This window comes from Lactuca virosa, chromosome 9 (genome assembly GCF_052849685.1).
Source record: "Lactuca virosa cultivar CGN04683 chromosome 9, Lactuca_virosa_CGN04683_v6, whole genome shotgun sequence".
Classification (NCBI taxonomy): Eukaryota; Viridiplantae; Streptophyta; class Magnoliopsida; order Asterales; family Asteraceae; genus Lactuca; species Lactuca virosa.
Window position 1 is genome coordinate 295,212,714 of NC_136434.1, and position 72,089 is coordinate 295,284,802.

Consider the following 72,089-nt stretch of genomic DNA (forward strand, 5'->3'; position numbering starts at 1 on the left):
ATAATATGATTAACAACTTACACCTTAAAAAAATTTCAAAATATTATTATTCCTTTTACTATAAATGAATATACATTTATACCAACTTCATTATGCATCGTTTCATAACGTGTCTCCATCACAAATTGCTTCACTACGACTAGGATCTTCAACAATCATCCTATTTTAAAGCAACAAAATAACATCTTCTTTATTGCTAAGATTTCTTGTCAAATCTAGTCAAGAAAGCACATCTGCTAATTGTAGAAACACTTCGTCCTCCATCATCTACTCTACAAACGACGATTTTCCTTCATAAGTTTGATCTCCAACAAGTAGATGGGATTTATATACTTAACTTTCATTTATGAAATATACATTATGTCAAATAGTTTTTGGATTATTTTTACCCTCATATTTCATTTTACTTTTTTATTATATCATTTAAACTTATATCAATATTTCTCAGAAAAAAAACATTGATTGTTGTCAGTACGATTAACCATGTGTGTACTCTATAGTTATTTTGTGTCACAACAATTGGGCAGAAAGAGGTGTTAATGACCATTAAAGATGAAAAGGTAAGATATAACTTAAGAATATTATATAAAGTGTTAATTGTAGATTTGTGATATTTATTTCTATGAAAAATATGTTGTTTGATTGCTAGGTTACATATCTGAGTTTTTTTTTGTAATTTGATTTTGACAAGTTTGATCTAAATTTGATAATTGAAGTAGGTAGGAAAGATATGGCCTAACGATTTTGAATTTGTATTGCCATACAGAAACCAACCGTAGTCTCACAGACCGTTCCCTCATATCTCAGTAGGTTTTAGCATTTCGCCAAATTCAGCTGCAAGAAGTCATGGATGCACTTCTTGAATTAGTCCTCTAAATTGAATTTCATTTGTTAGTTGGATGTAGTGACCAAAATGAAAGATTTGTGAAAGTTCATTATTATTTATTAGTGTTAACCTTTGGAAAATTATGAAACTAATGATATATTTTTGTTCATAACATTTTTTTTGTAATAATTTCTTTAATCGAAAGATATGTATATGTGATAGGGTGTAGCCTGAAAAATCATATTTTAATTCTTATAAGGAAAAAATACTTTAGAAATTGACCAAATTACAATGTCTGAATTTGATGTTTATGGTTATAGCAATTCACTTTAATTATAATGTTTATTGAATTTCTTTGTAGAATTTAACGTTGTTGGTACATATAACAACTTATTGTTGCTTTTGGTTTTACATGGCCAATATGAAAAGAGACATATGATCCTCCATAGAGGTTGGTACACCGAACAAAATCAATTCATAAAGCTACTATACAACATGTTTTAATCAATGAGTCGCATCATGTTGTGATAAAACAAAGATCATGTGGATCATTTATATTAAAAATTATTGTATTAAAAAATCAAATTGCTCTAATATAAATACTAAATATTTTTATTTAACAAGTTTGGTTCAAAAACTATACAATGAATCTAACATTTTTTATTAAAATTCCACCTAAGACAATGCCACCTATTAATATGATATGTATTTAATTTATGTTCCCCGCGTTTAACGCGGGTCATAATCTAGTTATTTACATTTTTCTTGGAGGACTCGGCGAGTTCAAAGCCTCAACTCGGCGTGTCAAGTTGTTTTTGGCCGCAAAGTTTAAAGAGTCAACTTGGCGAGTTGACGTGCCTCAACTCGCATAGTTGGCAGCTGGGAAGGAAACCCTAATTTTTAGGGTGTTGCACCCTATTTAAAGCCCTAAAGTCCCTTGGTTGGCCTCCTTACCATCCTCCTCTGTCTAGAAACCTTAAAATCGAGCATTTCCTTCCAATCTTGAGTGTGTGAGCTTGGGGAGAGCCTTAAGTGTTCATTTTTGGTGCATATTGAATGAGCTAAGGAATTGGGAGTTGCTTGGCTTAAAGAAGGAGTCTTGGATCCAGAATCACTAGCCTATTTGCCAAGTATTTGAGGCATCAAGTTCCCACCTTGTTTAATAATTGCTTAGATCTCTTCTTGGGTTAGATTGTATACTTTTAGTCGTGGTTGGGTGGTTTTTGGGGAAGTAGGACGTCTCAAGTGTTTATTCTTTCAGATCTAAGACCTTCATGAGCTCTTTTGGCATAAAGGTTCCAACTTTATGGTCATAAGGGCTTCATGCATTTATTAAGTCCTTCTTTTGGTCTCTTTTGAGCATTTGAGCCTCTCCTAGTCATGCATGAACATAAAGTTAAAACTTTACGTGGGCATTCAGCCTTAAGGGCCAGATCTGGAGTTTGGGGCTATGCCTTGAGGATTTAGTACTTAATGATCAAGCCCTCACCCTTTTAAGCCTAAGGTTTGGGTTTTAAACCCATTTTGGTGGTTCCTAAGGGTAAAGTTGGAAACTTTATCCTTCTAGATGTCATTTTAGTTGAGATGAAATTGGAGAAGCTCTTAGTTTCGCAAATGTCGGGTTAATGAATTAAGAAGATGGATTTCTAGCGAACTCGGCGAGTTTATTGGTAAACTCGGCGAGTTGGATCGGGTTCTTCCCGAATGTGCAGACTAAAGGAGAAACATGGTGAGTTGAAGGAGAACTCGACGTGTTGTGTCAACTCAGGCCGTTGACTTTGACTTTTGACTTTACTCTTTGACCAAGTTTGACCTATAAGGGGCTTTTGGGCATTTTGAGTTGTATTTAAGGAAATCGTTTTTAGGGGTTGAGTAGAGTCGATATTCGGAGTCGTGATCTGTTCAGAAATCATTATGTATTCGAGGTGAGTTTCCTTACAGGGTTTAGCGGGTCGAAGGCACCTATGCCATCCCATGTTTATCTTATGTTGTTAGAATGCTTGATGTCTTTGTGACGCTGGCATGTGCTTGTGTTTATATGTTTTTCGGGCTAAGGCCCGATGTCGGGCAGGGCCCGATGAATATTTGTATGTTATGTATATATGTGATTATTGCATGTGTATGTGGTTATTTGATATATTTTATTGTATGTTGGGCGAGGCCCATTTACCGAGCTCAGCTCGATGCCGGGTGGGGCCCGATGCTGGACGGGGTCCGATGCCGGGCGGGGCCCGAAAACAGGGCGGGGCCCACTATATGTTTATTGTATGTTTATTGTATGGTTGCTATGTGGTATTTTAGGGAAACTCACTAAGCTTTGTGCTTACCGTTTTTAGTTTATGTTTCAGGTACTTCCGGTTGTAAAGGGAAGAGCTCGGGTTAACTGCATTGCACACACCATTGGGATTCCGCTTATGATGTTTTACTCTTATTTATGGCAATTGATACAATGGTTTTTATTTAAATGTTTGGATGATATTGGAAAATACTCTTTTATCTATTATTAAAATAAAATTCTTTGGACCATATTTCTGGATGCTACACTCGCTACCCGAAAATATCGCTCATCTGAAATCTCGACATCTAAGGGACAATCCAGCTCCCTCGGAGCTCCAGAAAACCTCTTGCTATGTGCAAGCAACACAAAGGATCAGGTAGCCCCCGAATCAAACAATACCAAAGCAGAAATACCTTTCACGGGGATGATCCTAAAATAAAACACATAAACATAAGCAGGAAATTCAATATAAATAAACAAATAAGGAAAAGATACATACCCATCACCATGTCAAGAGCTGCACGAGCATCCTCGACTTTCAGCTGAAAAGCTCTGCTCTTCACTACAGGTGCATCTGCCTTTCCCTGGCGGCCGTCAGTAATTCATATAGTTGCAGGAGTGGGTGGTAACACCGGTCCTGATGTAGTCAAACTCAGACAATGGGACTTCTTGTTGCCCCTCTGGTTGCAATGAAAGCAAATCAGATCAGATACTGGGGTGGTGGTACTAGTAGCAGTGCAATCTCTGCTAAAGTGACCCGTCCGACCATACTTCATGTAGCCCGAACCACCCACCTGGCACGCTCCCTCGTGCACATCGCCGCACTTCCCACAGAGCTTCATCCCAACTGCCCTCTTGATCTAGAATCATGCACCTTGGGCCTCTTACCCGATCCCACTATAACCTGAGCCTGATTCGGCTTCCTTTTCCTCTCCATCTCGATATCAATCGCCCTCTCCCTGGATCTCACTATCATGTCCTCCAACATCCTAAAACTGGATCGGCTCAAAAACTGCCGAATGTCATTCTTCAGCATCTCCTGGTACCTGGCCTTCTTTATCTACTCATCCACTACATACTGCGGAACCATAAGTGCCCTCTCGCGAAACATCGCGGTGATCTCAACCACCATCTCAATAGTCTGGCGGAGATCCTGAAACTCTCGCTCCAACTGCTGCAACTCAATCACTATTGTAAACTCAGTCCTGAACCTGGTCGAAAAATCATCCATGTCATCGAATCAACAACATCATCACCAACTGTACACCTAACCTCCTCCCACCAGTCTCAGGCTCTGTCTTTTAGATGACAGGAAGCAAGTCTGGTCTTTGCCCCCTCGGGACAACTTCTTGTGCGGAAGGCATTAGCGACATCTTCTAACCATCTCATACTCGCTATCGGGTCCTTCTCCCTGTGACAGTCTGGAGCCCCACATGTCCGGAACTCCCTGAAAGTCAATGAACGTGTCCCAGTCAAGGCCACCATCTAAGAACGGAAGGAGCCCAAACGCTCCACCAACAGCTACACATACCTTCCTTGATCGTACCGAAGACCACATGAGTCTGCTCGAGAATACAACGCGTAATATCAGACGAAATGAGCTCCATCGTCTGGTCATTCAACTTCCCGGCTCCCAAACCTGATTCCGAGCTCTCACCAACACCAGAACTACAAACTAGTCTGCCTCGAAGAGTCACCATACTGAAAATAGACCATATAAACCATCAAAATACACATCAAAATATATCGAGGGATCACAAACTCTACAAGCTTCCAGGTTTCATCACATGTCTCCTTGACTCGAGTATTGATCCTCTGCTTCCAGTAGTATGGGCGCATACTACCTTCTACATCTATTAGTACTTTTCTCAAGGATTGACTTAAATCCTCCAAGTCACTTAATATCCATGCAATCAACCCTCATCAAGATAAGGCTCCCAACACTAATTCTCTTCCTATGTTTTCCTAGGGCAAGCTCCACACCACTCCCTGCCATCAGCTGCAGAAGAAACTGCCGCTAACTTCCTCTAACTAGGACACAAATACAATTACATATCACCAAAACCAGATAATTCATCGACTGAGACGTCTCACGCTACAACGATTGGACTCAAAAAAGATTTGTGCAATAGAGTGAAAACGTAACCTTCTAAAATTACCTATTCTCAATAATATGTAACTTAACATATTCACTTACTAGTTAGCTGAAACTAGTGAGAACTTCTAAAAAAAAAGCAAGCAACATTCGAGCATCGAGTAAACAAAATAAACATAACCTAATCATGCCATCCTATCACTGACTGATCAGTACTAGCATGCAAGTCTACAAGCTCATACAATAAGCATACAAAGGAATCTCTCCTATAGTTCTATCATGCAAATACTAAGTAGATCCTTAGCCCTAACTATAATGCGACTCAAAAATTCACAAATCAAATAATATCAGATAACAAGTATGGGTATTTTGGGAAACTTACTTGTGCTCAATCGATTCCTGCACCACACCCTTTCTTTTATTTGAAAACCCTTTTATTTAAAAAAAACATATCTTTTTTAAAATTTCACCAAGTCCTCAGTTTGAGTTCAGACACACCCCAAAGTATGTCTGAATCCCTCAAACTAAGGCTCTGATACCAACTTGTAACGTCCCAAAAATAAGACCCAAAAATTTCATTTTTAAATTATTAATAACCAAGGTTGTAAAAATCGTTCGGCGGTAGCTCGACGGTCGACTGACGATAAGCGATTAATCGGACCAGGCGGTGATTAATCGGGGACCCTAAATTATTAATAAAATTATTTAAAAAATTAATATTCCCTAAGTATTTGAAAATTTAAAATTTTAAAATTTTGAAATTTTGAAAATTTTAGTATAATATTTTAAAATTTGAAAACTTAAAAAATTAAAATTTTGAAATTTTGGTGTAATGTTTGAAAATTAAAAATTTTGAATTTTGAAAAAATTTCCACCCTATGACCGCCGAGCCCGACTTTCACCGATTTTGACCATTTTCCGTCAAACACCCTAATCGTAATGGGTTTAAGGCCGCCAAGCGATTAATCGCCAATTAATCGGTGGCCAAGGCCGATTTCTTCAACACTGCTAAAAATAGTATCCCAAAATATCATCATAAATCCCAAGTAGAGCAAATGTATCAGTACATCATAAAACATCAGAGTAATCAAGAAAATACATAACAATATCGTGTGTGCACTACAATCACCCCGAGCTATTCCCCTTAGCACCAAAAGTACTTGAAACATAAACTGAAAACCGTAAGCACAAAGCTTACTGATTTCTCCATAATAGCACATACCATACATTTCAAACATACATTGGGCACCTGCCCAGCATCGAGCCCCACTCGGTAAACAAATCTGTCAGTCACCAGGCCCCGCCCGACACTTACAAAAAATATAAACTTAACATCATAATCACAGGCAATAATCTCTAAGATAATAACATGTATAATAGTCATCGGGTCTAGCTTGGTAACTACACATACACATAACACATACCATAATCAAAAGATTGATATTATACAAGATGGTCATCGGGTCTCTGTCCGGCATCAGGCCCCGCCCTACATCGAGCCCCGCTCGATAAACATAGAATCCACAACCTATGCAAGAGTGACGCAGACATCTTGCATCCTAAACATAACAATCATGGGTCAGCATTGGTGCGTTCGAACCATCAAGCACAATGAGGAAACTCACCTCAGACTGCTAAATGTCACAGATAAATCTGTTGCTGCTGGTCCGCTAAAATCACCGCACAATCAACATAAAATAACATCCAATTAATATATGAATCCCGACCCACACTAAGAGTCCAAACTAGGGTAAAATACCTTTTTACCCTTTACCAAACTTGGCCCAAAGCCAAGGCCCAAACCAACTGTCCAAAAGGCCCAATATTCCAAATTTGGCCCAAATCCCTTCGTGGTCATTCAACCAAAAGAGTCCAATAAAATAGCATCAACCCAAAAATAGAATTTTGATGGCCCAACAAATCCCTAGACTCCTAAGGTCTAACATGGGACCAATACCGAAAAGCCCAAAATTCTGAAGCCCACTGCTGAGTACGCGAGGTGTACTCAGCTCGTACGCTCAACATACATGCTCTAGGGCAAGTACGCGCATCGTACCAGCTTGGTACGCCGAGTGTACTCACTAGTTGGCCAACCTCAACAAATAAGCACCTAATCCATTCAGTCCCTACTCCATACTCTCAGATCTTGTCCCAAATGATGATTTATCACATAAAGTTGGCAACTTTACATGCATGCATGGCTTAATGGGGCTCTAAAGCTCAAAGGAGGTTAAAAAATATCTTAACACATGCATAAGTCCATAAACACCATAAAGTTTACATTGTTACGCCTAAGAGACCCCCAATATGTCCAAATCCAAAAGGTTTAACTTCATAAGCGGCCTTAGCTCACGAAGACAAATCAAAAGGGACCAAAATGACCATAAACAAGCTAATGAGTAGATCAAAGCAAAGAGATGACAATATATGGACTTTATACCTCAAAAGTCACGAAATAATGGAGCTAAATCTGGATCTGTAGGCTCTTCTCCAAATGATGAGTCTTCAATCTTCTCCTTCCTCTTCAAGATACACAAAACACACCAAAAATGCTTCACAAGAGCTCAAAAGCACCACACAAAGGCAAAGGGACGAACAAGGGTTTTCAAAGTATGGAGGCTGGTCTAAAATGTCCAGGAGGTGGGTTAGAGAAGCTTAAATATGACATAAACCCTAAAATTTAGGGTTTGCCCCTGTCCAGCGTACGCCCAGGGTACTTCGCGTACGCCCAACATATGTGGTCGATGCACATGATCAAAGTTCAGCTAGTACGCCAAGCGTACTCATAGAGTACCCCCCGCGTACTAGCCAAAAGGACCAAATTGCAATATATTTGTTATACAAGGGTAAAAAGGGAACTTACAAGGTCCGGATTTTATAGTTTTTAAACATTTTTATACGCACAATAGCTTCAATGTTATAGTCTATTAAGAGATTTGAGGTTATTTCTCATTTTCAGGAAGTTGGATATCATTTCAAAAGTGTTTTTGATGCATTTTTTCGAAAATTCAAATCAAAATTAGCTTTTAACTATGATTAACGTAAAGTTTTCTTACCTTGTTTGAAAATTAACATATCTAAAATGTTTTTGTCTGATGATCTTGAACAAAATGGAGCATAAATGAGGGTTTCTTTAAGGCTTTTTCGTTCGAATGGTACAAGTGAATGATTTGTCTAAAACATGCAGAAGAATAAGGTAAGAGAAGACCGTTGTTTGTGTATTGTTGCTAATGCCCCTTCATCTCTTGTAACTGGATGTATGTAACTTCATGTTTTTAATATACTCACTAATATCATCAACCATATGTTTTTAATCTAGTGGTTGATATTTAGTTCTCCGATTCTCACAAATTTATTTATTATCACCATAACTCACACACAAACATGTGTGTGTGTCTATATATATATATATATATATATATATATATATATATATATATATATATATATATATATATGAAAAAGTTTAATATAAAACAATTTTTAATTAAAGGAACAAGGAATAAATCGAAAGCGTCGGAATACAAATCAATTAACTACCAAGAGAAGGGTTGTAGATTTGTAGATTGAACGCGCACATATTATGCACAAAACCACACTTTGATTTCTAGTTTTATTTCTTTACACCATGTTTTTTATAAAAAAAAAAAACTTATTATACAATATTCATGATTTTTCGTCATCTTTAAATGGAGATCCATATTAATCTATAAAAGCCAAATTTATAAGTAATCAAAACGTTAATATTATAAAATTACAATGAAATTTTGATTTACATGTAAATTTCACCAGATTAACTATTCAATCGTCAAAAAGTTTAAATTGCAAGTCATATTCATGCTGTGAATACTAAAAACTTGAATATTTACAGTTAAAATTCACCATTTGAAATCCAAACAGATCAATATGATTTTTTTTATATGGATGTTGAAACTTTGGTATAATTAGTTTTTTTTTTAAATAAAAAATACACCTAAATTTTGGAAAAAAAATCAACAAAACGAATTGATTTTTTTTCTAAAAGAAAATTTGTTTTTCATATGTCAATATAGATTCTGTGGAAAGAGGATAAACAACTATCATTTTTGATATATTCGTTTTTTCTTTTTCCCATAAAAAACATGATCCGAAAAAGATTAATAGAAAAACAAAAAGAATATTTTGGTACAATTAGATGGATGCGTGCGTCAAATATCCAAATCTATAACTATTTCATTTGCTATTAATCGTTATAATTTCCGATCCTGATTTATTTCTTAATATCTATCGAAGCTAACCTTAGATGAAAGCACCCATCTAGGATAAAATAATAATAATAATAATAATAATAATAATAAACGCCACCTCTAATCCGTAGTATGGGAATTAAAAGGTGAAGGTAAGATGAATCTAGAAACAAGAATACCAACAGTATTTCTATGTGCTTTTATTTTTTTAGTATTTGCAGAGAAGAAATTAAATTTTCTCCTACTTAGTAGAAATCATTGTAATTCCGTAAGGAAAGTGATTTTGCCTCCCATGAAAAACGGTAGTTTTTATACGAATTGGATGGCTGCTCTTAAGTCTAAAGATTGTGTCGACATCTCTTATGTCATGAATAGTTTTCTTCGTCTAAAATTAGATGATATAGTGGTGTTGATGGATCAATTATTCGTTGCCTTTTGCTCGTCAACTTCAGTGGTGCTAGGGAGAACACCACTCCATTCAATCTTTCTTTACATATTTTTTTTGCATCTTGATAATTCGACATTATGCTTTGACTTTCACTTTTGAGATTGGCCTTTTGGGTTGTTTGTAAGGTTATCGTGATCTTTCTTTAATATAGCCCTATTCATACAAGAGTTACCTATGTTAACATAACCGAGTTTACTTTTTTATACCACATTAATATTTAATACCCAGAAGAAATCTTTTACCACTTTTTTGTAAAAAGACTATATTTGTATCATACAGACCAGAGGATATATTTATGCTTCTTATAAAAATATACTATCACATTCGAAGGATTGAGACTATTTTATTAAATGTATTAATATTAACTAGAAAAGATTCCCCGGCGTTGCCGGGGTCGGAAGGTATTGTTTTGTAAAGTAAAGTAGCATGTTGGTTGTTTTTTGACCGTTAATATGAGAGTAATTTGGTCTTTTCAGGTAGTAGGGACTGAATTTATCATCATGGGTAAACCATATGGACGATTTATGTAATTTTGGCGGTTGTGGTGGTGGTGGTGATGGCAGATGGTGGGTGGGTTTATGGTATTGGGTGAGTATTTTCTAATAAATAAAACATTAATTTAAAACCAAAAAGAGAATGTTAAATCTGGTAAACCACAGGGACCAATCGTGTAATTTTGTCTAGCAATAATAATAATAATGATGAGGGACCATTTCTGCCAAAAGACTAAATACTAATAATATGTAATAAAAGATGAGGGTTATGAAAAATTCAAACCAAACTGAAAGGGTTGTTTATGAACAAAAGCATAAAGATGAAGGGTCAATGTTGTAAGTTGGAGTACCAAAATTGACAAAAAAAAAAAAATATACCACGATTAAAATCTTTCATAACTTTAATATATATATATATATATATATATATATATATATATATATATATATATATATATATAATAAGAATAAGATAATTAAAGCAACACATAAGGTACTGATGTCAAATTTTCCATCTTTTATATTTAGCAACTCAAAGTATACGCAAGGAATAGTATACGTTAAAAAAATACTATTGTTATCCCCACGGCATGATCGATTGATCGCCACATGTCAATTGAAACCCCAAATGTTAACGATATTGACATGACTTTCTTTTTCATGTCCATGAATCACCTTTGACGTCGCCAACACTCCTACAAAATGGTTAATTAAACCAGTCGTATAGCCTGGATGCTTATAGATAAATTACGGTCCCATTGCATGCCTCGTCTTTTTGAACAATTATTTGCTTGGTCCTCTCGAAGGGGACCTCCTCGGATCGTCTTACACCTCCTCGATATCAAATGTTCTGGGCAACAATCCTATCAACCTTTAGCATTTTTCTAATGATCGAAAAACATAGAGTGATCGATATAATATGGACCAAATGACATCTCTTTAGTCTTTTTACAACAGTAAGAGGTGAAAATTACATAAAACTTTCACGAACACGTACTAACCGCTTTTAACCAGAAAATGTTTTTTTAGAATAGTAGAATATTTTTTTAGAAAAATTAAGAAAACAAAAAGCAAGACAAAGACAACAAACATAAAAACCAACTTCGGGGTTAAGAACCGGACTTAGCTATAATGATCAATTAACAGGTAGTTAACTTTCTGGACAAAAATATCAAAGGATTTAGAAATAAGTGCCATGTAGTAACCGAAATTAACTGAATAGTCAAGCAACTACTTTCCCCCCACCAATTAACTGTTTTCTTCCAAATACTCATCCAAGTAATTGACATGCGTTTGCACTTAGTTTTTAATATTTCGTTCATCTGCCTATATGGGACAAACCATTCCCCACCTAGATTCTATCACTATCATGCCACAAAACATGTATAGGTTAATGTAGCTTTCCCTTTAAATTTTGACTTAGTGTATACATCCCAAATAGTCAATCAAAATTATGGTTGCATTTAGGCCTCACAATAGAGCGGGTTTTGACCATGATCCGATCCAAACCCTTAACAATTATATGAGTATGAAGCCTAGTTTTTTTATCCGTTTACCCGTTAACGACCTGAACCCGATATCCCTTTTATTAAAATGGTCGGGTATGGAATATCACCGATCCGTTTCGTTTATAACCCGTCCCATATAAATTTTAGAATTATACATTTATATTTTATATCGCCTAAAGTTTACTTTTAATTTCACTCAAAAATCCAACGAGAGAAGGCCAAAGACTAAACTGTTTTTACATAGGACTCGAAGACTCGACTTCTAGACTTTCAGTCTTCTACCAAAAATTTCATTTATATTTCATCAAACAATCACCAATTTCATTTACAATTCAATAAATTCATTTATCAACCGGAAAAAATTTTACAATTGCTATTCTTTACCAATGCATTCAACTTATTACAATAATGATTTTAATTCCAATCAAAAGTCCTCAGTTATGTAATCTATTTTCTAAATCAATTTTTTTTATTTAATAAATGTTATTTAATATTTAAGAAAACTGTGTTTGATTATTCAAAAAACCTATGGGTCACAGAGCGGATTTCGATATTTGTTGATTCAGTGGATAAGGGTATGAGTTTGATTATATCAAACCCTGCAGGTTACGGAGCGGGTTTAGATCGGATTTTGAAATTTGTAAAAAGAGTTTGGATCAAGGTCGATTCGTTCCAAACCCGCACGATCGTCAGGTCTAGTTGCATGAAGCATTTGAGCCATGATTCAATGAATTAGACTGCATGAGATAAAACACATGTGATATCACTCAAAGGTCATGAACAAGGGCCATTTTTACGGTCATGTGCTTGACTAATTTTCATAGACACATAAAAAAACAATATATTAAATTTTTCTTAAGCAGTAACACTCTTGTGTAAATCTTCAATGAAAGAATGAGAAAGAACACCTTGAATCTTTCATTGATTGTAAAAACTATGAACATTACATCATATATACATCGTATAGAAGTTAATTGTATGCAAACTTCTAAAACAGAACTCTAACAAACTCTATGATTAATTACTAAAATATCTTTATGCTAAATTACAAGATTGCCCTTGACTCATGTACGTTGAGGACCATAGAGAGATTTAGTAAACACATCAGCTAATTGTTCCTTAGAATTAACATGAAACAAAGTAATAAGACCAGCCTGCAACTTTTCTCTTACAAAATGGCAATCTAATTCGATATGTTTCGTCCTCTCATGAAATACGGGGTTGGTTGCAATGTAGATAGCAGCTTGATTATCACATTTCAAAGGAATTGGGGTTATGTCTTGAACATTCAACTCTGTTAAGAGGCGACTTATCCATGCTAATTCAGCACACACTCGTCGCATAGAATGATATTCAGCCTCAGCTGAAGATAAAGAAGCAGTAATTTGTTTCTTTGACTTCCAAGAAATGGGAGTATCACCAAAAAGAATGAAAAACCCACTAACACTTCTTCTTGTGAGAGGACAAGACGCCCAATCTGAGTCACAATAGGCTTCAATATTGTATGTGGATGAATTATTAAAATGCAACCCTTGTGTCATAGATCCTTTGAGATACTTCAATACATGTAAAGCAGCATCATAATGTGATTGACTTGGGGTTTGATTGAATTGACTTAAAAACTGAATTGAGAAAGCATGATCTGGTCTGGTGTGCAAAAGAAAGTTTAATTTGCCAATAAGTTGTCGATAAATCGTTGGATCTTGTAAAGGATCATCCATTGTATGAGAAAGATGAAGTTTTGGAGGAAGTGGTATTGTAACAGGTACTGCATCAATTATGGAATATGCGTTTAAGAGTTCTTTGATATATTTTGTTGATGAACACTCATTCCAGAATCAACTTTATTGAACTCAAGACCCAAAAAATAGTTGATATATCCCAAGTCCTTTATTTGAAACTTCTCATGTAATGACTTCTTAAGATCCAATATTTCATCAGTGTCATCACCTGTAACCAATATGTCGTCCACATAAATGGCCACAATAACAATAGTGGTTGTAGTTTTCTTAAGAAACAATGAATAATCATTTGATGATCGTTTATAGCCTTTAGAACATAGCACATGAGACAATTTGGCATACCATTGCCTCGAAGCTTGTCTCAATCCATATAACGACTTGTTAAATTTGCAAACAAGAGTAGGATTAGAGACTTCAAGACCAGGTGGAATACGCATATACACTTCTTCATGTAAATCACCGTGCAAAAATGCGTTATTAACATCAAATTGATGTATATTCCATCCACGTTTAACAACAAGAGAAACAATGCACCGAACAGTGTTGAATTTGATAACAGGAGAAAATGTTTCATGAAAGTCCACACCCTCTTTTTGAGTGAACCCTTTAGCCACTAAGCGTGATTTATGTCTTTCAATGCTACCATCTGTGCGAAATTTAATCTTGTAAACCCAACGACATGCAATAGGTTTTTTACCCTTAGGAAGAGTAACAAGATCCCATGTGTTATTTGCTGTTAAAGCATGTAACTCTTTCTGCATGGCTTCTTCCCACTGTGGTTTTCCTTTAGTTTCATTGTAAATTGCAGGTTCTGATGCATTACTAGGATCATTTTCATCAGATGTAACAACATTCATAGAATAACTATGAGGATTCATTTGTGAAAAACCAACGCACAAGTTGGTAAGAGTATGAGAACATAACAAATGAGAGTGTTCAGAAACTACATTTTGACAAATGTAATCTTGAAGACGTGTAGGAGGTTGTCTTACACGAGTAGTCCTTCTCAAGGGTGGATGATCTGGGGATGGATCAGGTAAAGGAGAAGGAGCAGAAGTATCAATACTTTGTGAAGAATTATCATCAGAAGATGCAGTGGGAAGACAAGAATTGAATGAAGAAGTGTTGATAGGTGTTGTAGAAGAATGTAAAGGGAAAATGTCTTCAAAAAACTTGACATCACGCGAAATGTAGATGTCTTTGGTTACCAGGTCAAGCACTTTGTATCCTTTTTGTCCAGTTGGATAACCAATCATAACACATGGATTTGCTCGTGGCATGAACTTGTCTTTTTTAGATAGTGTTGTAGAAACAAAACACAAGCATCCAAAGCTTCGTAGGTGTTGTAAAGATGGTTTCATTTTATGAAACACTTCATAAGGACTTCGATCATGCAGAATTTTAGAAGGCATTCTGTTAATAAGATGGACCGCAACCTTAACACATTCACCCCCAATAAGAGACACCAACACCAGATTGAAAGTAAAGAGCTCGAGCTGTTTCTAAAATGTGCTTGTGTTTGCACTCAACAATCCCATTTTGTTGAGGCGTATAAGGTGTTGATTTGTGATGTATAATACCATTATCCTAGAAAAAAGATACACCTGCTATGCTTGAACCAAGTTCCATGGCATTATCAGTTCTAATAACCTTGACTACAGAATTAAATTGAGTTTTTACAAATTTCACAAATGCTTTAAGCATTGTAAATACATAACTCTTGTGAGAGAGAAGATGTATCCAGGTATGGCCACCATGATCATTATGACAACCCGGAAAAATTTTTGATTTTAAAAGCCCAATCAATCAACTCAACAGAGTGTCAAACTCATTAGTACTGAGTTCTAGCCCGGTTAAAGGTCATTCTAAGGAGTTTTGAGCCTATTACACTTAAGGATTAAGTGTCAGAAAGTACCTGCTAGAAACCCAGTGTAGCAAAGCAAAACTAAACCTCATCAAAATGAGTTCACGGCCACAAGACCATGAGTTTATGGCCGTAAACTCAAGTGCATATATAAGGCATTTGGTCATTTCTAGTCATTTCTTCCTCCCTTGGCCAATTTTCCTTCAAATCCTCTCAAGTATCATCAAGTCTTCCTTCCAAGATCTTCACATAAGTAAGTATTCTTCCTAGATTTGTTGATACATCACTTAATCTAGTATCCTTCCATGATTTCATCCATAGAAATCACTCTTTTCTTAGATCTTCAAGTTTCACCAAGAACACACACTAGTGTTCTTGGCCAATATCAACCATTTCAAGCTTCTAGATCGTAAGTACACTTCCCTATACTTCATATCTAGTTAGTATCCATGCTTAGAGGCTTGAAAACATCAAGAACACAAGATCAAATGGAGTTTACGGTCGTAAACTCCCAAGGCCGTAAACCCCTTTTTTATGGCCATTAGGGCCATAAACCCTATAGGATGCAAGGCAAGTGGCCCATAACCCTTCCTTTATGTTTGAAGGACCTTAAACTTCACTCAAATCCATTATGACCTTGAGTTTACGGCCGTAAACCCCTTTGGGCCGTAAACTCATCAAAAGCCTCATTTGAGGTGGTCTTCCTCATACATGTGTAGAACAAAAGTCCCTAAAGTTTCCCTTAGACCGTAAACTCATGACCGTAAACTCATGTTAATGCCATTTCACTTTCCTTTGTTGAATCACATGTGATTCCAACACTTGGACAAGGTGTTTCCTAGTCGCAGAAGGTGTTTCCTTTCATATAGTTGTTCATAAACACTATGTAGAGTAGAAAAACTCTTAGCTCGATTAGATCTTAGACAGGTTAAACAATAAAATAAAATAGATATAAAGAACACAATATAGAATCAAATAATGCTTAATGATTCAAATGTAGTCACGCCTCAGCAGAGCTTGCCAAAGAACTTCCACTGTAGAGGCGAGCTAGGGTTTGTAGTACAAAATCAATAATAATCAATTCGTTAATCAGAAAGGCTGCATGCATGCACCTTAAATACTAAACCCTAAACAAAACAATCACGGTTGGACAGGCCCAAACCGGATAGCAAAACTGGGCTAAGGACCGAGCCCATGACGCAACACTTAATCAGCCCAACAATCTCCCCCTTTGCGTTAAATGAGGCGAGAGATTATTTCTGTTGTGGAGCCTTCATTTTCTTCACAACCTTGAACAGCCGAGGAATGATAGCAAGAAGCGTCTGCCGAAATTGAATGTACCAGTGTAGCATATCAGAAAACAACTTCTTGTCAGATGCAGAATTCTGATCACACCGGTGAATGATCTCCAAAATATGCTCTAAGCAAGCTGTTGAAAACAGGTGCTTATAAATAAGAGCAAAAAGACATTTTTGACTTTCACCCCTAACAAACATCACGGTGTGAAACTTTGGGTCGATTTTACCCTTGACCATCGCGTTCACATCGCCAGTTCTTCCAATAGGTTTGATCGTTGGTCGCTTGTGAATGGCAGATGTGATTTCTTGATCCATCTTTGCTACTTCATGAATGTAGCAGACAAGCATTCGCTTGATGTGGTCAATGATCGGCTGATACTCCTGAGGATTTGACAGCAGAATATTGTTGAGGAGTATCCAGTCGTGAGGATTAAGGTTCGGTAGATCAGCCAGGGAGAAATTATGAACCGAGCTATCAGAGCCTCGGGTCACTTTAAACTTGACATTGAAAAATTTTCCTACTGAATAAGGCTTCAGTACCTTAACCGTAGTAATCTTTTGTGAGTTCCAGGTTAAGTACTGTGGCTGAGCAAACTCCAAATAAAATTCCAACAGATCCCGATCTACCTTCGGGTCTGGAGAGGGAATGACAGCAGTGGAGTTGAAGCAATGAAATATAAATGCCTTTCGTGTGATTGGCATATCAAATTGAGCATCTTTCGAGTTCTCAAGACCGGACGACATTACAGGTTCAAGCCAATGAGTACTCGGTTCATCTATAGCTTCTCTCTGGAGCGAGTCAATGGTCCATTCTGGAAATATGGACTTCTTTTTCTCCAAGAGCTCCGTTTCTTTTTGCTTCTTCTCGAGCTCAACTGATTCCTTTTCAATCTTTTCCTCAAGCTCCTTATCAGTAGGCTTAGTTTTCTTAAAGGGCTTAGAGGGATTTTCACCCAAGATATCTTCAAAATCATCATCATCTTCCACATCATCTTCTCCAATCTTCTTCTTCTTGTTATCCCTTTTGCTGACCGAAGCTACATTATCCTTCGGTGCAGCTGTTGATTTGGGTTCGGGAGGAGGTTGAGTTGCATCCTTGCCAGCTTGAGTAACCTTTTCTCCCCTTGTTTCGGTTTGACAGAAGTCACCGGAACACCCTCTATCCGACTCAAGATATCCAACGCAGGTCTGAGTTTATCGGCTAAATGGCGTCCAATGGATATAGTCAGAATAGAGTCATGAGCGTCAAGAAGGTGTAACAGAAAGGAATGAACGTCACCCACAGAGCTTCGAATAACCTCTTTTTCAGACTTTAAGTCATCAAGCTCTTTTGTGGCAGAGCGAAGCTTGATGTTTTGAATTTTTAGCTGAGAAGTCCGTTTGTCTAGCTCATCCATGATGCGATTTTCAACCGCAAGTTCTGCTTCCAGCTGGGTCAAGCGGTCATTGACACTAGTATGAAGGTTTTCGTTAGCAGCTTCAATGGCCCGACGAGCGACTTCAAGATTAGACCTTTCAGCTTCGAGAGAACGCGTGAGAGTTTCGACCGAAGCATTCACAGTCTGGGAGTTCTTCTGAGCGGCTGCTTGCAAAGAGTCAAGGAAGATTTGAGCCTCAGAAACTAGTTTTTCGACTTTTACGGTCGCATCTTTGCATTCTTTGGTGGAGGCCTCAACAGCAAGCGAGGCCTTCTGACATTGAGATGTAGAAGCGTCAATTGCCTTCGCTGCAGCAGTGAGAGAGGCATCATGTTCTTGAACAACCGAAGAAAGCAAGGCCTTGAGAGCAGCTTCAGAGTAAGCACCAGTGGAGGAGGAAGAGAGTAGTTGATCAAGCTTATCAGTAACCGTCTTGAGATGGCGCTTGGTGATAGGAGCATCGTCATCATCATCACTTTGGACACGGTATGGACTGAAGTAAGTGGAATCAAACTCCAAGTCCTCACCTCCAAGAACAGTGTTGGTTTCAACGGATGGGGTAGGAGATGGTGGTTCGGTAGTAACTGGAGGTTCGGTAGTGACTGGGGGTTCGGGTGCTGAAGAACGAGCCCCCGTATCAGATACGTTGGTTCGAACTCCAGTAGTGGTGGTAGTAGTAGACTCAGTGAAGATGGGTGCAGAAATGGGAATAGTAGAGGATGGTTGAGATGTAATGACAGGAAAAATAGGAGGGATGGAGACAGGAACAGAAATAGGTGGAGGAGAAGGTGCTTTGGAACGAACAGGTACCTCTGGGGTAGGCGAGCGAGGTGGTGTATCACCACGAACCGAACCTTCATCCTCTGAGCTTTCGCTGTCAGACTCAGTGGGAGGATTTGTGGGATGATTAGGAGGCACGTATTCTGAGTCAGAATCACTTGATGACTGGAGAATGAGCCGGCGAGCAGGTTTCTTGCCTTTCTTCGGTTTCCGTTGAGATGGTGCTGCCTTCTCAGACTTTCACTTCCTAGGGGTTTGAACTTTTGAGACCTGACCCCCCTTATCTCCCTTTTTTACTTCTGCCTTCTTGCCTCTCTTTGCAGGTTTGTCTGCATCATCAATAGATCTCACCATGTCAGCAGTGAGTTCCCTTGGACCAGAGGAGGGAAGCTTCTTGTATTCCTGAATAAGCTTGCTGGAAGGAGGTACAGAAGCTAACATCGACTCAGGAATGGATCCCACAAAAATAAACTTTGAAGGATGAGTGACGATGATATTGGTAGTATGAAACGTAGCAATGGAAGAAAGCATTGAGTCCGCTATGATAGGAACATGGAAACGATCCATTGCCCACTGAGTGATGATAGTCCAGAAGCGAGCACAAGAAATTTCGGTGTGGCGAGATGAAGATTGTGACAACCCGAAATTTCTATTCTGTACAACCATTCACTTCAATAAAAGTCAGAACTGTTTCTGCTAACTTTCAAGCTTTTAGGAATAAGTTTGAGTGTTTTTAAGTTAGTACATCAGGAGATATCAGGAGAGAGGATGCCCTAGGGTTTATTGTGCAACAATAATATTCCAAAACTCCAAGAGTTTGGAGTTTACGACCTAAACAAGGGTGTTTACGGCCGTAAACCCTAAAAGGGGGTATAAATATGACACTTAGTCCTATTTTACCACTTTTCACATTTTCAAGATCCAAAATCGAATTCTCTCTCAAGTATCATCCAACAATTCTTCAAGATCTTCAACTTGTAAGTGTTTCTAGCCCTAATAAGTTGATATATTACTTAATCTAGTGATTTAACACACTTCCATCTGTGAAATCATTCCAAAAGGTTAGATCTTCAAGTTTTACCAAGAACACCAAGAACACACACTAGTGTTCTTGGACTTTTAGCACCTTTTCAAGCCTCTATCTTGTAAGTACTTCTATCCTAGAGTATAATAAGGCTTGTTACACTTCTATACACCAAGAAAACACCAAGGAAAACAAGGATCAAAGGTGTTTACGGTCCAAGAACACCTTGGACCGTAAACCCTAAAAAGGGTGCCAAAGTGTGCCCTAGTCCCTTCTAAGCCTTAGAAACTAGCCTAGATCCCTTCCTTAATGTGTTTAGGACTTGAAAACATCAAAAGACCACAAACCATTTGGGTGTACAGCCGTAAACCCAAAGGGAAATGGTCTAAGGACCGTAAACTCCTAAAAAGGAGTGAAATGGTGCCCTAACCTCTTCCTAAGGCTTAAACATGAAGTAGGAATGCTTCTTGTGATCTTTAAGGCTTCAGAACACAAAATGGTCAAGAAACATGAGTTTAAGGCCGTAAACTCATGGGTTTACGACCGTAAACTCAAGGATTTATGGTCACAAAACCGTAAACTCCAAGGGAGTTTACCCTTGAACCCCAAACTCAATAGCAAGGTCCTACCACCCTTGGATGCAATCCTTATGACTTATAACACTTAAATCAAGTGTTTTACATGTCTTAGGATGTCTTAAACTTGGTTAATTAGCTGTTTTATGACTAATTGGATACATATATGGGATTATATGTCAACTAGGATCATTGTGTGTGTACAAGTCTTCACTTGACACTTAGGATCCTACATCATTCAGTTCATCCACAACCACCCACTACAGGTGAGTTCATACCCCTTAATCAATCTTTTAAATGATTTTAAATGCTTTCATGGGGGGGAATAGAAGTAGAAAACAGGAAGTTATAGAATCAATCACATGTGATTTATAACTGTGTTTTCAACCAACTAAGTTCACATACTTCAAAATGAGATAAATACAATAGTTTTCGGCTGTTTTATACTTTGTTATCAAATGATTTACTTTTGAATCTTTTTATAAACTAACATCAAGTCATTATTATTTATTGTTCAAAACTCTTAAATGTTTTTACAAAACCTCTTTCAACTTATTGTTAAAAACCATATCTATACACTTATGTTTCATATACATATGTATTGATACGAGAGATTTCATTCTTTCTTCAGTTCCAACACTCTTGTGTAGCAAGGGTGTATAAACCTACTTGGACATTCAATTTACATTCCAGTAAACTATTATAGGTATAGTTTAGGGGATACAAACTACTATTCCTATTACAAGGAATTACACAAGAGTCAGTTCATTCATGAGTCTATACTAATACATTACATGCTATATGAAGAGATACATTTACATGGATACTTTTACATGGATTTTGTTACATAGATACTATATGATGAGATACTATTACATATTATATGTGTAGATACTATTATATATGTACGGGACTAACCATTCTACTCCCCGCTGTTAGCTACAGAGGGAAAATGCACATCGACGGATGTCTACGGTTAATACTATTCTGCAATTACTATGCCGTGTTTATCCTAGTACCAAAGGATAATACTTAAATGATGATATAATTTTCCTTTTACTTTTATTTTGTGACACATTCACATAAACGATGAGGTAGACTATATATTTATAATAATAGTCGCACATGGGAAAAACTTTCATTGATACAGAAATGCAACTTTCAAAGCATTCGGGTCTTGGTAGAAGACTACTTTTTATACTAGTAGGAAATATGGGATTTTCTAGGGTTTTCACACTTATACTAAATGTTTCATCAAATATTTACAAGTCTTTCATAACAGCTTTTCCAATCAATGGCACCATAATACTTATGAATTCACCAGCTTTATGCAGATCTACGCTTTCAAAATAACTTGTATTCTCAGGTCACCAGTAGACAGGTACGATGACCAGGTTTTGAGAAGACGGAGCACATACAAGACTCGTATTTTATTTTGATTACATATTTTGGCGTCTTATTACTATGAAAGAACACTCATGTATTAAAACTTTACTTTTAATGCAATGGATGATGTTGTTGCTTGTTTACTACTTTGCACTGTTATGATACTTTACATGACGTCCTCCACCCCTGAACGTTTCCGCCATTCCGGTTTTGGGGTGTGACAGATTGGTATCAGAGCTTTGTTTATAGTGAATTGAGTCTATCAACCCATAAAATATATACAGACTATAAATACATTAGGATTAAAATACTCTGACCAAGAGTTTATACTTTTAAATAATAAAATATTTAACTAAGTATACATGCCTGCATTCATACTAAAATCAGTGTCACAATGACAAGAACAAAAGTATTACGATTGTTGAATATCACAAGTAAGCTCGGGGATGAATGGTCAGTCCTGGGATTGGCATAGCCTGATCAACTATGCTGGTCCGAGGAGTGATTAGCACATGCCCAAGAATGGCTGTGATATGGCAACAAGTCTAAAAACTTACCAACATTACCACAATGAAATACCATAGGAGTATTTGGTGTTACTATAATTACTTATTTGAGAACTAAAAAGGTCTTTATTAGTATGTCAATAGTTGCGGGGTGGATACATTAAGGTTATAGGTAACTAGGATGGCATAGACTTAGAATCTGTGATCTTTGCTCTACTTCCTGTTCATTGTTTGGTTGTGGGCTTAGAGTTAGGGTCACTTATTCGAAGGTCTATCCTGTCTAGGTTACATATAACTGGTATGCACTATGCAAATGTTGGAGTAACGGATAAAGATAATCTTATACTTATCTAGTAGTTCGCCTATTAATTATTTCCTTATCCCTTTTCTCGCGTACATATAATGGTTGGATTCCATCTTCCCAGAGACATGTACTATCCCAACCACGGCAATGCAGGATGGGTGGGAGAAGAGCCAGAAGATGATCACCCAATCCCTTTGGATGATCACGAAACTGAAGGCTTTTCTGATGGTTCTGATTCAGAGCCTGAAGTCAACAACCTACCCCCAGCTGCTGAAGACCCAAACCTGAACCCTCGTCCAGCGTTTCAAGGACCCACTCCTCTGTGGGCCACAAACTTGAATAGATGGAGTCAGGAACAGGGTCAACCCATCTCCTACAATGGAGACAAAAGCTTCTACAACCTCACTGAGGGAGGTTCAGCTGACAGGGTCCTACCCATCATGGTTCGTAGGATTTCCCGGAACACCGAACAGGGTCGAGCTGCTATCGACCGAGTCATGGAGATTGACGTCAACTCTGGCGTTAACACGGTCTGCATTCGCCAACTAGAGTCTGCTCATGAAAGGACTCTGATCCACAATGCAGCTCTGCAGAGAGAACTTGCTAGAACCCAAGCTGATGTCAGGGAACTTCGAGCTCAGCAAGTAAGATCTGACAGGCGTGTGAGGGACATAGAACGCCTTCTGTCGGAATCAAGAACTCACTCTAGTAGTTCTCGTCGCCAATAGAATCTCATTGACTTCTCTTTTGGATATAACCTAGTTATGTAAAACTCTGTTCTAATTTCCTATCTTTGTGAATCTTAGACCTGTTAAGTCTTGATTAGGTCGTAGTCATGTCAAAATTTTCCATCTTGGTTGATGTAAGGCCTCTTACTAGGCCATTTTTCCCGAACTTGTTACATCTGTAATTCCAGTAATATTGACAGGTGCCTAATCTCATGGAAATTATTATCCAAATGCTATCATCTGTTAGTTCTAGAGCTATATTTAATCATGTTGTTGGACTATGAAGAGTTAGTCCATGAGTCATTTTCATCAACTTTCCTATTGAATTCTTATCAATTTCTTCATCTTTCTAAACTTATAGTTAAAAGATGCCTCCTCGCAGAAATATGAGGCGTAACAATAATAACGAAACACCGATACCACCAACACCTCCACCACCTCCTCAGTTCGACGCTGTTATGTTCCAAGCAGCTATCACGGCGGCCGTAGCGGCTACCATGTCACACATCAATACTCCTGTCCCTAGTGGATCGGGAACAGGTGCACCTCCTTCCCACCATGGCGAGAGTCATGGGCATCCCCGGGAATGCACCTACAAGGATTTTACGAATGCAAAACCCAGAAATTTCAATGGAACTGGAGGGGTTATGATCTTAAGACAGTGGATCGAAAAGACAGAAGCAGTCTTTGAAATCTGCGCCTGCCCAGAGAACAATAAGGTCAAGTTTGCTACTTGTACCTTTTCTGACAGGGCTTTAACTTGGTGGAATGGCTACGTTAAGTCACTGACTCTAATAGTGGCAAATTCGATAAGTTGGGAAAACTTGAAAGCCATGCTGATGAGAGAGTACTGTCCACGAGGGGAAATTCAAATACTCGAATAGGAACTCTGGGGTCTTGAAATGGTTGGTTCTGACGTATCAACTTATACTAATAGATTCTGTGATCTGGCAATTCTTTGCCCAGATATGGTTGCTCTTGAGAGTAAGAAAATAGAGATATAGATTTGGGGACTGTCGCCCCAGATTCAGTCAAGTGTGTTAGCATCCAGGCCTGTTACTTTTGACAGCGCCAAAGAGATGGCACAATCTCTTATAGATCACGGAAACCACCAAAACCCATCGATTTCTACACCTGAACAACAAAAGGGAAACAACAACAACAAGAAAAAGGAGTGGAACAAGAGGAAAAGCGGGGCTTCGCAAGAATCCTCAAAAAGACAACAACTAGTTACCATCAATGCTGCCACAGTAACTCCTGTTGTCCCTGCTAATCCCTTACCAGCGAAGCCTTATGCCAGTAATCTTCTGAGGTGCAACAAATGCACTTTCCATCACAACGGACCTTTCCGGGAAATGCAGTGCACTAACTGCAACAGAAGGGGGCATACTGCCCGTTTTTGCAAGACTCCAGCAAGGCCGACCGCTCAAGTTCCCAACGCCGGGGTGGGCCAAGCTTGCTACGGTTGTGGCGAAGTGGGCCACTACAAGAGGAACTGCCCTAACGCAGGGATAGCTGGCGGAGTAGGAAGAGTTCTGGCCATAGGCCACGAGGAAGCCGTAGCTGATCCTACGATAGTTACTGGTACGTTTCTCCTCGATAACTCATATGCTTGCATACTTTTCGACAGTGGAGCGGAGAAAAGCTTCGTAAACCAGAAATTTACACACCTGCTTAAACAAAAACCACGTGCACTAGATAAATCATTCACTGTAGAAATGGCAAACGGGAAAACAGAAAGTACTAACTGCACATACGTAGGTTGTACTCTAACTTTAGATGGCCATACTTTCGAGATAGACCTCATGTCGGTCCCAATTAAAAGTTTCGACGTCATTATCGGCATGGATTGGTTGAGTCTTCATCGCGCCGACATCTTGTGCTTTGAAAAAGCAGTTCGTCTTAACCTTCCTAACAGCGAAACTCTAATTATCTACGGTGACAAACCTAGTATGAGTTTTCACATCATTTCGTGCATCCAGGCTCAGAAATGCTTACGAAAGGAATGTCATGCATTTCTCGCTCACATCGTTGATACGAGTCAAGAAGTGAAAGATATTCAGAACATCCCAGAAGTACGCGACTTTCTCGACATCTCTCCAGTAGAACTTCCGGGATTACCTCCACAACGCCAAGTCGAGTTCAGAATCGACTTAGTGCCAGGGGCTACTCCAGTAGCCAAATCTCCATATCGTCTGGCACCGGCGGAGATGCAGGAACTTTCCAGTCAGCTTAACGAACTTCTCAAGAAGGGATTCATTAGGCCAAGCTTCTCACCATGGGGAGCACCGGTCTTGTTCGTCAAGAAGAAAGACGGATCGTTTCGTATGTGCATCGACTACAGGGAACTAAACAAGCTTACCATTAAAAATCGTTATCCCTTACCCCGCATTGACGATTTATTTGATCAACTTCAAGGAGCCAACTACTTCTCGAAGATAGATCTACGATCCGGATACCACCAACTACGAGTGTTAGAGGAGGATGTTCCCAAGACAGCCTTCCGAACTCGTTATGGGCACTACGAATTCGTAGTGATGCCATTCGGATTAACAAACGCGCCCGCTGTATTCATGGATTTAATGAATAGGGTGTGTCGTCCTTACTTGGATCAGTTCGTCATTGTCTTCATCGATGACATACTCATCTACTCTCGAAGTAAGGAGGAACATAGTCAACACCTGCGAAGAGTCTTAGAAACATTACGATCGGAGAAGCTCTAAGCGAAGTTCTCTAAGTGCGAATTTTGGATTCGAAGAGTCGAATTCTTGGGCCACGTAGTCAGTGAAGAGGGAATTCACGTGGACCCTTCCAAAATCAAGGCCATTGAGCACTGGTCAGCACCGAAGACACCTATAGAAATTCGTCAATTTCTAGGTCTCGCTGGCTACTATCGCAGGTTCATTCAGAACTTCTCCCGCATTGCGAAACCTCTTACCACACTGACCCAGAAGGGTGTGGCCTTTGACTGGGAAGAGAAGCAAGAGAGAGCGTTCCAAACGCTCAAACGAGCCTTGTGCACCGCACCAATACTATCCCTCCCCAAAGGGATAGAAGACTTCGTTGTCTATTGCGATGCTTCAAATCAAGGGCTCGGCTGTGTTCTGATGGAACGACGTAAGGTCATCGCCTATGCCTCGAGACAGCTGAAGACACACGAAGTCAACTACACCACCCACGATCTTGAACTAGGAGCGGTTGTGTTTGCTCTGAAGATCTGGAGACACTACCTGTATGGTACAAAAAGCACGATCTTTACAGACCACAAAAGCCTACAACATATATTCGACCAGAAGGAGCTCAACATGAGACAACGACGGTGGGTCGAGCTACTCAGTGATTACGAATGCGAAATTCGTTATCATCCTGGTAAAGCTAACGTAGTAGCTGATGCCCTAAGTCGGAAAGAATACTCTGGTCGTAGAGTCAAATCTTTGACTCTAACTATCCATTCACACTTGTCCACGCAAATTAAGGAGGCTCAGCTCGACGCTTTGAAACCTGAAAATGTGGCGAGTGAATCCCTAAGAGGGATGGATAAGAAGTTGGAAGTCAAGGGTGGCGGAGCCTTAAACCTCATGGATCGGATCTTGACACCGAAACGCGGTGGCTTCAGAGACTTGGTCATGACCGAGGCACACAACACTCGTTATTCCGTCCACCCAGGTTCAGATCAGATGTATCTGGATCTGAAAAAGCTATACTGGTGGCCTAACAGGAAAGCAGAAATTGCTACCTTCGTAAGTAAATGCCTTACTTGCGCAAAGGTTAAGGTCGAATACCAGAAACCCTCAGGTCTACTGCAACAGCCTGACATTCCTGAATGGAAGTGGGAGCGGATCACTATGGACTTCATAACCAAGTTGCCCAAGACAAGGGGTAGAATTGATACCATATGGGTCATCGTCGACAGATTGACCAAGTCCGCACACTTCCTGCCTATCAAAGAAACAGACAAGATGGAGAAGCTTATGAGAACCTACTTTCGGGATATTGTACGACTGCACGGTGTTCCCATATCCATTATCTCGGACAGAGATAGTAGATTCACTTCGAGGTTTTGGCAGTCGCTACAAAGTTCCCTAGGAACTAGGCTGGACATGAGTACAGCCTAACATCCACAGACCAACGGACAAAGTGAGAGAACTATCCAAACCTTGGAAGATATTTACGAGCCTGTGTGATTGACTTTTGGAAAGCATGGGATACTCATATACCCCTTGTTGAATTTTCCTACAACAACAGTTATCACACGAGCATAAGGCTGCTCCATTCGAGGCACTCTATGGCCGGAAGTGCAGATCCCCTCTGTGCTGGGCTGAGGTGGGTGATACCCAGTTAGCTAATGGACGAGTTCCTGAATGCACTCTCACAGGTCCGGATATCATTCGGGAAACGACAGAGAAGATCGTTCAGATTCGTGAACGATTGAAAGCCTCTAGAGACCGACAGAAAAGCTACGCTGATAAACGAAGGAAACCGTTGGAATTCCAGGTGGGAGACCGGGTTCTATTGAAGGGCTCACCCTGGAAGGGCTTGATACGCTTCGGAAAGCATGGAAAGTTAAATCCAAGGTACATAGGGCCTTTCACGATTCTCGCAAGAATCGGCCCTGTAGCTTACAAACTTAACTTACCGCACTAACTCAGTAACGTACATTCTACTTTCCACGTCTCAAACTTGAAAAAGTGTCTGTCTGACGAGACTCTTGTAATCCCACTCGACGAGATCGAGATCAACGAGAGCCTCAACTTCGTGGAAGAACCAGTAGAGATCATGGACCGGGAGGTCAAGCAAACAAAACAAAGCCGTATCCCGATAGTGAAGGTTCGCTGGAACGCCAAGCGAGGACCTGAATTCACTTGGGAGCGAGAGGATCAGATGAAACTGAAATATCCTCATCTTTTTACTTAGTTATTTGTAACTACTTATTTGCTTAAACTCTAATTTCGGGACGAAATTCCTTCTAACGGGGGGATGATGTGACATCCCGAAATTTCTATTCTGTACAACCATTCACTTCAATAAAAGTCAGAACTGTTTCTGCTAACTTTCAAGCTTTTAGGAATAAGTTTGAGTGTTTTTAAGTTAGTACATCAGGAGATATCAGGAGAGAGGATGCCCTAGGGTTTATTGTGCAACAATAATATTCCAAAACTCCAAGAGTTTGGAGTTTACGGCCTAACCAAGGGTGTTTACGGCCGTAAACCCTAAAAGGGGGTATAAATATGACACTTAGTCATATTTTACCACTTTTCACATTTTCAAGATCCAAAATCGAATTCTCTCTCAAGTATCATCCAACAATTCTTCAAGATCTTCAACTTGTAAGTGTTTCTAGCCCTAATAAGTTGATATATTACTTAATCTAGTGATTTAACACACTTCCATCCGTGAAATCATTCCAAAAGGTTAGATATTCAAGTTTCACCAAGAACACCAAGAACACACACTAGTGTTCTTGGACTTTTAGCACCTTTTCAAGCCTCTATCTTGTAATTACTTCTATCCTAGAGTATAATAAGGCTTGTTACACTTCTATACACCAAGAAAACACCAAGGAAACCAAGGATCAAAGGTGTTTACGGTCCAAGAACACCTTGGACCGTAAACCCTAAAAAGGGTGCCAAAGTGTGCCCTAGTCCCTTCTCAGCCTTGGAAACTAGCCTAGATACCTTCCTTAATGTGTTTAGGACTTGAAAACATCAAAAGACCACAAACCATCTGGGTTTACGGCCGTAAACCCAAACCGAAATGGTCTAAGGACCGTAAACTCCTAAAAAGGAGTGAAATGGTGCCCTAACCTCTTCCTAAGGCTTAAACATGAAGTAGGAATGCTTCTTGTGATCTTTAAGGCTTCAGAACACAAAATGGTCAAGAAACATGAGTTTACGGCCGTAAACTCATGGGTTTACGACCGTAAACTCAAGGAGTTATGGTCACAAAACCGTAAACTCCAAGGGAGTTTACCCTTGAACCCTAAACTCAATAGGAAGGTCCTACCACCCTTGGATGCAATCCTTATGACTTATAGCACTTAAATCAAGTGTTTTACATGTCTTAGGATGTCTTAAACTTGGTTAATTAGCTGTTTTATGACTAATTGGATACATATATGGGATTATATGTTAACTAGGATCATTGTGTGCGTACAAGTCTTCACTTGACACTTAGGATCCTACATCATTCAGTTCATCCACAACCACCCACTACAGGTGAGTTCATACCCCTTAATCAATCTTTTAAATGATTTTAAATGCTTTCATGGGGGGAATACAAGTAGAAAACAGGAAGTTATAGAATCAATCACATGTGATTTATAACTGTGTTTTCAACCAACTGAGTTCACATACTTCAAAATGAGATAAATACAATAGTTTTCGGCTGTTTTATACTTTGTTATCAAATGATTTACTTTTGAATCTTTTTATAAACTGACATCAAGTCATTATTATTTATTGTTCAAAACTCTTAAATGTTTTTACAAAACCTCTTTCAACTTATTGTTAAAACCCATATCTATACACTTATGTTTCATATATATATGTATTGATACAAGAGATTTCATTCTTTCTTCAGTTCCAACACTCTTGTGTAGCAAGGGTGTATAAACCTACTTGGACATTCAATTTACATTCCAGAAAACTATTATAGGTATAGTTTAGGGGATACAAACTACTATTCCTATTACAAGGAATTACACAAGAGTCAGTTCATTCATGAGTCTATACTAATACATTACATGTTATATGAAGAGATACATTTACATGGATACTTTTACATGGATTCTGTTACATAGATACTATATGATGAGATACTATTACATATTATATGTGTAGATACTATTATATGTACGGGACTAACCATTCTACACCCAGCTGTTAGCTACAGAGGGAAAATGCACATTGACGGATGTCTACGGTTAATACTATTCGGCAATTACAATGTCGTGTTTATCCTAGTACCAAAGGATAATACTTAATTGATTATATAATTTCCCTTTTACTTTTATTTTGTGACACATTCACATAAACGATGAGGTAGACTATATATTTATAATAATAGTCGCACATGGGAAAAACTTTCATTGATACAGAAATACAACTTTCAAAGCATTCGGGTCTTGGTATAAGACTACTTTTTATACTAGTAGGAAATATGGGATTTTCTAGGGTTTTCACACTTATATTAAATGTTTCATCAAATATTTACAAGTCTTTCATAACAGCTTTTCCAATCAATGGCACCATAATATTTATGAATTCACCAGCTTTATGCTGATCTACGCTTTCAAAATAACTTGTATTCTCAAGTCACCAGTAGACAGGTACGATGACCAGGTTTTGAGAAGACGGAGCACAAACAAGACTCGTCTTTCATTTTGATTACATATTTTGGTGTCTTATTACTATGAAAGAACACTCATGTATTAAAACTTTACTTTTAATGCAATGGATGATGTTGTTTCTTGTTTACTACTTTGCACTGTTATGATACTTTACATGACGTCCTCCACCCCTGAACGTTTCCGCCGTTCCGGTTTTGGGGTGTGACAAAGATGATAAACTCTGAATGAGTTGAAGCCATAAAACCATTCCATAATCCAGATTAAGACCGTGGTACACACCATAAAGCAGAGTCATGAAGGACTTGCTCGCACCATCAGAGCCGACACTTCGTTCAGAAAGCCCTTTGAACAGTAGAGTGAAGAGGTCATTCCATTGAGGAGGAAGGCAGGACTTTTTGAACTTAGTCATAGTGGTTAGGGTTTCAGTATACCCCATGTTGTAGAACATAGAGAAGAGCTGACCTGTGGCAATGGAATCGGGATTAACCATGGAATCTTCATACGCAAGCCCTAGAAGAGAGCAGAAACGATTCGTGGAGATCGAGGCCTTCTGGTTAAGAATGTCGAAGAAGATTTTGTCTGCTCCCTTGTCATACGTTGCAGAGGAGTAGATTTGAGAGAGACAAGACATCGGCACGACTTCGACTGTGGTTAGGGCTTGAACGAGTGGGGAATATTTCAGGCATTCCACCACTTGATACATGTAGGTATCGTAAAGAAAAGGGTAGAGATCAATTAGCAAGTTCTGATTGGGCTTGATGGCAAGAAGAGTGGAGCGTGTAGTAGTTTCTTGAACTGAGGATGATTCTGCCATTGATGAAGCTTGTTGAGGAAGAAGATGAATAGTGAGAGATTGATCGTCTTCTTTTGCTCTAATGAATTGAAGTGTGGTAAGGAATAGTCGCACATAAATTAGCCCTTATATACGATCTTGGAGAGAGAAATCGTAAGAGATGATTGCTGAAATCTTGGAAACGACTCCTGAAAAGGCGTGATGTGACATCTTGCAACCCCGATAAAGTAGAGATGACGCAAGATGACCAATTTAAATTGTGGCACCTTCCAAACTTATCCATATTTCAAACCGTCAAGCATTTAAACTTCATGCTGAGTCATCGGATGAATCGCCGATAAACGTGCTATGACCATAATAACCCAATGTCGTTACACCAACCCATCTCTTTTAAATTTTAAGCCATCTGCATTAATTCGTGAAGAACCAAACAAGACCTCTTTGTGAATAGAGAATGTGTGTGCGTAAGAGTGTAAAAGATAAAGAAATAAAGCAAACTTTTTGTGGGAATTTGTGATGTCTATTAAGACTTGAAGCAGGTGATCTCGGGCACAAATCTCTTCCTTTAAAGTCAAGAGAGACTTCAAAGTGCTTGTTTGGATTCCCGTTGAATTACGATCAAGTACTTGTTAAGAAGCATTGAAAGGCATCTTTTCAATTAAAGCGTCCAAGGGTGGCTTTCGCTTCAATTCTTGAGTTCGATACTTGATATAAGACCGAAACAGAATGAAGTACTTGTGAGACCAATGTAGCCTATTAAACAAGTAGGTAGGAAACATATTCAGTGACTTGTTGAAAAACTTTTACAGGAAATCTCAAAAAAATAAAAACTGGATCCTTTTGGAAGAAAGAGTCTTGGTGAAAAACAATTTCATAAGTATCTCGCAAAAAGAAAATTGGAGATTTCATAAGGTGACAAATAATAGCTTAGAGCTTTGACGAGTGAACCGTGAATTCATTATGGGAGTTGAATTTTGGGTTTCACTTGATTCGTGGTGGACGAAACTAAGATCATCAACATAGAAGTTGTGTAACCATAAACCTTAGTGGTTATTGCTGAGAGTCTCAAGGGTTACAAAATGTGAATCGAACCGTGATGGAGAAAAATAAGGTGGGTAAGAGAACCGAATGCGCCTCTGCCATAAAAGATTGACATTGCACAAAAACTCTTAACTCAATTTGAGAAGAGTAAGGCAGCTCATGGTTAGAGTAAATTTGACAGCCTGATTGGTGAGACAAGATTTGTATATATCAAGTCATTAAGGCTTTACTCAAAATCGCTCGAGGCTTTGGTCAACATACAGTAGCATGCTTCTAGGGACACTTCGCTAGTGCATAGATTGAGATTGATACCTGCCCCACCGCCATCAGAAAGAGAAATTCTTGTACAGAAAGTAAGCAAGAAACGAAAATAAAAAGAAAAATATTTTTGGATTTTATGAAATATTTTGAAAATGAATTAAAACAGAAAGAAATATTTTTGGATTGTATGAAATATACAAAATATACAACCGAAACCATAAGATAGAAATTAGAGGCGAACCGAGATCAGGGAAACCGAACCCGAAATAGACCGAGCGTTCGGTGCATTTCGATTCCAAGAAGAACCGAACCCGAAATAGACCGAGCGTTTGCTCTATTTCGCTTCTAACTTTTATTGAAACATTGGGGATTTCGGTACAGATTCAACTTCCATCATTCCTAAGCCATGCATGATTTTATTAAAACTTGTTTCAGGTAAGGCCTTAGTTAAGATGTCAGCCAATTGATCAGTGGTTCTTACAAAATGAATTTCAACATTACCGTCTTCCACACGAAGTTGACTTTGTATCCAGATGACCTGAGATGTGCATGATGCTGCGGCAATGTATTCTGCTTCGGCAGTGGAGAGAGACACACATGTTTGTTTCTTAGATTGCCAACTTACGAGTTTGCCGTCCAGAAATTGACATCCACCAGTGGTACTCTTTCGGTCTAGTCCACATCCTCCAAGATCAGCACCTGAGAATGCTTGGACAAAAAACCCTGATTTGGTTGGGTACCATAACCCGAGAGAAGTAGTGCATTTTAGATACCGAAAGATGTTCTTTACTGCCAACAGATGTGGTTCGCGTGGATTTGCTTGAAACCTTGCACAATAACAAACAGAGAACATTATATCTGGCCGACTAGCAGTGAGATACATTAGAGACCCTATCATTTAACGGTAAAGAGTCACGTCAACAACCGGTTTGTCCAGAGAAGGTGTTAGCTTTGTGCCAAACGCCATAGGAACCTTCACTTTTGAGTCTCCCAACATTCCAAACTTGGCAAGCAATGTCTTCATGTAGGCCTCTTGATTAATGAAAATGCCTTCGGGTCCCTGTCTTATATTTAGACCAAGGAAAAGGTTAATAGGACCCATTGAGCTCATTTCAAATTTAGTTTCCATCAGCTTCCTAAACTCAGCAGTTAAGCTAGGATTTGTGGAGCCGAAGATGATGTCATCAACGTAAATTTGAACGATCATAAGGCGGTTACCCTCTTTCTTGCGAAAGAAGGTTGGGTCAACCGAACCTTGTTTAAATTTAGACATTTTCAAAAATCCAGTTAGAGTTTCATACCAGGCACGTGGAGCTTGTTTGAGACCATAGACCGCCTTGTCCAGGATGTAACAGTGATCTAGATATTTTTCGTTCACAAAGCCCGATGGTTGTTCTACATACATAGTTTCTTCCAGTTCACCGTTTAAGAAGGCACACTTTACGTCCATTTGGAAGACTTCAAAGTTTTTGTGTGCAGCGTAGGCAAGAAAAATGCGAACCGATTCTAACCGTGCTACTGGAGCGAAGGTCTCTTCATAGTCTATTCCCTCTTCTTGACAATATCCTTTCACGACCAACCTCGCCTTGTTGCTTATCACATTCCCTTCCTTATCCATCTTATTCCTGAACACCCATTTTAATCCAACCACAGAGACATCCCTTGGTGTTGGAATCAGTCTCCACACTTTATTTCGTTCGAATTCATGTAGTTCGTGCTGCATTGCCTGTACCCAATCAGAATGATCAAGTGCAGTCTTGACTGTCTTCGGTTCGACTTTTGAGACGAAAGAGTTAAACATGCAAAATTCTACTTTAGAGAAAAGTGCTGTTCGTTTCTCTTTTAGCTGAGATCGTGTGAGAACTTTTTCCGTGGAATCACCAATAACTTGTGATTGGGATGATCTTTTGTCCATTTAATGAGTGGAGGATAATTAGGATTGAATGAAGGATCCAGTTCAGAGTTTACTTCTTCTTCAAACTCCGACTGAGTATCATCATCGTTTATGTTTGCTTTCTCCCCCTCGAGCAATGATACTTCCTCTGTTGCAGGATTAGAATCTTTCACTTCGAACGATGATACTTCCTCAGTTTCAGGCTCATAATTTTCCCCTTGAAGTTGGCTTTCGTTTGCAGAGCACTCCCCCTGGAATGTTGGATCTTGGTTGGGAAGATCAGACGAACCCTCCCCCTGAGCATGAGAGCAATCTTTTTGAGGTTCACCTGTGTCTGGCTTGTTGGATTTCACAGGCTGTTCTTCTTCTATATTCGTTGCAGCTTCATTGATTATTTTCTTCAAGTTATCTACCTTGTTGTCTGCAGCTTTGGATTCAGAGTGAATAGCCTTTTCAGGCTCATCAAACAGCAGCATATATTGATTGAACAGGTTCGAAATAGGTATCGTAGGTTGACCAGAAATAGGAAATATATCCCCCCACAGAGCCTTCGGTGGTTTTGAGTCTCTTGACGTAATTATCGTCGAAGGTAACATAATAGGTCTCCTCGATTTTCTTTGAATGTTTGTTGAGAACCCTATATGCTTTAGAGGTTAAGGAATAGCCCAGAAAGATTCCTTCATCTGCTTTCACATCAAACTTATTTCGGTGCTCCTTTGAATTAAAGATGAAGCACCTTGAACCGAACACATGAAAAAACTTGACATTTGGCTTTCGGTTGTTTAAAATCTCATATGGAGTGATCGAAAAGCGTTTGTTGAGATTACCGTCTTCCACATGATATTTGATAAAATGATACCTCAGTGCTATGTGTTTCGTCTTTGAGTGTTGCAATGGGTTGTGACAAATCCTAATTGCACTTTCGAAATCGCAATATAGTGGGATTTTCTTCATATTCAGGCCAAAGTCACGAAGTTGACTTTGTATCCAGATGACCTGAGATGTGCATGATGTTGCGGCAATGTATTCTGCTTCGGCAGTGGAGAGAGAAACACATGTTTGTTTCTTAGATTGCCAGCTTACGAGTTTGCCGTCCAAAAATTGACATCCTCCAGTGGTACTTTTCCGGTCTAGACCACATCCCCCAAGATCAGCATCTGAGAATGCTTGGACAAAGAATCCTGAGTTGGCCGGGTACCACAACCCGAGAGAAGTAGTTCGTTTTAGATACCGAAAGATGTTCTTTACTGCCAACAGATGTGGTTCATGAGGATTTGCTTGAAACCTGGCACAATAACAAACAGAGAACATTATATATGGCCGACTAGCAGTGAGATACATTAGAGATCCTATCATCTGACGATAAAGAGTCACGTCAACAGCCGGTTTGTCCAGAGAAGGTGTTAGCTTTGTGCCAAACGCCATAGGAACCTTCACTTTTGAATCTCCCAACATTCCAAACTTGGCAAGCAATGTCTTCGTGTAGGCCTCTTGATTAATGAAAATGCCTTCGGGTCCCTGTCTTATATTCAGACCAAGGAAAAAGTTAATAGGACCCATTGAGCTCATTTCAAATTTAGTTTTCATCAGCTTCCTAAACTCAACAGTTAAGTTAGGATTTGTGGAGCCGAAGATGATGTCATCAACGTAAATTTGAACGATCATAAGGTGGTTACCCTCTTTCTTGCGAAAGAAGGTTGGGTCAACCGAACCTTGTTTAAATTTAGACATTTTCAAAAATCTGGTAAGAGTTTCATACCAGGCCCGTGGAGCTTGTTTGAGACCATAGACAGCCTTGTCCAAGATGTAGTAGCGATCTGGATATTTTTCGTTCACAAAGCCCGGTGGTTGTTCTACATACACAGTTTCTTCCAGTTCACCGTTTAAGAAGGCACACTTTACGTCCATTTGGAAGACTTCGAAGTTTTTGTGTGCCGCGTATGCAAGAAAAATGCGAACCGATTCTAACCTCGCTACTGGAGCGAAGGTCTCTTCATAGTCTATGCCCTCCTCTTGACAGTAACCTTTTACAACCAACCTCGCCTTGTTGCGTATGACATTCCCTTCCTTATCCATTTTATTCCTGAATACCCATTTTAAACCAACCACAGAAGCATCTTTTGGTGTCGGAATCAGTCTCCACACTTTCTTTCGTTCAAACTCATTGAGTTCATCCTGTATTGCCTGTACCCAATCAGAATGATCAAGTGCAGTCTTGACTGTCTTCGGTTCGACTTTTGAGACGAAAGAGTTAAACATGCAAAATTCTACTTTAGAGAAAAGTGCTGTTCGTTTCGCTTTTAGTTGAGATCTTGTGAGAACTTTTTCCGAGGAATCACCAATAACTTGTGATTGAGGATGATCTTTGGTCCATTTGATGAGTGGAGGATAATTAGGATCGAATGAAGGATCCAGTTCAGCGTTCACTTCTACTTCAATCTCCGACTGAGTGTCATCATCGTTAATGTTCACATTCTCCCCCTCGAGCGATGATACTTCCTTTGTTGCAGGATTAGAATCTTTCACTTCGAATGATGAGACTTCCTTAGTTTCAGGATCAGAATTTTCCACTTAGACTTGACTTTCGGTTGCAGAGTTCTCCCCCTCGAATGTTGAATCTTGATTGGGAAGATCAGACGAACCCTCCCCCTGAGCATGAGAGCAATCTTTTTGAGGTTCACTCCTGTCTGGCTTGTTGGTTACAACAGGTTGGTTTTCTTCCATATTCGCTGCAGCTTCATCGATTATCTTCTTCAAGTTATCTACCTTGTTGTCTGCAGCTTGAGATTCAGACAGAATGGCCTTTTCGGGCTCATCAAACAGCAGCATGTATTGTTCAAATATGTTCGAAATAGGTATTGTAACTTGACCAGAACTTGGAAATATGTCCCCCACAGAACCTTCGGTGGTTTTGAGTTTCTTGACGTAGTTATCGTCGAAGGTAACATAATAGGTCTCCTTGATTTTCTTTGAATGTTTGTTGATACCCTATATGCTTTTGAGGTTAAGGAGTAACCCAGAAAGATTCCTTCATCTGCTTTCACATCAAACTTATTTCGGTGCTCCGTTGAATTAAAGATGAAGCATCTTGAACCGAACACATGGAAAAACTTGACATTTGGCTTTCAGTTGTTTAAGATCTCATATGGAGTGATCGAAAAGCGTTTGTTGAGATAGGATCTGTTCTGCGTAAAGCATGCAGCAGCAATGGCATCAGCCCAGAAATACAGAGGTAATGAGGCGAAGCTCAGCATAGTTCGTGCTGCTTCACATAGAGATCGGTTTCGCCTTTCAACAATATCATTCTGTTGTGGAGTGTATGGAGCCGAGAAGTTGTGAGAAGTTCCTTTCTCTGCAAGAAACTCTTCAAAATCTCTATTCTTAAACTCGAATCCGTTGTCACTTCTTATGTTACGAACAACCTTTCTTAGCTGGACTTCTATTTGTTTAATAAAGAGTATAAGTTGAGGAGAGGCCTCTGATTTCTGCTTTAAAAAGAATACCGAGGTAAATCGAGAGAAGTCATCCACTACAACAAGTATATACTTGTTGCCACCAACACTTTCGATTGATGAAGGTCCACATAGATCAACATGAAGTAATTCAAGTGGTTCGATAATTTTTGTGTTGATACGAGAAGGATGACTCTGTCGACTTTGCTTTCCCATTTCACATGCAGCACACAAGTGTTCTTTATCGAATTTCAGAACAGGAAGACCTCGAACATGATCCCCAAGCACCAGTTTGTTGATGTCTTTAAAGTTTAGATGGGAAAGTCTTCGGTGCCAGAGCCAGCTTTCGTTTGATTGAGCCTTTGACAGCAAGCAAATTGTTGGTTTTCCTCGGATAAGATTGAGATTCAGAGGGTACATCTCTCCTTTTCGCTTTGATTTCAGTAGAATATTGTTTGACTTCTTTTCAATAATCTCTGATCCCTCGTCGTCGAATGACACCTTTTGCCCAGTACCAACCACCAGTTGAGAAACACTGATAAGGTTGTGTTGCAAACCCTTAACATACGCCACTTTTCTTATCGAGAACTCGCCATTGGTAATCATGCCATAACCTTTAATCGTGCCATAAGAGTTGTTACCATACTTGACACTTCCACCATTTGTAAGGGACCGAAACTAACTCAGTTCTTCCCTTCTTCCTGTCATGTGACGCGAGCAACCACTGTCTATGTACCATTCATCATCAAAATGATCGTCACGTATAACCTACAAAATTTAAGCAGATTTAGGAACCCAAAGTTTCTTGGGTCCTCGTGAGCCTTTTACAGAATAGGGAATTGTAAGTGAAATATCAACTAAAAAGATTCTTTTTGTTAATGTTGTTTCATCTTTTCTTTTTAGGGTGAAAACTTTGATTTTATCTGATTTAACCACTTTAGGTGGAGTTGCCGAATATGTGTATTTTACGTTAGCATACTTTCGATCAACATTAGGCTTAATTAACGAATTCTTTGCATTTTCTTGACGAAGGTTGTCTTTTCCCTTTTGATCATTCTGCGAGTGAAGTTTAGAACTAGGGATATGAGATTTGGAAACGAAGTTAGCATTTTGGATATAGCTCTTTTGTGATTGAGAGCCAAAATTTCTTTCCCTTCGGTTCTTCTCACTGATTAGTCTAGAAGTGAAATTACCCTTTTGGTTTTTCTCATCTCGAGAACCGAAACCTTGTGTTCAGTTGATTTTCTTTGGCGGACCGAAACACTGTTTTCGGTCGGGATGGTTCTGAGGACCGAAACGTTGTTTTTGGTTAGGTTGATTTTGAGGACCGAAACTCTGTTTTCGGTTGTTTTTGCTATGCTGAATGCGAATGCTGGAGTTTTCATTTCCTACCTCCTTTTGCTTAGAAGGTTTTTCATAGTGAACGTAATTGGGATTTTGAGATCGCCAGAACTGCTTCCTTTCAGTGAGGTTTTTCTTGTACCTCACATTCCTTTGATGCTTTCGTTCTTTCACCTGTTTAGGATTTCTATGGATGTTGGCCTTTTTCTCAGATTTTTGAACACAGGCTTCGCTCTTGAGTGAGGAGGTTTCGCTTGACACTACGACTTGTTGATCTGAAGGCGTTTTGGTACCACTTGTGCTAGGCTCATCAAAACGAGAAGGATCATTAAGTGGTTCTGCCACATACCTTCCTTTTACTCTCCACGATGTTTTCTGCGACAGACCTACTGCTTCATCGGCATTATCAATAGGTGCTGACCAGAAATATTCATCACATCCTTCAACATTATCTTCTGCTACTATTGCCGTTAGTTCAGCTGTTTGTTGCTGAGTAACTCCATTAACTTTGTACACCTGATTTGGAGTTGTTTGGACCTTTTGATATACAACGACCTTTTCTTTAAGGACTTTAGTCTTGTCTTTGGACAAGCGAGCGAACTCAACCGAATTTTCAGAAATGAGATTTTTGTTAGTTTCGGGTTCGCTTTTGACAAATTCTGAACAATCAACCTCATCATCCACAGAAATGACACTCATATCATCATCCTCATCAAATTCAGAAGTATTTTCAATATCAATTTTATTTTCTGAACTCAACTTAGCATTCAACGAGTCAAATTTCTGTACAGTTGCGGTTTGGATTTTCAATTTGTCATTTTCATCCAACAAATTTTTGAGCATGTCCTTATGTTCTTTGGACTTTATGAAGGACTCTATTTTGCCAAGACCAATTCTGTAAGTAGGAGAAATATCCTCAGAAGAAACAACATTTACGCAGTTATATGCATCTGCATCGATTTCATCCTCCTTTAACTCAAGGAAGGGTAAAATCATATGATGTATTTTCTTCCCTATTTCACAATCGAGATGCAATTGTGTAATATTGGTATATAACCGCTTAGCAATTAAACAAAAAACATTTCGTTGTTTTAAAAGCTTCAAATTATCTCTTTGTAAATAAATTTTTTCGTCCCTAGACCTAATCAAATCCTTCTCCTTCTGCTCAATCCACATTCGCCTTTCCTCACTCTTCGATGACACCCTGCTGATTTGATCAGTTAGGTTAGAGTTTGTGACGCGAGTTTGGGTTAAACTTCCACTTAAACTAGAAAATTTAGATTTTAATCCATTGAGTTCCTTTTCATAGTTGGTGATGGGGATTTTCATAGAGATAAGAATATATTGTACCTTCTGGATCAACTCGTCGCATTCGTTGATCTGCTGACTGACAGGTTTCGCTGCAAAACAGCGGTCTTCTCTCTCCTTATCTTCATCATGTCCCCCGTCAGTGGTATAACCTCGCATGTGTGACACCCCAGAAGTCACCATCAAGCACCTTCCTGTAGTATCCTATTCTTTCACCAACATAGCCCTGCCATGAGTCGGCTTCCTCACTTCTTTGTCCTCTGAATCAGTCGACCAAACTTCAACACTTCCAAATTCATCATCAGCAACATTTCCCTGCACAATGAGAGCATTCATAGTGTTGTTAGATCCTGCTTTCTTCTTCCTGATTTCCTCCAAACGCCTTGCAAGGTTCACTTCCTCGTCCTCATCTTCATTCTTCTCAGTCATCTTTCTTAACATGCAGTCTTTGGCGAAGTGATTTTTACCTCCACAGTAGTGACAGGTAAAGCCAGAGTCACCTCCAAGTTTCACTTCCTTCTTTGGTTCTTCCGTCTGAGAAACACTTTTCGGTTCCTCCTTTGCTTTCTCCGTGCTGTAACTGCCTTGCCAGTTTCGGTTCTTGTTTGTTGAGAACCTTCTCTTGATGAACTTCTTGGGATTTGACACCATCAGAGCATAGTCTTCGCTTGTTAGATCATATTCAGAGAGATCTAAATCTTCTTCTTCCTCATCAGTGTTCTTACCTTTTGAGATTAGGGCCAAGGATCCCATACTAGAAACCACATTCGTTTCTTTAGTCAAGGCATTTTCATGCGACTTAAGTATTCCCACCAGTTTTGCAAGAGAATAACTTTTGAACTGTTCATGTGCCTTCACCGTCACTACAACCATCCATTCCGATCTAAGACCATTCATGAACGTTACCTTCTGTTCAATGACCTTCCTTTCGATCCCATGCTTAATCATCTTACTTAAGAGATGATTAAAGCGATCGAAGGCTTGAACGAGCTTCTCTCATCACCAAATTCTGAGAGCAACAATGTTTGAATGCTCAAGATCTTCATCTGTAGAGTACAATTCCTTCAACCTGACCCATATTTCCTTTGTTGTTGTGTATGAGCTTACCAACCGAAACGTGTCTGACTGTAACGCAAACCTAATCATCCTTAAAGCTTTGATATTGCACTGAAACTTTTCCTTCTCATCTTGAGGTATATCTTTCACGTCACCAATAAGCTGATTATATTCCTTTTGAGTTTTAACAACTCTTGAGGTACTTGCATGAACGAATGGACCAAAGGTGATTGCCTCCCAGATTAAGTATCCATTATCTTCTGAGCCAATCACGTAGTCTTCAAAGTGATGCGCCCAGACCTCATAGTCATGAGTGTATAAGATAGGAATCCTTGTCGTCGATCGTATGCTGTTTGAGATGTTGATTGGGTTTGACTGAGAATCGTCCATGGATGTGTCGATGTTTGTTTAAAAACCTGCTTAAGATCAGACTTGTAAATAACGTTAGGGTAAGATCGAATATTTAAAGAACCAAGTCAATAGCAGATGACGGCTCTAGTAATATCAATCTAAGCGGAAAACCCTAAGATCTTCTTCAACAGAAGAGATGTGTATGAATTACATAGTCTCCTGCTCTTATACCAATTATAGAGTAGAAAAACTCTTAGATCGATTAGATCTTCAACAGGTTAAACAATAAAATCAAATAGATATGAAGAACACAATATAGAATCAAATAATGCTTAATGATTCAAATGTAGTCACGCCTCAGCAGAGCTCGACAAAGAACTTCCACTGTAGAGGCGAGCTAGGGTTTGTAGTACAAAATCAATAATAATCAATTCGTTAATCAGAAAGGCTGCATACATGTACCTTAAATACTAAACCCTAAACAAAACAATCATGGTTGGACAGGCCCAAACCGGATAGAAAAACTGGGCTAAGGACCGAGCCCATGACGCAACACTTAATCAGCCCAACACACTATATTCATGTCAATATGTGTCCTTATATGTCATTTAGGACTTATTGTGTCTCGGGACTTCATTCGTGGAGCTTCTCATCCTTACACGCATACCCGTTTGAATCACCCACATCAGGTGAGTTCATACCCCGTAATGAATCTTTTAACTGCTTTATCTGTTTAAGGGGGGATACAAGTTGAACACAATGATAATTGTGTAAATGTTTGTTATAAACATCTTTCAAAATGTTACTTATGTCATTTATAAGTTGTCAAAACATTTCAAAAGCTCTTTTAAAGTTATGTTACTTTATAGTTATACAAAACTCTGTTTTTAAAGTACAAGCATAACTTAGTAAATAAACGAGTCTTTTCAGTAACAGTCCAAGTAGAACATTAGTAAACTATAATTGGTATAGTTTAGGAGAATGCTATTCATTACTTCTAGTACAATGAAGCACACAAAGAGTCAGTTCTTACATGAATCAAACAATACGATACAGAACATATAGTGAAGAGAATCAAACAATACCATACAGAGAGAACGTACAATATACATTACAAAACAAACAAGTTAGGTTGCTATAGTGTGACAACCGTCAATTTTTGGCCAAGTCAAAGTCAACTAAAGTCAACAAGTCAAACCGGTCAACTCATCTAACCCTTGTATATTAGGGTTTCCATCATGACTCTTATTATACTACTCGCAATCTTAATATAAAGTATCGCTTAGAGTTTTCACGTGTTCAGAAATTCTAAACCCTAATCAGGGTAAGTGATGAATCTACTCGATAGGACATTATTCCATACCCCTCGAGAGCGTATAACACTCATAACAAGGCTTAACAGAGTGTAAGAACCTTGCGTTGCGAAGCCAAACACTCAAAAAGGTCACAAAAGAAGTCTCTCCCAATCTCTTTCACTCTAACTCTCCCAAAACTCTCTAAGTAGGAGAAATCGCTCCAAGAATGTGAAATCTCTCCCAAATCTCTCTCTGTATGAGAAATCTCTCCAAGAATGTGAAATCTCTCCCAAATCTCTCTCTGTATGAGAAATCTCTCCAAGAATGTGAAATCTCTCCCAAATCTCTCCGAGTATGCCAAATCTCTCCAAGTATGTCAAATCTCTCCCAAATCTCTCTCAAAACCTCTTTTGATTTGTTTTAACCATTTGGGGCATCCCGACACTTGACTTGGTGAAAAACCATTCGAAACGGGAAGATACATTGGAAATTAGCCTTTTAGGGCCGAAGTCCCTCTAGAGGGACCAAACCTTCCTTGAGCCGAAGCCCCAAGGACCAAAACCGATCTCCCCTTAAGGAACCGCAGCCATCGGATCGCAATGACTAAGGACTGGAACTACTGAGGACCGAGGCTGCTGAAGACCGGAGCGCTGAACCGCACCCGCAACTGAGCACCGCACCTGACCCCGCCTTCGTTGAACCGCACCCGCAACTGAAGACCGAAGCCCCTTCCCCTCGGATCCAATACACCAACCAAACCACCCTTCCCATTCTAATGCTGCTAAGACCGAAGTCCCTCGCCCTGACTTCGAATTTTCCGTTTTTCGCCCGGTTTTCGACCACTACTCCGTTTTAAGCCTGTTTTTCACTATTTTTGCGTGGGATTTTCACCCAAAATCATGTTTTAACATATAAAACCCCCTACTTCATGAATAATCATGTTTTTTAGTGTAAATCTTATCCAAGAAGAGTGGGTGAAGTACTTGAGGTGGAGTGTTGACTTTACTTTAGTTTATGACACAAGCAACCACCCACACCCACTCCATGACCAGCCCACACCCCCACCATACCTGGTCATTCATCGTCCTTTTCCCATCATTTCCCAACCCCATTCCTTGTCTAAGGCTGAAATCTATCCTCTCTCCTAACACTCTCTCTCATTTTCTCATTCTTCCACCAAAGATTAAACGCATTTTCTCTCTCAATTCTCTCACTAAAATTCGAGATTCAAGGGCCTTCTTCCAAGCTTTTCTTCCACTTTTGGTAAGTATATTCATCCTCCATATAATTATTTCACTTCCTTCTACTCAAATCATAGATATTTTACACAAACATCATCACATTCATGTTAGATCTTCGAACCTGCAAGGCATCTTCTTAGTGTTCATGAGTTGAACACTACCTTTCTCCATCATCCATCTACTGAAATCACTCAAGGTGAGTTCATACCCTTATCTTTTCATGTTTTTCTTAAGTTTTAAGGGGGGGGGGGGAATACAAGTTAAAATACCAAGAACACAACTAAACTCATTTAACAGCCTTCATCAGAAAAGTTCATCTCCATTCACGGACAGTTTTGGTCAACTTAAACATTTTAGTTTTCAAAAGTTTACTAGGTGCAAATATTTCAGGTTTATACCTTTAAAATGACTACTTGCACATCTCCATACGATTTTTCTACAATTTACGGTGATTTTTCAAAACTGCCTGTCATTTCAAGAACAAATCCGTACCAGTCTGTGATTAAGGACTTTTTCACACAAGTTGGAGGTCACTAAAAATCGTAATAAAATTTATGAACAAACTAGACTCATTTTCCAAACTCTCAGAATTTACAGATTCTGATTTGGACCTTTGATGATTTTTCTATAAATTTTCTAAGAACAGTAATAGAAATGTTAATACTAGAAAAATGCTATCAATTTCATTTGCACTTTGTAACTTGTTGAGCAAGGTGTGTATCATTATGTGAATATATGTTTTTACATTATATGTCATTTCATCTTAGTGTATTGACATACATTAGAAAACAAATGGATTTTTACCTCCACGAGTATGGTAATTAAATTAGTGTGTTAAACAAAGTTTATATCCATAGCATACAAACATTTTGATAAACCATTGTAAGTATAGTTTATGTTCACTACTACTACCACTATGTTATGAACTATAATAGGTATAGTTTATGATTCATTTACATAACAAACACTACTTTTACAAGAAAACTATACATTACAAACATTTTGATGAACTATAACAAAGATAGTTTATGTTATACAAGCAAACTTCCTACGAAAGGTTGTATTTCTACATAAAAGACTTTTCGGATCACCACACGTAAAACTGTTAATGAATAACTTTGTGAGACATTCGCTTCACGTTACTTCCAAGGTAACGAAATCAAAAGTCCTGTAATTGTAACCAGAGTCTCCTGGAGGGAGATCGTGATAGTTGTATATAGATCTATATTGGGATTGACACCCCACACCTTGCTCTTAGCTACAGTGGGACCTCGAGGTCTACGGGTGACAAATGTCATAACAGTTCCGACGCCTGAAGAACGTCGTTTCAGGCCAACTAGGTCATAGCATGGTTATAATAACTCACTTAGGGTATTCGCAAAACATAAGATTTACGCGGTGTTCTATCACTAAATCGTATTTATGACAACCTAAACTTGTGCATATTTTCATAAGTGCAGAAAACATGCTTACAGTTCTAGTCTTAGGATAGCTAAGAATACATCACAACTAGAGTTGTAGGTTCCGGCTATAATTGCAGAGTGTATAAGTTGGAGTTATATAAGAGTTCAGTCACAAATCGACTTAGCATTGGTGGGTCGGCCCTATTTCCTGTTCCTTGTTTGGTTGTGGGCCTAGGGCAGACCCATTATATTCGACAGTTTATTTAACTTTAATTTTATATAACTTATATACGCTGGGTGATTATAGAAGGAATCTATGGATCATCTAGAGTACATTATTTCCTCACATAGAAACTTTCATTTCACATCTCATAAAGAAAATATTGGATTTTCTGGAATCACACTCATTCTCTTTTACAAAGGAAAAACGATTTCTTTCTCAAATAAAAATCTTATGAACTCACCAACTTAATTGTTGACACTCTTTCAAAACTACTTGTATTCTCAGGAAATCAGTGAAATAGGAAACCAACAACATTTTGAGGATGGGACGTTAAATCATCAAACAGTTCATTTTGTCATCATAAAGTAATTGATTTTGAACATGTAAACATATACTATGACGTAACCTTTTCAATTATATTTATGTTGGTTGTATTTACTTTGAGCACTATTATACTCGTTGTTGTGATACTATACATGAAGTCCTCCACCCCCGGACGTTTCCGTCATCCTTGGTTTAGGGGTGTGACAGATTGGTATCAGAGCATTGTTTATAGTGAACTAAGTATATCGAACCACATAAGATATACAAACTATAAATGCATTGGGACTAAGGTCTCTGATTTAACATTTTCAAATAACTATATTTTTAGAAATAAATAGTTTCGTGTTAAAAGTATACATGCATGCATACATACTAAGGTCAGCATCATACTAGAACAAAACGAAAGTTGTGATTGTTGAATGGCACAAGTAGGCTTGGGGATGTATGGTCAGGTCTGGGAATGAAATAGCCTGATCAACTAAGTCTAAAAACTTACCAACTCTATCTACAAACAAACATCGAAAACATAAGACAAACATTAAAATACTATAGGAGTATTTGGTGATACTATAACCAACTTATGTGAAAACTAAAGACCCCTATTAGTAGGTCTATAATGACTGAGTGCATACACTAAGGTTATACATAATTAAAGATATTATAGACTCAGAATCTATGACTATTGCTCTACTTCCTGTTCCTTGTTTGGTTGTGGACTTAGAGTAGAGTCATTTATTCGAAGGTCTATTCTATCTGAGGTTATGTATAACTGGTATGCACTATGTGATTATAGAGGTGACTAATAAGGATCACCCCCTATACGTAATTATAGGATTAGACGTCTATTAATTATCTCTTCTACCCCTATTCTCGCACGAGCAACACGATGGGTAAATCTTAACGCCCATACAAAACCCACTTCTACCCACTACCATAACTCCGTCTCAGGGACGTTAGCATAAACACCGAGAATAGTTCAGTAAAGTGCAAAATTTATTACTTGTGTATATAAATGGTAAGGATATAACCAAAGTATATCAATAAAAATTGGCATGCGTTTTATTTCAGTGGGAGTTTACCACATATTTCATAACATGGTATTACAAACGATTTACTTATGGTGACTCTAAAAGTACTTAATGTATACCTCAAGGTTATGTGTAATCAGGAGACGATCAACTTAGAAATGGTGAGTCCGCCTTGGGTCATGTTCCTTGTTTGGTTGTGGGTTCAGGGCAGACTCATTAAGTTCAACGGCCTATCAAACCTTAATTACACACGACTGGTATACGTCAAGTGATCTTAGGAATAGATCAGGCATGGAACAAATCACAAGATTACATTTGGGTCACTACTAAACTCATAAATTCATTCATATGGGCTATCTTTATGAATTTCAAGCAAGACACTTTTAAGTCGGAGCATAATGCAGAAAAATCTAGTTCAATAACATCCGACTTGTCACTGCTATTGGAAACTTACCGTCTGTTCGTCTATACAAACTTATGTCAGAACTAAGATAACTTAGTTTAAACTGCACTCGACTTATACCACTACTAAAAGACTTACATCCATTACGTCGTCAAATTTTATGGTTGAAAGATGTCCTCTTCGTAGACCTATAGGGTGCGATCATACCAGCAATAATGCACAGGATCCGATCAGAACTCCGCAGTTAAGCGTGCTTGGGCGAGTATAGTACTAGTTTGGGCAAACTTAACACACGTACAAAATCTACCCACCACCATAACCCCGTCCCAAGAATGTTTAGCAGAAACATTGAGAATAGTTCCCCAAAGTGTGAAATTTACATACGTGTAAATAAATCGTAAGAATGTATCTAGTAATAATCATCTCTACTCACGAGATCGTTTCTTGCCATGCAACAGAATTATGTCTTCACAAGGAGTTGACCAGTCAACTAGCGAGGCACCAATTCTACAAATAGACTCTACAACTTTTCAAGTTGCAGTCACAGCAGCCGTGACAGCCGCCATGGCGCAAATCAATGCTAACAATGCCAGCGGAGGTGGAAGCGATGCCGAAAATACTAATTGCTGCAACAATAAGGGACGCCAGTGAGTGACTACCAACAAAGACGCCTCAGACCACAAACCTAAGAGTAATAATCGAAAGTTTTTGAACAAAAAGGAGCGCAACCTATCTCAAAGAGTCGCTAAAAGACAACAACCCATGGCCGCCCCTACCATTACAACAGCAGTCATGACACACGCCTCGACATCAGCCACAACAATTGTCACCCAAGCACCGGCTAGACCATATAATGGATCACTCACAGAATGCAACAAATGTAACTTCCATCATACTGGGGTTTGCCGAGAGATGCATTGTAAAAATTGCAACAGAAAGGGGCACACTGTCTGTTTCTGTAAGGCACCAGCACGACCCATCAACCAGGTCCCCGGCACTGGAGTTAGCCCAGCCTGTTACAAGTGCGGCAAAATGGGACACTTTAAAAGGGACTGCCCAAGTGCACGAAATGTCGGTGATGGTGGAAGGGTGCTTGCGATCACTGCCGGAGAGACCACCCCGGAACCGCCCGAAAATATCAGTACGTGTTTCTAACATCGACGTTTAAATTTTAAATTTCTTTTTATTACTAAATCTAGCATCGATTAAAGCATACCAACCATAAATCTCGAGAACACGACAAAACCCAAATAAGTCTTATCATCTATATAAAAACGCAAGGTTTTTACTAGTGAATCTATGACGGCTAGTGTAAACATTATGGTCCTGTATCATTAAGATTCTATGGACTTAGAATGTGTGATTCCGCCTCATTCCCTGTTCCTTGTTTGGTTGTGGGCTTAAGGCGGGGTCACCCATCCGAATGCCCTTGCAATCTTAATGATATACGACTAGTTTACACCAAGCGATTATAAAAGATCTGGTAGGACTTATAATGCAAATTTCTTCACCAATTGTTGAAACATTTGTAATGCTGGAACTCGCTAACTACATTATAAAATATTCATAGTAGTAATACCAAGTATAAAGCAGGGAGCATAAAGGCACACATTGAATACACTATCATTCCAAAACAATAACTCCTTTTAAATCGACTCAGCTCAAGTTACAATAAGAAATTCCAGGGTCATCATTTAACACCAGGCGGATTGTTCCTCACCATAATCAATTTCTTGTACCACGATAAGTTCCCCCATATTTCCTCCAAATTCTTGAAGTCCCAGTCGAAACACTAATTTCATGACGAAATTCTTTCTAACGGGGGGATGATGTGACAACCGTCAATTTTTGGCCAAGTCAAAGTCAACTAAAGTCAACAAGTCAAACCGGTCAACTCATCTAACCCTTGTATATTAGGGTTTCCATCATGACTCTTATTATACTACTCGCAATCTTAATATAAAGTATGTCTTAGAGTTTTCACGTGTTCGGAAATTCTAAACCCTAATCCGGGTAAGTGATGAATCTACTCAATAGGACATTATTCCATACCCCTCGAGAGCGTATAACACTCATAACAAGGCTTAACAGAGTGTAAGAACCTTGCGTTGCGAAGCCAAACACTCAAAAAGGTCACAAAAGAAGTCTCTCCTAACTCTTTCACTCTAACTCTCCCAAAACTCTCTAAGTAGGAGAAATCGCTCCAAGAATGTGAAATCTCTCCTAAAAGGGCCGAAGTCCCTCTAGAGGGACCAAACCTTCCTTGAGCCGAAGCCCCAAGGACCAAAACCGAAGTCCCCTTAAGGAACCGCAGCCATTGGACCGCAATGACTAAGGACTGGAACTACTGAGGACCGAGGCTGCTGAAGACCGGAGCGCTGAACCGCACCCGCAACTGAGCACCGCACCTGACCCCGCCTTCGGTCCCTTCGGACGAGTCCGCCTGCGGTACCTGCTCGGACAGAAGCCCCTTCCCCTCGGATCCAATGCACCAACCAAACCACCCTTCCGGTTCTAATGCTGCTAAGACCGTAGTCCCTCGCCCTGACTTCGGATTTTCCGTTTTTCACCCGGTTTTCGACCACTACTCCGTTTTAAGCCCGTTTTTCACTATTTTTGCGTGGGATTTTCACCCAAAATCATGTTTTAACATATAAAACCCCCTACTTCATGAATAATCACGTTTTTTAGTGTAAATCTTATCCAAGAAGGGTGGGTGAAGTACTTGAGGTGGAGTGTTGACTTTACTTTAGTTTATGACACAAGCAACCACCCACACCCACTCCATGACCAGCCCACACCCCCCACCATACTTGGTCATTCATCGTCCTTTTCCCATCATTTCCCAACCCCATTCCTTGTCTAAGGCTGAAATCTATCCTCTCTCCTAACACTCTCTCTCATTTTCTCATTCTTCCACCAAAGATTAAACGCATTTTCTCTCTCAATTCTCTCACTAAAATTCGAGATTCAAGGGCCTTCTTCCAAGCTTTTCTTCCACTTTTGGTAAGTATATTCATCCTCCATATAATTATTTCACTTCCTTCTACTCAAATCATAGATATTTTACACAAACATCATCACATTCATGTTAGATCTTCGAACCTGCAAGGCATCTTCTTAGTGTTCATGAGTTGAACACTACCTTTCTCCATCATCCATCTACTGAAATCACTCAAGGTGAGTTCATACCCCTATCTTTTCATGTTTTTCTTAAGTTTTAAGGGGGGGGGGAATACAAGTTAAAATACCAAGAACACAACTAAACTCATTTAACAGCCTTCATCGGAAAAATTCATCTCCATTCACGGACAGTTTTGGTCAACTTAAACATTTTAGTTTTCAAAACTTTACTAGGTGAAAATATTTCAGGTTCATACCTTTAAAATGACTACTTGCATATCTCCATACGATTTTTCTACAATTTACGGTGATTTTTACAAAACTGCCTGTCATTTCAAGAACAAATCCGAACCAGTCTGTGATTAAGGACTTTTTCACACAAGTTGGAGGTCACTAAAAATCATAATAAAATTTATGAACAAACTAGACTCATTTCCCAAACTCTCAGAATTTACAGATTCTGATTTGGACCTTGGATGATTTTTCTATAAATTTTCTAAGAACATTAATAGAAATGTTAATACTAGAAAAATGCTATCAATTTCATTTGCACTTTGTAACTTGTTGAGCAAGGTGTGTATCATTATGTGAATATATGTTTTTACATTATATGTCATTTTGTCTTAGTGTATTGACATACATCAGAAAACAAATGGATTTTTACCTCCACGAGTATGGTAATTAAATTAGTGTTTTAAACAAAGTTTATATCCATAGCATACAAACATTTTTGATAAACCATTGTAAGTATAGTTTATGTTCACTACTACTACCACTATGTTATAAACTATAATAGGTATAATTTATGATTCATTTACATAACAAACACTAATTTTACAAGAAAACTATACATTACAAACGTTTTGATGAACTATAGCAAAGATAGTTTATGTTATACGAGCAAACTTCCTACGAAAGGTTGTATTTCTACATAAAAGAGTTTTCGGATCACCACACGTAAAACTGTTAATGAATAACTTTGTGAGACATTCGCTTCACGCTACTTCCAAGGTAACGAAATCAAAAGTCCTGTAATTGTAACCAGAGTCTCCTGGAGGGAGATCGTGATAGTTGTATATAGATCTATATTGGGATTGACACCCCACACCTTGCTGTTAGCTACAGTGGGACCTCGAGGTCTACGGGTGACAAATGTCATAACAGTTCCGACGCCTGAAGAACGTCGTTTCTGGCCAACTAGGTCATAGCATGGTTATAATAACTCACTTACGGTATTCGCAAAAAATAAGATTTACGCGGTGTTCTATCACGAAATCGTATTAATGACAACCTAAACTTGTGCATATTTTAATAAGTGTAGAAAACATGGATACAGTTCTAGTCTTAGGATAGCCAAGAATACATCTCAACTAGAGTTGCAGGTTCCGGGTATAATTGCAGAGTGTATAAGTTGGAGTTATATAAGAGTTCAGTCACAAATCGACTTAGCATTGGTGGGTCCGCCCTATTTCCTGTTCCTTGTTTAGTTGTGGGCCTAGGGCAGACCCATTATATTCGACAGTTTATTTAACTTTAATTTTATATAACTTATATACGCTGGGTGATTATAGAAGGAATCTATGGATCATCTAGAGTACATTATTTCTTATAATAGAAACTTTCATTTCACATCTCATAAAGAAAATATTGGATTTTCTGGAATCACACTCATTCTCTTTTACAAAGGAAAAACGATTCCTTTCTCAAATAAAAATCTTATGAACTCACCAACTTAATTGTTGACACTCTTTCAAAACTACTTGTATTCTCAGGAAATCAGTGAAACAGGAAACCAACAGCATTTTGAGGATGGGACGTTAAATCGTCAAACAGTTCATTTTATCATCATAATGTAATTGATTTTGAACATGTAAACATATACTATGATGTAACCTTTTCAATTATATTTATGATGGTTGTACTTACTTTGAGCACTATTATACTCGTTGTTGTGATACTATACATGAAGTCCTCCACCCCTGGACGTTTCCGACATCCTAGGTTTGGGGGTGTCACATATAGCATGAGAACACATACAGGATCTAATTATACCAATGAATCACTAAATAATTGTTTTAAACAAAAGGTGATAGTTATATTGGGTATACATGATCATATACTTTAATGTGAATTACACGGCTTGCAAGAATTTGCAGAGGTCGCGTTTGGTTCCCTTAATCTCTTGACAGGGAGAGCGTTTAGTTGGGGTTCTAGCCTTCACATTATAACCGTAATAAAACAAATATGTTTTTAGGTTATTAGTACATCCGCATGTCATTATAAACGACAACTGTGTACTTACATTTCCCCTCACTTTCATAAAGTGACAGTACCACTTGAAAGTCAAACTCAAACTATTTTCGAGTCAAGATAGCTATAAACTAGGGAAAATATACATTTTTACAAACGACAAGCAGATCAGTCGAGTCTATCACATAGCAGAAGATGCCTTGGTAGAAGTCTACGTCTAAAAGAAAGGACCATAATGCTAGTCTTATGATTCCTTAATATATACATCACATGATATATACAGAGCAATAGAGTCTGATAGGTAATAGGATGTGTGCTCTCCGCTTCATTTCATGTTCCTTGTTTGGTTGTGGGCTTGGAACAAATTCACCCAATCTATTTTCTATCCGATTCTATATATATGTATGCTTAGTATACATTAAGTCATAACAAGGGTACCAGGTATGGGTCTGGTTATAGGACACAGAGTCAAAGCATAGTTTTTCTAGTACAAAACATACTTTCCAAAATCAGTACTTTTGGTATACAAAACTAGAAACTTCCCAGTAAAGGGTTTAATCCATTTTATTAAACCAGTTAAATTTAAAGGACCTTAGGTGAGTAACTCTATAATACCTTAGTTTATACATCCTGTTTATACATAAAACTAATACCCAATAGGTAGTTGGATGTGTGCTTTCCGCCTTACTTCCTGTTCATCGTTTGGTTGTGGGCTTAGGGCAGATTCGCTCAATTAACTTTCTATCCGATATTAGATTATGCATAGCAGTATAAACTAAGCTATTATAAAAGTAGTCACTGTGGTCACCATTTTATTATAAGAAATAAGGGTTTTCTTAAAGAACTTCTTCATTAGATATAAAGGAACCATTACAATTAACTCCATGAGTAACAACTGAATACACCAGGGTTATATATGACGATGATCTTACAACCAATGGAATGTGTGCTATCCGCCTTACTTCCTGTTCCTTGTTTGGTTGGGAGCTCAGGGCAGATGCGCACAATCGATTGTTTGTTTACTCTGAGTCTTATATAACTTGTACCCACTTAGTACCCATAGAAAGGGTTGTAGTGTCATTTTACTCAAACCTCCATCAAGGTAGGAAATATAAGATTTTCTAGAGGAACCGGCGAACTTTTCAAAACAGAACTTACAACTTGCAACATTTTACAACTACATGTTTCAACTACATTTTCAACACCATTTTACAACTACATTTTCAACAACACTTTACAACTTACTTACATCACTAAACTCTTATGAACTCACCAGCTTAATTGCTGATCAACACTTTCAAATAACTTGTATTCTCAGGAGACTATTAGACAGGTGCTCGTGCTGGGAATTCAGAAGACGGAGCATTATAGCTTCAAGTCTTGTTTTGTTATTTGTTTATGAATTCTATGTTTTGTGAACACACACATTGTAAACACTTTCTTTCGAAATGAAATGGTTGTTCATTACTTGCTTACCATACACATATCTCGTGTTACTAAACATGACATGCTCCACCCCTGAACGATTCCGCCGTTCCGGTTTTGGGGTGTGACAGATTGGTATCAGAGCATTGTTTATAGTGAACTAAGTATATCAACCGATAAAAGATATACAACTATAAAGACAATGGGGCTTAAGTGCTCTGGATAATGATATATTTTTATAATATAACTACAAGTTATAAAAATATACCTACTTGCTTATACATGTACATAACAGAACTACTGTCACGAGGAGAACAGAACTAAAAGTATTTAAAGGTTGGGCACTGTCGTCAACCTGAACAGTTATGTAATCATAGCTAGGATCAATATAGCCTGATCAACTATATTCATTCGATATGTGACCGACATGTGTTTGGGAGTGATGTGGTGTTGCAACAATGTTAAAACTTACCTGAACACCAGAACAAGTACATCCAGAGTTACAATACTATAGGAGTATTTTAGTCCATATAAATGACTTAAGTGATAACCTAAAAAGACCCTTACGGATAAGTCTATAATCTTGCAAGGCATATTCCTAAAGTTTTATATATAATTAAGATCTTATAGACTTAGAATCTGTGGCCTACGCTTCGCTATCAATTCCTCTTACGGGTGTAGTATTGGAGTAGGATCACTTATTCGAAGGTCTATTTAATCTTCAATTATATACAAACTTCTGTACCTTGTACAATTATAGGAGGACTCCGTAAGGATCACCCCATAAAGTTACCTTAAAGCTCATAGATTCTTTAGTCACTTTCATTCTAGCACAACATACCCATATAGATGTAACCACTTCCTCATAGTAGACAACAGAAGAGTCCAGGAGGAACAAGAACAAGTTCATGAGAAGTTTTCAAAGAGGGATCAACCGAAATAACCAAAACGTCTTACACGTTATACTAATAAATAATAATCTGGTTAATTTAATGAGCGAGTGGAAACACTGCTCACATTATTTGTTAAGATTATTTTCTTACATGCAGCTGGTAATAGTTATTCAGGAAACATATATTCATTCGAGGATAGTTATTTCAAATTCATAGAGTTTATTAGGTATAGAATGTTTTATGGATTGTTTCTAGAACCCCGTAGAAGTCAGGACCCGATACATCCAGAACTAGGATAACCTTGTCTTTTCAGCTTTCGGCTTGTGTCCATTGCTTTAGACTTATTCTGTCTCATCTTTGTGTTCTTTTAGAAAAGATGCCTCCCCGCAGATCTATCAGATGCACTACTCCGATAACCCCAATACCGTCTCCTTCGGAAATCGATATGGCAGCTATAAACGATGCAGTGGCTGCGGCTGTGGCAACAACCATGGCTCAATATCACCCCATCAGTACCAGCGGAGGTGAAACGCCTACTGATTCTACTCAAGGTGAGGTCCTCGTGTGCTCGAGAGGGTTCTCCTATAAGGACCTCACCAATTGCCAGCCATTGTCCTTTAATGGGACTGAAGGAGTCATTGCCCTTATGCAATGGTTCGAGAAAACAGATTCGATCTTTGAAATCTGTTTATGCCCAGAAGGAAGCAAAGTGAAGTTTGCTGCCTGCACCTTCACTGGCAAGGCCCTAACATGGTGGAACAGCCAGGTTAAGTCACTGACTCTATCAGAGGCTAACTCAATAGGTTGGGAAAACCTAAAAGAGTTAATGCGGGAGGAATACTGCCCGTTAGGCGAAATTCAAAAGCTGGAACAAGAGCTGTGGGATCTCACTATGGTCGGCTCAGACATAGTGACGTACACTGACCGGTTCAGGGAACTAGCGGCTCTATGCCCCGGGATGGTTACCCCGGAGAGCAAGAAGATAGAAAGATACATTTGGGGTCTGACTGCTCCGACCCAAGGAAATGTGTTGTCTTCTAACCCAGCCACGTTCGATAGCGCTAAACGCCTGGCTCAACGACTCATCGACCACGGAGTCCGCCATGGTGTAAAAGTCCCTATCCCCGAGCCGCAGAGGGAAGAGGACTATAATCAGAAGTCGGGGAACAAGAGGAAGAAGAAGCGAACAACACAAGACACCTCGCAAGAGCAACGAGCCTACTGCTCCAGCACCTGCCAGTCGATATGCTGGAAACCTTCCGAAGTGTGGAAAGTGCAACTTTCACCACACCGGAGTATGCCGGGAAATGTAGTGTCTGAACTGTCACATAAAGGGACACACAGTCCATTTCTGCAGGTCACTGGCTCAACCGATCTCCCAAGTCCTCGGAGCTGAAGAAAACCAAGCCTGCTATGGCTGTGGTGAGACTGGACATTTTCAGAGGGACTGCCCGATAATAAGGAACTCAGGCGCGGATGGACACATTCTGATGATCACCGCAGGAGAATCTACCCCGGAGTCGTCGACGAGTAGCGGTACGTTTTTCGAAATAGTAATTACTTTTAAAAATTAATTTATATTCATATAAGATTAAAATTTGGGGATAACACTTAAAAGTAACTATAAAAAATCACATGTTGAAATAGGTCACAGTATTCAAGAGAACTAAAAGATCCCTTAGAGAAGCTATTATGGCTTACCATATACATCAGGGTTGTGCACAACTAAGATGTTGCAGACTTAGAGTGAGTGACTCCGCTTAGGTCCCCATTCCTTAATTGGTTGAGGATTTGAGGCAGAGTTACTCAGTCGACTGCCTTGTTCATCTTAAATATTCATAACTTATATATGGTTGGCGATTGTAGTGGTACCAAAGAGGATTATGATATAAAGTATCCCCACCAGTTAGTAGAGCACTTTAGTTCGTATGTATGCGCACATAACGATACGATACGTAGGAGTGTTAACTTCAAAGAGAAAACAGGAAACACGGGAACATTTACAAGAGTACATTGTCGAACATACTAGGAGTACAGTATCGAGCATACAAGGGATACATCGTCGTATATCAGACGTTTCTTTCATTTGACCAAAACTTTGTTCAGTAAAGAGTCCGTTGTTTTCATTCGTCATGAGTTGGCGTGGTCCTCACCATACTGAGTTCATACGTTTCTATCGCCTCGATCGGCAAGTTCTCGAAACTTTTGTCATTCGTATCGAAGGTCCGACCTAAACCTAAATTTTATCTTTCATATTCTAAACCCCCGAAGTACTCGTGCGAAGAGTACTTTGCCCTCCGAAGCCTTATCGTCAGATATCCGCAGACCGTCACGAAATACCGCTCGTCCAGCAGACCAAGTTCGAGCACAGAGGCTAAGGACGAATACAGCCCACCTATTCCTATTCAGTGTATACGCGAGGGTGGTATATGATTATGATTATGCAGATTTAGTATGTGTGTTTCCGCCCTATCTCCTGTTCCTTGTTTGGTTGTGGACCTGGGGCAGAGTCGCACATCCGACCGTCTTACTAACCCTAATTATATACGACTTGTATACACGAGGTAATGATAGATGGACCAAGTACAAATCCTATCATGAACAGAAAGGCAAGGTTGCCAGGTCTACGAATAGGTATTCTGCCAATTAGAGGAGCGCAACCCCAGTAGTAATGCTAAGAAAGTTAATTTCGGGACGAAATTCCATCTAACGGGGGGATGATGTGACAACCCAGAAATTTTTTTGATTTTAAAAGCCCAGTCAATCAACTCAACTGAGTGTCAAACTCATTAGTACTGAGTTCTAGCCCGGTTAAAGGTCATTCTAAGGAGTTTTGAGCCTATTACACTTAAGGATTAAGTGTCAGAAAGTATCTGCTAGAAACCCAGTGTAGCAAAGCAAAACTAAACCTCATCAAAATGAGTTCACGGCCACAAGACCATGAGTTTACGGCCGTAAACTCATGTGGCCGTAAACTCAAGTGCATATATAAGGCATTTGGTCATTTCTAGTCATTTCTTCCTCCCTTGGCCAATTTTCCTTCAAATCCTCTCAAGTATCATCAAGTCTTCCTTCCAAGATCTTCACATAAGTAAGTATTCTTCCTAGATTTGTTGATACATCAGTTAATCTAGTATCCTTCCATGATTTCATCCATAGAAATCACTCTATTCTGAGATCTTCAAGTTTCACCAAGAACACCAAGAACACACACTAGTGTTCTTGGCCAATATCAACCATTTCAAGCTTCTAGATCGTAAGTACACTTCCGTATACTTCATATCTAGTTAGTATCCATGCTTAGAGGCTTGAAAACATCAAGAACACAAGATCAAATGGAGTTTACGGCCGTCAACTCCCAAGGCCGTAAACCCCTCTTTGGTGGCTATTAGGGCCATAAAGCCTATAGGATGCAAGGCAAGTGACCCAGAACCCTTCCTTGATGTTTGAAGGACCTTAAACTTCACTCAAATTCATTATGACCTTGAGTTTATGGCCGTAAACCCCTTGATATAAACCGATTCGAGATAGCCAATCTCCAAGATAGAGCCAATTCGAGATGGCTAGTCTCCCAAGAATAAAGACAACAATTAGACTCAAATAACACTACTTTCTCTTCTCCTCAAATGCAAATACATGGTTTCTTAAATAGTAAAATAAACAAGACCACTAATACTAGAAAATAGGAATAATCCAACATGGTTAACATAAACCATATAAACGTGCAGCATAAACCAAAAGGGGAAAGAATAAGTCAAACAGTAAGAAAATATGTATCATTGGAACGTGGGGGGGGGGGGTGAGGAATTCCATGCACATGTATAACCACAATCAGGATACTGTTGCTAAGTTGTGTCACCAAAGGGTTTGACCATGGAGGCGGTCTTGGGTACCACACCAGAACTGTATCATTGTTTCACTATGCTAATTTAAGGAAATGGTTTCAACTTCCTTCAATGTTGATGCCAAAGCCAACAACATGACCTTCATGGTGGAATGATTATGGATTTTGTTTATTTCATTCCCAATAAACACATTCGTTAGGTGTAAAAATACTAGTTGTCTATCTATTGTTACTTCCACTAGTTAGTCATCCAATATACATAAAACTCTCGAGAACTCCTAGATTCCATAATAGTATAATCCAAGATTTTTGGTTCTTTTAACCTTAAAAGTTTCTTAACGTAAAATGATATATCATTAATAAATGATTTTAAAAAATAAAAACATTCACTACTAGAATATATGCTTTTAATGACACGCAAACCATGACACGCACTGATTTATGTTATGCAAAAGAGAGTGTCCTTAAAATAGTGTCATCTCTCCAAAAATTTTAAGGATTTAGGTCACGCATTATTGGATGCCCTTAAATTACTGTCTCAAGAAAAAAATTAAAAACACGGAGGGGGCTTTATCTTAAACGTGCATCCTCTATAACTGTCGCTTTATAATTTTAATGAAACGTGCGTCTCTTGTTACAAAAATCGCAGGTACTACTAATATTCTAGGGCTTTTTCAAACAAAACTCAAAACACTCACTTACTCAGTAAACTCTCTACAATTGATCTACTCTGCGACCTCGCATTACCGCGTCTCGCCTTTCCGACAACCTCTTATCCGACGACGTTAGGTTACTTCTCCTCCAACTGACTTCTCCTCGTCGGGCGACCTTCGGCTCATCTGACATCGTTGGAGACTGCTCGAATTTACGTACCCTAGGTCCGATTAAGTTATTGGAGAAGTCACTTGTTGACCTTGGTGTTCCTGTTGAAACGATTCAGGCAAAGTCAACTTCCCTAGTTGACGAGTGAACCAAATAACAGAAGACAAAGAACATAAGAAATTCGACACAAGGAGAAGAAGTGCCTGGTAGCCATGAATCTGATGCTAAATTGAACACATTCATGGGTTTCTCATCTTGTGAAGCTTCTCAAGTTGAACACAAGGTAAAATTGCAAGAAAACCAGATATTTGTGTTGTTTAAACATATGCTCTTAGTTGGGTTTTCTCCTCATGTATATGCTTGCTCTTAGTTTGGTTTTCTCCTCTGATTGTCGATTATTTTTATGGTTTTTATTTCTTATGGTAAAGCAATAAATAATTATTTTCATGCACTAAGATGCTCAGTGATGCATGACTCAAATGATTCAGCAGCAACAATTTTGATTGATGGAGTGCAGGAGTCATTGTTTCTTATAGCTGCTCTTTTCATGGTTTCGTCTTGTGTAAACTTCCATGGGAGGTGCATGAAATCAGTGACTATAAAAACGAAATGATCTTGTAAAATAAAAAAGAATCTAACTGGTATCAGATGACAGTTATATATAATAATACATAGAAAGGGTAAAATTGTAAATTATATGACCTGAGTCTCCTTGTGGAGGTTTTCTGCTATATTCTAGCTAGAGACTAATTCTACATGAGGCTCATCATTTGTGTTATCATCTGTTTGATCTAACTTAACCGGATGTCCACCATAGTTGTACTATTATAAAATAGCAAAACCAAGCATCAGAGACAAACCTTTGTTAGAATATATATATATATATATATATATATATATATATATATATATATATATATATATATATATATATATATATATATAAATTAACTAACATGGTCCATGAATAGAATTGGGTGCTATCGTTTCATGGGTTCAAGCTCAATCTACTCAAATAAGTCTCTAGAAAACCATTAAATTTGGAGACCAGAGAATAAAAAATGCTTGTAGAGTTTAAGTAGGTTTCGTATTTCTTGGATAAGAGAACAACCTTTCTTGTAAAGCTTTAAGTAGACTATCACAGTAAGCTTGGGCTGCAAATAAGTCTGACTTTCCAGTGTCAAGTATGACTTTTTAAGTCTATTTTCCACACCAAATACATATGTCCTTTGAAGGGTTCCAATTAAGAGGTGAATTGCAGTTACTTGAGCTTTGGAGTCTTGTCAAGATAAACAATGAGTTTTTTATTATGTCTAGTCTTTCATTTTTGTAAATAAAAAACTAAAAGTTATAATTAAACAATGTAGAGTGTAGACTTAAGTTAAAACTCTATTAAAATCACTTTCTTATTATGCAATGCAGTGTTGTCTAATCATCGATCCTATTGGTTCTCCATTTTTTTTACCTTTTAACCTTTTGGAAACATGTAACAAGATGCTTCTTTTTCCAGGTTGAAGAGAACAAAGTGGTAGTTTTTGCATAGTTGGGTCCTCCCTAACTTCCTTACCTGAGTGAACTGTAGTTGTGGTAATAATTGGTGTAGTGTAAGAACGATCTTATTGGGTACGATAGTTACACGTACTTAACTTGGGATGATTTGGGAGCACTTATTACATTGGATGAGCTGACCGATGTTGTCATTGTGTCGTATATGATGTAATTGCAAGAATTTGAATTTAAATAATTGTTCTTAAAACAAAATTTGTTTAATCAATTTAGTGTTTGTATAATAACAGGGTGTTGTTTAACAAAATCACGTATGGCCAGTCAGAAAGAGATCATGGAATTTTCTTTGTGAACTCGACTATAATCTCACCAAGTACTCGTAAAGGCAAATCTAAGAATATTGATTATGCATGTAGATGTGTTGCAGATTGGTTGTCTACTAGAAAGGACAATCAAATCATCTTATTGCCCTAAAATCTCGGGTTTGATTTTGCCATTTGATGTTGAATACAATAAATACCTTTATATTTTGAAAATGACTACAATTATGTTATTTGACTTAATTTCGTTTGTGGTTTTTGTAGAAGACATTGGGTGTTGCGTGTACTAAACATGAAATCGGATACTTGCTATAATCTTGATTCCTTTAGTTCTGGCAATTTCAATATGTAGTTGAAGCAAATTGTTGATTCGTAAGTAGTACAAGTTATCAAAACATTTCATGTGAATACAACAAATAACTATTTGTTAATGTTTTTATAGGGAAATGGTTATGTAAACCACACAAAGTGGATCCAACAAGAGGGTTAGACTAAACTGGGTCAATGTTATGGTCAACACTTAATTCCTTATTGAAACTGCAGCTTTAACTTTATTTTTTGGATCAATGTTGCATTGATCATTTATGTGTAATTGTGTAGTCTCCAGTTTAGCCTGGATCTATCAAATGTGGCTACTACATGCTAAAGTTCATGAAGGAGATAATTGAGGAAGGAATTGAAGTGTTGGTCAAAGACAACGTAAGGAGATAACATTCTACTTTCACTACTTTAATTAAATAGGAAAGGAATTGAAAAGGGATCATTTTATGTTATCCTACTCTCAAAATTATAATTGAAATAAGGCTATGTGCAAAAAAATAAGAACGTGCTTTCATTAATTTGAAAGTACAATGCTCTATTAAGAAAGAAGAATTTACATTTTATGTTTACTTCTTAAATATAGCAACTCATTGTTAAAGAATATGTTAATATGCAATTTTTTTAATAGAAACAATATGCAAATATTTTCTTAGGTCGAGGGTGGCAAAGTTGAGTACACAGCTGATGATATCGATGAAATCTGTGAAGAATGGTCGAAGTTTGTTATAGGATTCATTTATCGGTGATATTTTATATCCACAAACAATATTTTGTTAACAGTGAAATGTTAGGTAGCATGGGCTTTTGACATGTGGTGTACAATGTGTTAGGATTGAATCCTAGTAAGATCGAATAGATTCAAAATAGTAAAAGAAGAATAACACAGAGAGTGGATCAAAATATGCTTAATGATTGTAAGCCACAGCCTCAGAAGAACTCGATGAAGAATTGCTACTGTACAGGCGTGAAGGGTTACAAGAATATTACCGAAGTTACAAAACACGGTGCATGCATGCAACTTAAATAGTAAAACCATAATATAATAAATGACGGGTGGACAAGCCCAACCCGATAACTAAATGGACTATACAATGACGCAACACAATATACACAACAATATCCCCCTTTGCGTCAATTGAGGCGGGAGGCTCTTCACTTTGGTGTCTTCTTCGTTGTCTTGAAGAGCTTGGGCATAACTGCGAGAAGTGTGCTACAAAATGCTAAATACCAATGAATCATATCTGAAAAACTTTTCTTCGCAGCATGTTCATTCGTTGGACATTTTCCAGTAATTTCCAACATATAAATCAGGCACGTTGTGGAGAAGAGATGTTTTTCAGGAAGTGCAAAAAGACATTTCATGAAGTCGCCACATTCCTTAGACCCGCGATGGAACATCGCGGTCTAGGTGTTTTTAACTATCTTCCCCATCTGCATCTTGTTGATATCACTAGCCGAACCACAGGGAAGGACTGTTGGTTTTCATTGAAGTGTAGAGGCAATTTCGCTGTCAAGTGTCGCAACTTCGTAGACATACGAAACTAACATCCTCTTTATGTGCTCCACTATTGGCTCGTATTTCTTCTCTTCCCTTAGAAGGAAATGCAACAAAATGATCCAGTCGTATGGGTTCAGGCATGGAAGATCAGCAAGAGAGAATTCATGAACATTACTCTACGAACCTCTTGCTGTTTTGAATTTAGCATTTACGAAGCTTCCTGTCTCAAATGGCCGAACAACCTTTACGACAGTGATTTTCTGTGCACTACAGGTAAGCTACTGTGGCTTCCCGTGTTTAAGATAGAACTCCATCAAAGATTTGTTGACTTTCGCATCAGATGGAGTAGCATTCGAAATAGGCTCAAAACACAAAAATAGGAAGTCTTTCGCTGTCAGGGGCATGCCAAACTGTGAATCAAGTGTGTTGTCCAGCTCGAACGAGGTAACAGGTTCAAGCCAGTGAATGTTCGGACACTCAATTGCTTCATTTATGATTTGCTCCATGGACCACTCACAAAATAGAAGCTATCGACTTTTCAGTGTGACCTGAGCTTCTTTTTCTGCCCGAGCGTTTTCTTCAGCCTCTCTGATGATTCGATTATGTTGATCCATTTGAGCTTCACGATCTCTCCTCCGTTTCAGTTCTTGCTCATCTAGCTTTTCTTCATCACTTTCAACCATTTTCTCTTTCCCTTTCGAACCCGAAGCTACATTATCCTTCGGTTCATTTGAAGCTTTTGGCTCTTCCTCATCATTTCCAGAAGTACTTGTAGAGGACTTTGGAGGTTGTTCTTTTCTTGATTCTCCCCTTATTTCGGAAGGACCGGGATTCTAAAACACCCTCAAGGCGATTGAGCATAGAGATAGTAGGGAGAAGCTTTTCAGCTAGATGCCTGCGAATGGTAATAGGAACCAGAGGATCGTGAGCTTCAACAAGGTTGGAGAGCAACGCGTTGACATCCGAAACACAGCTCTTTACAATGGCTCGTTCACACTTGAGCTCCTCTATATCTTTGTTCGCTTGAGAGAGTTTGAGGGACTGAACCTTGACCCTCGTTGTTTTGGCCGCCAGTTCATCCATAATTTTGCTTTCAACTACCAAATCCTCATGGAGCTTGTCGAATCTGTTATTGATTGAGGTCTGAAACTCAGTGTTATCCTTTTGAAGTTCGGTGCGAACTTTCACAAGATCTTCCTTTCCATTGTGAATAGTTGTGACAAGATTTGCAATTGCCTCATTTGCATTTGTGGTGTTCTTGTCAGAGGAAGTTTGAAAGTTCACCATGAATGTCTGAGTATCAGAAATTACTTTTTCGACTTTTTTGATCGCTTCTTGACAGGAGGCTGCTGAATCTGCTACAATATTGTTCGCTTTTGCTAAGCTCTCAGTGTGCTCTTTAGTTAATGTTTCAAGCATTGCCTTGACAGCTTCTTGTGAATACGCAGCACTGGACAAAGCGGTGGAGGAGTTGATCAAAGAATCCAACTTTTTCGTTGATGGATTCGAGGTGACACTGAGTAACTTGAGCATCATCCTCACTTTTTGCTTGAACGGTGAAGGGACTGTAATGAAAAGCCTCAAAGTCGAATCTATCACATCCAAAAAGGGTATCAGAATTTCCCTGACGGAGAGGTGAGATTAGAGGGGTAGAATAACCGGCAGTAAAACCTGAAGCCCCTGCCCCCACATCAGATATGTTGACAGTGACAGGAGGTTCACTGGTGGTCGTGGTGGTGGTTGAATCGGTATATAAGGGGGTTGATTGGGGAACACTGCCCTGTGGTTGCGAAACTATTGGAGGTGGGCATGGTGAAATGGTGATTGGTGTAGTGGTGGTTTCAGGTGATTGAGGAGGAGTTTGGAAGAAATAATTATTAGTTGGTGTATATTCAGGTATGGAAAAGGTTACCTTTGGGTTCATAGAGATGGGCTGCGAAACCTCAGGATTCGTGGTGACAGGCTGCGAAACCTCAGGAAGCGAAGTTGTTGCAGTGTCTTCGTGTTGTTGTGGCTCAACATCTAGAGTGTGAATGTTAGAGTGAGTAGAAGCCTATGAACTTTCAATTTCAATGGGAGTTGGAGTTCTCGGCTTGTGAGCTGGCTTCTTGACCTTTCGCTTCTTTTTGGGAGTATGAGCTAGTGCAGATGAATCAGCTTGTGCTTTTCGTTTCTTGGGGGTCTGAATGGGTTGGGAAGGACCTTCTTTCGCAGCCTTTTTATTTCCACCTTACTTAGGATTATCAGCCTCCGCCAGTATATGTTGCATTTCATCTGTCAATGTGCAACCCAGAGACAGGTAAACTTTGATAAGCTTTCATCACTTCACTCACAGCCGGTATGTCACAGAGCATCGCTTCAGGAATGGAGCTGATGAAGGAGAATTTGGAGTTATCCGCCAGAATGATGGAGTTGGCATGGAAGATCTGAACATATGCCATGATAGAGTCTTCCAGCACCGGAATGTCATGTCGGTCAATGGCCCTTTTCACGACAATAGTACATAATCTAGCATAAGAAATCTCACTGTGCCTAGTGGTGAAGATGTTACTCTAGACCAATTGAGCCCAAAGAACAGAGCCAAAATCCAGGTTAACTCCGGAATAAATCTCATACATAATCGTCATAAATAACTTGCTAGCACAATCAGATCTAGTTACTCTTTCAGAAAAGGCATTGAAAAGAAGGGTAAACAAACTGTTCCACATGGGAGGCAAGTTGGGCTTCTTGAACTTGGAGACGACAGTGAGAGTCTCCTTGTAGCCCATTTGGTAAAACATCTCCATTATTGCCGAGTTGGAGACAGATTCAGGATCAATTAGGCCATCCCCTTGAGGAAGCCCTAGCAGAGAGCAAAAGCGGGACTTGGTGATGAAGGTTTTTGTGTTGAGAACTTCGAATGTGATCATGTTCTCCTCCTTCAGATAGCTCGCCATGGAATATGCCTTGGAAAGATGAACCATCGGCACATTCTCCATCATTGTCAAAGTGATGGCAAGAGGTGAGTAGCGGAGACATTCAACGATCGGTTGAAGAAAAGCGGCGTACTTTGATGCGTCAACATGCATAATCAAGTTCTGATTGCTCTTGATCAAAAGAAGAGAAGATTGTGCTGATTGTTCTTGGATAGAAGGGGTTTCTAAGGATCCCGACACTGATGATTTTTCAAAGAAGAAGATGAACAGTTGAGAGGTTTTGATCGCCAAAATTCTTTGAGGGTTTTTGTGAGCAGTAATGATTGTTGATTCGCCAAAAGCCCTTTATACCATTTGTTTGGTGAGAGAAATCCAGAGGAATGGTGATCGGGTACTGAAAAAGTCACCTGTAAAAGCGTGACAGACAACTGTTACGTCAGAAACGTGCGTCAGGCAGCGGTAAAGTAGGCGTCAGTTTCAAATCTTCACGCACCCAAACAAAATCTTATCCCTTTAAAATAGTTGTTTCATTTTTTCCTTTCGCATCCAGTGTAAAGAGGAAACTTTCGCATCGAAACATTATCAATTGACTTGCGAAACTGAGAGGAAGCATGAGAACCATGAACCAAACTTTGGAAAATCACAAGGATCTTCGTGAAAGAGTGTGCCAAAGATCTCTTCCTTCGAAGTCAAGATAGACTAAGGAGTGTCTGGGTGGTTTCCCGTTGAACTACGATCAGCTGTTTGATGAGAAACAATGAAAGACATCTTTTCATTAGGCTTTAAGGGGGGCTTCGTCTTCAACCAAACTCTGAAACTTGATATAACTACGAACATTTGAATGAAGTACTTGTCTAACTAGTGTAGTCATAAAAACAAGTAGCTTTGGAATTATTTTAGTGACACTGATAAATGTAGAAATTTCAAGAACAATAAAATCAGATCTATTGGGAAGAAACATCTTAGGACTAGAACATTTCATTAAGATCTCGCAAAATAAAAATAGATTTCTTGGTACAGACCACGAAGGTGGACTTTCGTTAATTCCTTGGTGAAAAATCTAGAACATTTAATTGTTCACCGTCAATTCATAAAGTGTGTTAGATTTTGGGTTTCACTTAGTTCGTGGTAGAAACAAAACTAAGATCATAAACACATATGTTATGTATCCGTAAACCTTAGTGGTAATATCTGAGAGTCTCAAGGGTTACATTCATGAATGCGAAATTGATGGAGAAATGTGGGAGGTGGTTACTAAGAAAAAATGTACCTCTGCTATGCGAAAGTGACCAAGCAGTCAACTCTTAACTAAATGTGAGAAGAGTAAGGTAGCTCATAACTTATGCGAATTCGCAGCCTGATTGGGAAGAAAGGATTGGTAGAATCGATTCATTAAGGCTTCAACATAGATTCTACGAGGCTTCAGACAACATGCAGCAGCATGCTTATAGGGACACTTAGCTAGTACATAGATAAAGAGAGTTATACCTGCCCCATCATACGAATTGAGAGTAATAATGAATGTGTTCCTTTAATATCTACTCAATTATCTAGTATTTTTGAGATGTTATATTTTTGTGAAAATAAAAGAAATAAAAGTAAACACAAAGAAAATATTTTTGTATTTTTGTTTTTCTGAAAAAGAAATAAAAACAGAAAGAAATCAAAAAAAAGAAAAAATTGTAAATAGGAAACAATGACAAGTAATATACAAAATATACAAATGGATACATGAAGTCCCGAACCACGAATGAATAGTTGTCTGCGAGTCATTGCGAGCATTCACACCGATTCGCAATATGAAGGTAGACTGCGAGTCGTTGCGAGCGTTCACACCAATTCACAGTGTGAAAGTGCACTGCGAGTCACTGCGAGAGTTCGCACCAATTCACAGTGTGAAAGAATTATGAATGGGAAGGTGGTTCCGAAAGAGATTCAACTTCCATCATCCCTAGGCCTTGAATTATTCAGTTAAAGGTTGTTTCTGGTAAAGCTTTCGTGAATATGTCAGCTAACTGATCAGCAGATCTTACGAAGTGTATTTTAACATTGTCATCTTCCACATGATCTTTGATAAAGTGATACCTCAATGCTATATGTTTCGTCTTCGAGTGTTGCACTAGATTGTGAAAAATGCGAATGGCGCTCTCAGAGTCGCAGTATAGTGGGATTCACTTCATATTTAAGCCATAATCAGGAATTTGACTCTAAATCCAGATGACTTGTGAAGTACAAGAGCCAGCAGCTATATACCCAGCTTCAGCTGTTGACAAGGAAACATATGTTTGCTTTTTGGATTGCCAACTTACGAGTTTTCCATGAAAAAATTGGCATCCCCCAGTTGTGTTCTTTCGATCTAACCCGCAACCTCCTAAATCATCATCCGAAAATGCTTGCACAAAGAAACCAGACTTCGATGAGTACCATATTCCAAGCGAAGATGTTCGTTTTAGATACCAGAATATGTTCTTGATAGCGGTCATGTGAGGTTCAAGAGGATTCGCTTGAAACCTTGAACAATAGCAAACAGAAAACATGATAATATGGACAACTCACAATTAGATACATTAAAGAACCTATCATTTGACGATAGATCGTCATGTCTGCAGCCGTTTTGTCTAGAGATTGGGTAAGTTTCGTTCTGAATGCCATTGGAACCTTCACTTTTAAGTCTCCCACCATACCAAACTTAGCAAGCAAGGTGTTCGTATAGGCCTCCTGACTGAGAAATATACCTTCCTGACTCTGTCTTATGCTTAATCCAAGGAAAAAGTTAATTGGACCCATTGCACTAATCTCAAATTTCGTTTCCATTAACTTTCAGAATTCAGCTGTTAAGTTGGGATTAGTTGATTCAAAGATAATGTCATCAACATAAATTTGGACAATGATTAAGTGGTCACGCTCTTTCTTGCGAAAGAAGGTTGGGTCAACCGAAACTTGTTTAAATTTAGACATTCTCAAGAAATGAGTGAGAGTTTCGTACCAGGCTCTTGGAGCTTGCTTCAGACCGTAAACTGCTTTGTCTAGTATGTAACAGTGATTGGGATACTTCTCGTTTATGAAGCCAAGTGTTTGTTCCACAAACACTGTCTCTTCAAGTTCCCCGTTTAAGAATGCGCACTTGACATCCATCTGGTATACTTCAAAATTTTTGTGTGCTGCATATGCCAAGAAGATGCGAACAGATTCCAACCTTGCAATAGGTGCAAAGGTTTCTTCATACTCAATGCCTTCTTCCTGAAAATACCCCTTGACAACGAGTCTTGCGTTGTTTCTGATAACATTTCCCTCTTTGTCCATTTTGTTACGAAACACCCATTTTAGACTAGCAACATATGCATCTGGTGGAGTGGGAATCAACCTCCAAACCTTGTTTCGTTCAAACTCATTGAGCTCGTCCTGTATTGCTTGCACCCAATCCGAATGATCGAGAGCAATATTAATGGTTTTGGGTTCAATCTTCGATATAAACGAATTAAACATGCAAAATTCCAATTTGGAGCATAATGTAGTATGTTTCGCTTTTTGTTGAGATATCGTAAGAACTCCTGCATATGATTCGCCAATGTCTTGGGTTTTCGGATGATCTCTGGTTTTTGAATTCCAACCCATTGTCACAGCGAATGTTGCGAACCAGCTTTCGCAGTTGACGCTCTATCTGCTTTATAAAGTCTTTGATCTTGGGAGTGGCTTTGGATTTCTGCTTAAGAAAATACACCCAAGTGAATCTAGAAAAATCATCTACAATTACAAGAATATACCTATTACCACTAATGCTTTCAATTGCAGAAGGACCATAAAGATCGATATGCAAAAGTTCAAATGGTTCTATGACTTTCGTATTCTCTATTGTTGGATGACTCTTGCTACTCTGTTTTCCCATTTCGCAGGCTACAAAAAGATGTTCTTTATCATACTTCAAGAGCGGTAGTCCCCGCATGTGATCGCCAAAAACAAGCTTGTTGATGTCTTTGAAGTTGAGGTGCGAAAGTCTATGATGCCACAGCCAACTATCGTCTGATGAAGCTTTTGCAATTAGACAGATAGTTGGCTTCCCTTTGATGGGTTTCATGTTGAGATGGAACATCTCGCCTTTTCATTTTGACTTTAGGAGAAAATTCTTTGTTTTATTTTCGATGATCTCAGAACCCTCATCGTCAAACGAAACTTTTAATCATGTGCCAACCACCAGCAGCGAAACACTGATCAGGTTGTGTTGCATTCCTTCCACATATGTCACTTTACGAATTGAAAATTCTCCATTCGTGATCATCCCATAACCTTTTATTTCCCCAAGTGAGTTATTGCCAAACTTCGCCCTTTCACCATTTTTTAGAGCTCTATACTCTCGTAATTCCTCCTTCCTACCTATCATGTGACGCGAGCAGCCACTATCAATGTACCATTTAGAGTCGAACTGCTCGTCACGAATTACCTGCGAAAATCAAGTAGATTTAGGAACCCAAAGTTGTTTGGGTCCTCGTGAGGTTTTTATAGAAGTGGGAAAGTGATAGAAGGATCAACCAAATAAGTTCGTTTTATTATGGTTGTTTTATCTTTCCTTGTTATTTGAAAAACATTAATCCTATTATCTTTTAAGTTCGTATCCTTAGAGGATATTTTCTTTTGCTTATTTTGGATTTTCTGCTTAACGAATTGCTTTTGTTCTCTCTTTGGATTAGTTTTGGATTTCTTGATAAGAACTTTAGGCTTCTAAACCATATTTCATTTGTCTTTAACACCTTTCAATGCTTTAGCAGATTGTGAAGCATTTTTGTGGGATTTTAATTTCTCCATAGGCTTCATTTGCTTTTGAAAAGAGGGTTTTTGAAAAACTTGTTGTTTAGTGGCCTGTGGATGCTTCAGAAATTAATACCTTCGTAGGTTCAGGTTTGCTCTTAACAAAT